Below are 72,089 nucleotides of genomic sequence, written 5' to 3' on the forward strand. Positions count from 1 at the left end.
ACAATCTAGAACTTCGGGTGATAGCCACAGGGAGGCTCGGAATAGAGCAAGATCGAGGTTACAACACGTACCCGAAGGAGAAAGAGAGCACTTGGTCCAAAACCTCGACATGTCTTTTATGTCGATAGACACAAGAGGAAACATCATCCCTAAGACACCAGAGGCTGGGTATATGGCGACACAAGCTTTTATCCTCGCATCCAAACCACCTCCAGGAGATCCAAGGGAAACACTGTACAACATGGCGATAGCAGGAGTTGGAGCCATGGGGACGGCGTTTGTATCAACATCGCCCGAAGGAACAGCAAGGCAAAATAGTCCACGACCTGCGGCAGCAGTAGCAGTAGCTCCTGAAGGACCAAGTGGAGCAAGGGACACGGCAGCACAAGCAAGGGTCGACAGAGCACGACAAAGCAGGAGGGAACATCGGCAGTCCCCAGAGTTAAATGACGAGGATATGTGCGGCTTGCCGTGCTTCACGAGGAGAGTGCGAAAAACTCGAGTCCCTTCGGGATTCAAGTTACCCGATAACTTCAAGAAATTCGACGGCCTTCAAGATCCAGAGGATTGGCTAGTTGATTATCTCGAGACGGTGAAGCTCACAGGAGGAACCAGAGCAACAGCTATGCAAAGCATCCAGCTGCATTTGAGTGGAGCCGCACGATCTTGGATAAAGAAACTTCCTCCAGGATCTATCGACAGCTGGGAAAGCTTCGAGGACGTGTTCGTCAAGAACTTCCGGTCCACGTGTAAGAAACCTTTATCGTTAGACGAGCCAATGAGAAAATATATCCAAAGGTGGAACATCATCAAAAACTCGGCAGAAAATATATCTGACGAGAGAGCGATAGATGCGTTTGTCGCAGGGATCAGGCGTGGAGATTTTGTCGAGGATTTGGGGAGGACCAATCCAAAGACAGTACCTGCTTTAATGGAAATAGCAAACAGATGGGCAGATGGAGAAGATGCTGTTCACAACAAACGGCATAGGTCGCCAGAGGAAGATCGCAGTCGAAACTATCAACCAAGGCGACGATTTCCTCGGCAGTACCCGAGCTATGACGCTCCAGGTCAAATCTCGGCAGGCTTCCGAGCAAACACCGGAGGAAACAATAGAGATGATTATCAGAGAAGCAATGAGCAGCGAGGCGACAATAGAGATGACTCTCGAAGCAATAGGCAAAATAGCGGGCCAAGATTCCCGAGGCCTTTCGTGTCTCCTGAAGAGATGATGAATGGACCGTGTCAGATGCACTTTTTCCTCGACAGCAACGGAAAAAGACAGTCAGGACATCTGCAGAAAGATTGTCGCAATTTTCAGGCAATGTTAAGGTGGGCAGAGCATGCCAATGCTCGGGCAGCACAGAGAAATCCTCGAGAACCCAGGAGTGAGATTCACTTGCCACCCCCTCCCGCGATTACAGACGACAATCGACATCAGCTTAGAATAGCGGCAGCACCTCCACCGCCGCCCTACGTTGATCCTAACTCTAATGGAGCGGTCTCGATGATTCAGAAGGGAAGGCCATCCAATAGAGCTCAGAAAGTAATTTCGCGGCAAGTGTTCATGGCAGAAAAAATGCCTCCACCAACAGTTGAGTACCTTAATTGGTCAGGGCAAGATATTGGCTTCACCATAGCAGATCATCCACAGCAAGTTCCTCGACCAGGGCAGTCAGCACTTATCCTACCAGCTGTCATCGCAGGGTTCGACATCTCTCGCGTATTCATAGATGGCGGCAGTAGCTTAAACCTTATGTATGCAAATACACTAAGGAAGATGAATATATCCCTAGCAAACCTGAAACCAACGGACACGAGGTTCCATGGTATTACACCGGAGAAGCCAAGTTATCCGCTGGGGAAGATCAATCTCGATGTTCAGTTTGGGACTCGAGAAAATTACAGAATCGAGAAGTTGGAGTTTGAAGTCGTAGATTTCCCGTCACAGTACCACGCTCTGTTGGGACGACCAGCATATGCTAGATTTATGGCGGTACCACATTACACGTACCTGCTGTGGAGGATGCCTGGACCTAAGGGACCAATCACAGTCAAAGGAAGCTTTGCGTTAGCCGATAAATGTGACAAGGATTTTCATCGGATATCAGAAACTTTCGGGATGCAAGCTGAGTATTTGGCGTCAAGGAGTATGACTGACTACGACGTGCTGCCAGACGTTGGAAGGCCAAATAAAGAATCAACCTTCAATACTGAGAAAAAAATCTAAAGAGGTGCAGATTCACCCGACAGACCCGAAAAAGACGACATCCATCGCAAACGACATGGACCTCGCATAGGAAAGCGCGCTCGTCGAGTTCCTCGGTGAGAACTGGAAAATCTTCGCATGGTGTCCAGCTGACATGCCAGGAGTACACAGGGAACTTGCCGAGCACCACCTAAATTTGGATCCACTAGCAAGACCAATCAAACAACCTTTGCGACGTTTTTCGGAACCAAATCGCAAGGCTATGCTGTCAGAAATCGATCGACTAAGAGAAGCTGGTTTTATCAAGGAGTTGCACACAGAAGCCACATGGGTAGCAAATCCTGTGTTGGTGCCGAAGAAAAACACTAAGGTCCTTCGCATGTGCGTCGACTTTACGTGTCTCAATAAACATTGTCCAAAGGATCACTTTCCCCTCCCGAGGATCGATCAAATTATCGACTCCACGGCTGGATGTGAACGTCTTTCCTTCCTGGACGCATATTCTGGTTATAACCAGATCAGATTAAAAGAAGAAGATGAAGTAAAAACAGCGTTCATCACACCTTACGGCGTTTTCTGCTACAGAACAATGCCCTTTGGTCTGAAAAACGCGGGAGCAACATATCAGAGGATGATGCAGAAATGTTTGGCGACACAGATTGGAAAAAACGTGCAAGTATACATCGACGATGTCGTCATAACATCAAAAAAGGGGGCGACGCTGATCGAGGATCTCAAGGAAACCTTTGACAACCTCGACAAATTCTGCCTCAAGCTGAACCCGACAAAGTGCTCTTTCGGCGTCCCAGCAGGAGAACTTCTTGGGTTTCTAGTTTCAGCAAGAGGGATTGAAGCAAATCCCGACAAAATACAAGCTATCGTAACAATGAGGAAGCCAACAAAGTTGAAAGAAATACAACAACTAACTGGGCGAGTCGCAGCTTTGAGCAGATTCGTCGCCAGGTTGGGAGAAAAAGCGTTACCATTCTACGCTTTGATAAAGCAAGGGGAGAAATTCCAGTGGAACGACGAAGCTGATAGAGCTTTTGAGGATCTGAAACGCACAATCTCAACACCACCAATCTTGGTGGCGCCGAAGGAAAAGGAACCTCTCCTGATGTACATTGAAGCCACACCCCAAGTGGTTAGCACGGTGCTAGTTGTCGAAAGAGAAGAAGAAGGAAAACTCCATGGAGTGCAAAGGCCGGTATATTTCATCAGTGAAGTTTTATCGCCTTCGAAGCAACGGTACCCGCAGTACCAGAAACTAGCATATGGAGTAATTGCAATGGCAAGAAAGTTGTGCCACTATTTTTCGGCACACCCGATAATAGTAGTCAACGAAGCACCTCTTTCAAATATACTTAACAATCCAGAAGCTACAGGGCGTGTCTCCCTTTGGGGAATAGAACTTTCCCCTCGGGACATCACGTATGAAAAAAGAAAGGCAATCAAGTCGCAAGTTTTGCCAGATTTCATTGCGGAGTGGATGGAGCTGCAAAACACGGGACCCCCAGATTTGTCGAGAACTTGGACCATGAACTTTGATGGGTCCAAGAGAGTAGAAGGAGCTGGCGCAGGAGTGATACTTATATCACCTGAAGGCGACAAGTTAAAATACGTCCTCCGGATGACGTTCCCTAACGCATCCAACAATGAAGCAGAATATGAAGCCCTCATACACGGGATGAAGATGGCGAAAGCTTGCGGTGCAACTCGATTAAAAATCTTTGGCGACTCACAATTGGTGGCTCAGCAAGTTATGAACCAATGTGATGCAGTCAATGATAGCATGATAGCATACAAGGAGGTGTACAATGAGCTCGAGAAACTGTTCGATGGATGCGAGGTAAACCACATCAGTAGGTTGAGCAATGATGAAGCCGACGTTCTCGCAAACATCGGCTCGCAGTGCCTCCCAATCCCGCCAGGAGTATTTTGGGAGGAGATAGCGGAGAGATCCACAAAGCCGAAGAAGTCGCAGAAAAAAGCAAAGGAAGAAAAAGCTTCGGTGTCCCTCAAAGAAGCTGCGGAGGATGAAGAGGACCAAGAGCTTGTGATGATGGTAGAAGTTCCTTGGATGCAAGCATACATATCATATATCCTCAGGAAAGAAATACCCGATGATCCAGTTGAGCCAAGGCGAGTTATTCGACGATCCAAAGCTTTCACAGTGGTCAAAGGGGAGTTATACAAGCGAAGTATTTCAGGCGTCTTGCAAAGGTGCGTCACACCCGAAGAAGGAAGAATAATTCTGAAGGATGTACACGAAGGAATATGTGGCCACCACGCAAGTAGTCGAGCTATTGCAGCCAAGGTTTTTCGGGCAGATTTTATTGGTTGACAGCAATTGAGGATGCCAAGGAAATAGTATGAACCTACGACGCGTGCCAAAGGTTTGCCGCAAAACCTCACTCTCCGGCGGCAGAACTGATGCCAATACCATTATCATGGCCTTTTGCCCAATGGGGACTTGATATGGTGGGCAAGTTGCACAAAGCTTCGCCAGGAGGATATGAGTACCTGCTGGTCGCTGTCGACAAATTCACCAAGTGGGTAGAAGCGAAGCCAATAAATTCACCAGATGCAGCGTCGGCAATAAAGTTTGTGAAAGGCCTTGTTTTTCGGTTTGGAGTGCCTCATAGCATTGTCATAGATAATGGTTCAAACTTTACGTCCAAGGAATTCAAGGAGTACTGCGCAGAAGTAGGCATCAAATTGCACTTTGCGTCAGTTGGGCACCCGCAAACCAATGGCCAAGTCGAGAAAGCCAATGGCATCATCTGCAACGGCCTCAAAAAGCGCCTGCTAGGACCGCTTGAAAAAGCTCGACATACCTGGCCAGAGGAATTGCCAAGTGTTTTGTGGAGCATCCGAACAACACCAAATACAGCGACACAAGAAACTCTGTTTTTTCTCGTCCACGGAGCCGAAGCAGTATTACCAATTGAAATAGAGCATGATTCTCCAAGAGTAACAGAGTATGATGAATAAACATCACGAAAAGCTCGGGAGGATGACATGGACGCACTCGATGAAGCTCGAGATGAAGTACTTTCACGAGTCACCAAATACCAGCAGGACCTCAAAAACTACCACAGTCGACGATTAAGGCCAAGATCTTTCCAGGTCGGAGATTTGGTCATACGGTTAAATCAAAAGGGTACTGAGAAGCTCGAATCACCATGGCTAGGCCCTTACGTCATCACAGAAGTCATCGACGGAGGAGCATACATGATCAAGGACAAGAAGACGGGGGCTCCCGAGAAAAACCCCTGGAACGTGGCGCAGCTCAGGCGGTTCTACGCCTAGAGTCGAAATATAGTCCTCCTTTGTAAAAATACAATGTACTGAAACGCCCGCGAGTTTTCAGACGCACTCTTTTCCTTTTCGGGGCACCGAGTGGGGCCGGAAAGGTTTTTAATGAGGCGGGCTCGCGGTGCTGCAATATAATAAAGATAGTGGAGATATACTTCTTATTCTTCGACACGCTCGGGGGCTCAACGCCTTCAAGTTTCAAAATACATACAATATAGATAAACTAGACTTACCGAAATATTTCGCCTTGGTACAATAATACCTCGCCAAATATAACATCGGAAGCTACCAATTATAAATATAGTATACTCGTCAAAATATTATTGCTTTGGTCTGAAAACCTCGCAAGAAAAATATAGAACTTCGACACCAAGACACTCGGGGGCTTGTAACCCACCGATGGAAAGATCAATATATCTTCTTACGACAAGAGGAAATTTTTTCGAGATAGCAATATAAACTCCAGCCAGAAGCTCGGGGGCTCCAACAATATAGACCACTTTACAATATAAACATATTTCTTTGGAACAAAAAGAGATCAAAACAATACAGACATAATTTCTCGCAATATAGTACAGCTCAATCAAGGCCTAAGATACTATCTATGGATAAACCTCTGGTTGTTTTGTGTTCAGCATAGGTCCCCTTGACGAAGAATTCTGAATCCATCCGAAGAAGTTCGTCCATCATCGACTCGGCCACAGGAGTCACCATGTCATTGATTGTGTCAATATCATTTTTTCGCCGCGATTTCTTGGCCAAGCAATCAGCAACAATCTTCGTCAGATCCAACTTGGGATGGCAAATGTTTATCATAATCATGGTGAACCTTGCTCCAGCAGTCAATTGGGCTCGCACAAAATTATGAATGCGAGGGGCATCTCTAAATTTCTCCAGTAGTCCAGGAAGAGTTTTTGGAGTTTCATCTCGAGGAAATAAAGTCTTGTAAACCAGGGTCAAGGTTCTCGTGCAAAAATTGAGAAATTCGCGCACCTGGCAAGCGCGATCTTGGAACCTAACAATTTGTTGGGTCCGTTCAGGGGTGGCCCAAAACAGACAGCCATGGTTAAGAGAAAGATTGACGAGGAGATTTGTTCTGACATTCACTCTTTCATCTTCAGCGGCAGCATCAAGAACAGAGCCTATTAAGTGACAAGGCAAAAAATTTAAGGGGAGGCACGGTAAAAGTAAAAAAGAAGCAGTATGAGATGGAAAAACATACCTAGCATATCCGTGCTAGCTTCATACATTAGCTCGAGCATGCTATTTTCTTGAGCAGTAGCCTTTTCAGCCTCCGACACAGCAGCATCCTTGGCAGCTATGGCCTCTTTGGCTTGTTGGAGAGCAATTTTCTCTCTTTCAGATGCTTTTCGAGATTGTTCCATCATTGCCAGAGTTTTCTTTTTCATGGATTGAAGCTGTTGTCGAAGTTCTTGCAAATCTTGCGACAAATGTTTGCTTGCAGAACCTTCGATGAGGTTATCATCGACTAGCGTTTTCTTTGAGAAGGAAGAAGCAGGTGAAGTATCGGCAGAACAAGGGTTGGCGGAGTAGTTATCAAATATTAACCGGAAAAGAAAGTCTCAGGATCAATGATAGTGCAAGGTAGAATTTCATTGATCTTCAAGAAATTTACATGGATATTACAGAAGAAAGTTCTCCAAAAGGACTACTAAGATAATTGTCGCCAAAGCTAATATGGTGACAATAACAAAAGAAACAGAGAAAGCAAAAGAAGAGGCATTCAACTAGACCTCCGGCCTTGATGAGCTAGGAGTTGCAGACGGCTTGATCCCGAGATAAGCCAGGATTTTCTTCGTGTTGGGCTTCGCCGCCTTGATCAACGACCGCCACTTTGTTTGTTCTATCTGCTCGGTGTCGCCAACTTTCATCCAGTCAACAGTTTGTTGGCTGTCAGCGACCAAGGCAACGGTGCTCTCGACAGCAATCTTCATGTTTTCCTGGCGCATCTTCAGTCCAAGATCCTCCGGTGGATTGAAGTTCTTGGCAAGGGCAAGAAAAGTCTTGGGCTCCTCTTTCTTCGGGAAGAAGTAGGGGAACAGACTCGATAATCCTGCGTCAGCATGCGCTATGCCTTCGCTATCTTCGGTTCCATGAAACTCCAGATAAGAGAGTGCGTCCAGGAGAGGATCATCGGCGGGATTTTCTAGATCAAATTCTTGGTTTGTTTTACCTGACGCAGAAAATATATGTTGGTCGACAGCAAGCAAGGAAAAGCAAGCCTAAGAAAGATAGAAGGGATCGACAAAGTTACCAAGGAAGCGTCGATTCTGCGTGTTCAAGCGCTTAATGATCGCCTATTCACGAGTGGCCTAGGAAGCCTTGTGCTCGTTCAAAGCAGTTTCGGCATCATCAAGTCTCTTTTGCTATTCTTCGACACCAGCAGCCTTGGCCTTGGCCTCATCAGCCTCTGCTTTGGCTTGGCTAGCATCAAGTTCAGCCTTCTTGCGAGCCGTTTCACGTTGCTCCAGTTTCTGAGCAAGAGTGTCGACAAGCTTGTTGGCTTCTGCAAGTTTTTCTGTCAAAATAGAAAAGAATCGTCAAAATTGCGACAAAACAGGAGGAGGAAATTATAAACAGGGGTCATCAAAAGAGTTATTACCTTCAGTCTTGCTGGCATACTCACGGTACCCAATGAATTGGGCACCGATGCGAACAAGCTCTTTGATCATAGGCTATCAAAAAAGAACAAAGAGAGAAAACGTCGGTATGGGAAAATATGAAGGCATGAAAAAGAAAACAGAGGAAATATAGATAATGACAAGAAAACCAAGAGCTTACATCATCCAAGAGAGAATTGGAGGAGCTACCCAATTGAAGGGTAGGCTCCGGGATTGTTTCAACCCTTGTCCTTTTTGGTGAAGGGACAAGAGGGCTTGAAGGAGGAGTGGTGGCGCCAACATTTTGTTGAGGAGGCGAGGATTCTTCTCCCTCAACTGGCGTCTCCGAAACAATTAAAGTATGTGACGTGCTCGTTCGAGCAGCCACATCAAGAGTTGGTACTTCTTCCTCATCATCACTGTGATTAAAAATCGACAGCATAAAAAAGCAAGATAAGACAAAAATCTTCGAATACAGAAACAAGGGGAAGTAAAAGTGACTTACGAGCTGATGAGGGATTCAAGATATGGATCATAAGTTGCCTTCTGACGTGAAGGACCAACTTCTTCGGCTTTGGAGGTGCCGAAATCGTCGGCATCATTCCTCTTCCTTTTGTTCCTTGGAGAAACAGCAGGAGGAGGAGATTGTGCTGACGCAGTGCCTTCGGAGGCAGCATCCTTCTCAGAAGATCCCGCAGATTTTAGAGAATCCACGGGTTCATTCACAAAGGATGGGGCCTCTTGGTTGTCATCAGTGACAACGGCCCTTTCCTCGACTTCTCCACCTTCAGGAAGAGGAGGAAGCGAGACAAGGTTTGGATGGTTCTGTAAAAAAATATAGGGGAAGATATCAGAAAAGGAGTTACAAAAAAGATAGCAAAGCAATAACAAATCAATCAACAAAGGTTACCTTGGGAAGTGGATTGGCGGCGCTGAATGGTTTTACACGGCAAGAAGAAGGGACAGGATCTTTTTTGCTGAGAGACGAGATTTTTCGGACAAGTTTTTCTAAGTCCTTGACCTCTAAATCCGCTGACAACCGATCTGCGTCCTTATCGCCAGCATATTTCCAGAGAGGGTATTTGCGAGCCTGAAGCGGATGCACCCTAGTCCTAAGAAAATATGCCGTAATCTGGATACCTGACAACTCTTTGCCGCGAGTATTTTGTAACTCATGGATGCGAGTCATCAAGGCCTCTGTCGACATCTTTTCTTCTTCGGTAGCCTCTGCGTCCCAGGAGCGGCGGCGAAGAATTTTTTCGGCGCCATCAAAAGGAGGGATGTTGTCTTCAGCACATGCATGGTTCTCCTCCTGAATGTACAACCACTTCTTGCGCCACCCTTGAATGGAGTCAGGAAGTTTGACGTCGAAGTAATCGACGGTGGGGCGAACAGAAATAACAACGCCACCTATATTATAGGCGACATTGGGCGAGCCATTGCGGCGACAAAAGAAAATGCGCTTCCATAGCGCCCAGTTAGGCTGGACGCCAAGGAAGGCCTCGCAAAGGGTGATGAAAATGGAGATATGGAGGATTGAATTGGGCATGAGATGGTGGAGTTGCAGACCGTAAATAAAAAGCAGTCCGCGGAGAAAAGGATGAATGGGGGCGGAAAGACCACGGATGAGGTGGTCGACAAAACTTACCCGATACCCCATTGGAGGGGTTGGGTAGCTTTCTTCACTGGGGAAGCTCAGCGCTTTGGGCTTCTTGCTGATCCCCAGCTTCTTCAGCATATTGATGTCTTGGGTGGAAATCTTCGACCTTTCCCACTCTGCCGTTCCCAGATCCACGGCGGCCATTGAGGATTCCGGTGTGTTGTGCCTGGTCAACCGACGCGGTGGCTGATACGTCTCCGACGTATCGATAATTTCTTATGTTCCATGCCACATTATTGATGATATCTACATGTTTTATGCACACTTTATGTCATATTCGTGCATTTTCTGGAACTAACCTATTAACAAGATGCCGAAGTGCCAGTTGTTGTTTTCTGCTGTTTTTGGTTTCAGAAATCCTAGTAAAGAAATATTCTTGGAATCGGACGAAATCAACGCCCAGGTTCCTATTTTGCCCGGAAGCATCCAGAACACACGAGAACCGCCAGAGAGGGGGCACAGGCCCACCAAACCCTAGGCCGGCGCGGCCAAGGGGGGGGCCGCGCCCCCGTATAGTGTCGTCGCCCCTTCGACCTTCTGACGCCGCCTCTTCGCCTATATAAAGCCCCTGGACCTAAAACCTCGATACCGAGAGCCACGATACGGAAAACCTTACTGAGACGCCGCCGCCGCCAATCCCATCTCGGGGGATTCAGGAGATCGCCTCCGGCACCCTGCCGGAGAGGGGAATCATCTCCCGGAGGACTCTATGCCGCCATGGTCGCCTCCGGAGTGATGTGTGAGTAGTCTACCCCTGGACTATGGGTCCATAGCAGTAGCTAGATGGTTGTCTTCTCCCCATTGTGCTTAATCACTACAAGAAAAGTTGCCATGGCCGACGAAGTTGAAGTCGCGTCGTGGTTGCTGGTGTACCATGGCCGACGATTTTGGGTCCCTCCGTGGTGCATGTCAAAACTTTTTTTTCTCGTTTTTGAGGCCACCTAGCCCGACGAAAGCGGCCAAAACGTCGCGTATGGTGGCCCGGGACGTGGTGCATCTCGAAATCTCGGGTTCGCCAGCCGAGTCAACGCAAATCCGCACCGCCGAGGGATGTAGGGCCCAGATGGCAGCCTCTCTGGCATTGTTTTTTTTCTAGATCGCGCCATCTCGTTCAACGTTCTCCGATCGAGCCGTTTACGATGCAGGATCATGGGTCCCGCATGTCATCCTCTATGAACCAAAATTCTTTCTATTCTTGGATTTTTTTGACCCCCTGATTTCTGGCTACTTCCTTTTTCTTTTGATCCCTTGCCGCCTTGGAAATGTTGAGACCGCTGCTGCTAAATGGGACCCGCATGTCATCCTCTATGTGCAATCAACTTTCTTTTCTTGGAGTTTTTTTTGGCACCTCATATTTGGTCACTTGCCTTTTTTTTCGATCCCCTGCCGCCTCTCAAACGGTGATACCGCTGCTGCTAAATGGGACCCGCATGTCATCCTCTATGTACTATAAAACTTTCTTTTCTTGGATTTTTTTGGCACCTCATATTTGGTCACTTGCCTTTTTCTTTCGATCCCCTGCCGCCTCTCAAACTGTGATACCGCTGCTCCTAAATGGGACCCGCATGTCATCCTCTATGTACTATAAAACTTTCTTTTCTTGGATTTTTTTTGGCACCTCATATTTGGTCACTTGCCTTTTTCTTTCGATCCCCTGCCGCCTCTCAAACGGTGATACCGCTGCTGCTAAATGGGACCCGCATGTCATCCTCTATGGACTATAAAACTTTCTTTTCTTGAATTATTTTTGGCTCCTGATATTTGGTCACTTGCCTTTTTCTTTCGATCCCCTGCCGCCTCTCAAACAGTGAGACCGCTGCAGCTAAATGGGACCCGCATGTCATCCTCTATGAGCAATCAACTTTCTTTTCTTGGAGTTTTTTTGGCACCTCATATTTGGTCACTTGCCTTTTTCTTTCGATCTCATGCCACGTTTGAAACGTTGAGGAACCTGCTGGCTCATGGGACCCGCATGTCATCCTCTATGTGCTATAAAAGTTTCCTTTGTTGGATTTTTTTTCACCCTCTGATTTTTGGCTTGCCTTTTTCTTTTGATCCCCTGCCCCCTTTGAAACATTGAGTAAGCTGTTCGCTCAAGGAACCCGCATGTCATCCTCTATGTCCATCAACTTTCTTTTCTTGGATTTTTTTTCACCCCCTAATTACTAGCTACTTTCTTTTTCTTTTGATCTCAAGCCGCATTACAAACATTGAGACCGCTGCTGCAAAATGGGACCCACATGTCATCCTCTATGTACAATAAATCTTGGATTATTTTTGGCTCCTGATATTTGGTCACTTGCCTTTTTCTTTCGATCTCATGCCACCTTTGAAACGTTGAGTAAGTTGCTGGCTCATGGGTCCCGCATGTCATCCTCTACGAACAATAAAAGTTTCCTTTCTTGGAGTTATTTTTGACCCCTAATTTCTGGCTATTTGCCTTTTTCTTTTGATCCCCTACCCCGGCCCCTTTGAAACGATGAGGACGCTGTTGGCAGGTCGGTCCCACATGTCATCCTCTATGAACAATAAAAGTTTCCTTTGGTGGATTTATTTTTGACCCCTAATTAATTTCTGGCTATTTCCTTTTTTTTCTTTTGATCCCCTGCCGCCTTGGAATTGTTGAGAATGCTGCTGCCTCATTTTTCTTTTGGTCCTGTGCCCCCTTGGAAACGTTGAGACCGCTGCTACAAAATGGGACCCGCATGTCATCCTCTATGTACAATAAAGTTTCTTTTCTTGGATTATTTTTGGCTCCTGATATTATGTCACTTGGCTTTTTCTTTCGATCTCATGCCGACTTTGAAACGTTGAGGATGCTGCTACCTCATGGGTCCCGCATGTCATCCTCTCAGAACGATAAATGTTTTCTTATCTTGTATTTTTTTACCAACTGATTTTTGGCTTTTTTTTATTTTCGATCCCCTGCCGCCTTTGAAACGTTGACGACGCTGCTGGCTCATGGGTCCCCGATGTCAGCCTCCCCGTACAAGAAACATGTGATATTTTATTTTGTAGACAATAAACGTTGTATTTCGCTCTGAGCTATTGCAAACGGATAAATTAAATCTTTATATCTACATAAACAAACTTATATGTTGAATCTCCTTGTTTTTTGTTTTTGCGAAGCATAGGACTTTCCTGTTTTTTTTTGAGAAAAATCCGACCTTTCCTGTTTTGGAGTGGGCTGAAATTGTACGAGTCAAAAGGCCCAGCAGGATAGTTCGAAGGCCCAGATGTCCAGATACAGCCCAATTGAAATCTTTCTTTTCTTGGATTTTTTTTCACACCCTGATTTCTGGCTACTTCATTTTTCTTTCGGTCCTGTGCCGCCTTGGAAGCGTTGAGACCACTGCTACAAAATGGGACCCGCATGTCATCCTCTATGTACAATAAAGTTTCTTTTCTTGGATTATTTTTGGCTCCTGATATTATGTCACTTGCCTTTTTCTTTCAATCTCATGCCGACTTTGAAACGTTGAGGAAGCTGCTGGCTCATGGGTCCCGCATATCATCCTCTATGAACAATAAAAGTTTCCTTTGTTGGATTTATTTTTACCCTAATTTCTGGCTATTTGCCTTTTTCTTTTGATCCCCTGCCCTTTGAAACGATGACGACGCAGTGGCAAGTCGGTCCCACATGTCATCCTCTATGAACAATAAAAGTTTCCTTTGATGGATTTATTTTTGACCCTAATTAATTTCTGGCTATTTCCTTTTTTTCTTTTGATCCCCTGCCGCCTTGAAATAGTTGAGGATGCTGCTGCCTCATGGGTCCCGCATGTCATCCTCTCAGAAAGGTAAATGTTTTTTTCTTGAATTTGTTTACCAACTGATTTTTGGCTTATTTTTTCTTTCGATCTCCTGCCACCTTTAAAACGTTGACGACGCTGCTGGCTCATGGGTCCCCAATGTCAGCCTCCCCATACTGCAAATCCTCTTTCTGCAAAGGTTGTATTTCTAGATAGATAAGGTGGATTCGAATCTGCCATGGTTCAGGCAGCTCGGTAAGCCTTCTTGCTGATTAATGGAAGTAGTGTATAGCAAGGTCAAGACATGTGGCTCGGTGTAATGAATCTATTTGAATCATGTTGTGGGTTCAATCTGATAGTTCTCTAACAGGTCAGCCAAAATAGAAATTAAGTTTTTTTCTAAAACGGAAATGCAAATTAAGATGAACACAAACATTAGTTATCATAATAGCTGATCATACATACATACTTGCTAAGAGCAAAAGCTTGCCAGAGTTTTACCACCCATACAATTAATTAGCAGTTCAGATAAGATAACCTTATATAAGTATAACTACAAATGCATTTGCTAAGGGCTCATGGGGCAACAGAACTAGACAACCGCGAACTTTATGACCAGCATGTCACAGCGGCATCGAAAGATCTTGACCTTCAACTTTGATCCAATGCGAAGTTTGGCACCGTCAATGAACTTTTTCCACCTGGAAGTAACAGCCAAGCGGCCATCTGTGGGACTGACGGAGTACCGTCCCTCCACGGTGAGACCTTCACTCTCCATGACGAGGGATATCTTGCCCCTTCGGCCAGCATTGAGATCCTTGGAGATACTTTTAGGCAATTTCTGATTCAAAGCAAGAGATACCACCAAAAATTAGTCAATGGCACCAATGCACTGAACCATGTGAGACTTTGAGCAGAGAAGACATCAAGATAAGAGCAGTTATGCTGTCATATACTCACGAACATAGCCTTCAGATGCGTCCTGGTCACCACACGGGTGGCCACAGCAATGAGCTGAGACCTCGGTGATCTGGCTGGGGCAGGTGCAGGAGCACTGGCTGGTTCACGAGCTGGTGGTGTTGAAGGAGACTGCTGGGCAGGTGCAGTAAACGGTGCCTCTAGAGGAACCGGTGCTGATGCAGGAGACTGTTGGGCAGGTGCAGTAAACGGTGCAGCTAGAGGAACCGATCTTCGATGCAGGAGCCTTACGGGCAGGTGTAGTATATGGGGCCTCTACAGAACCAATGCTGATGTAGGGGACTGCGGGTAGATGCAAGAAACGGAGCCGGTACAGGAACCGGTGTTGATGCAGGAGAGTGGGAAGCCGGTGCCGGTGCTGGTGTGGTTGCCCTTTGTGACATCCGCTCATGTTCCATCAGGGGATCTGCAGCTTTGATCATGTTAAACCCAGCAAGCTAGAACAGAGGGAATGGTTTAGAACAACTGCTCAGAACAGTTATCAAAAGATATGAGTAGAAAAAAGTTACATATTATATATTTGGAAGTGTCTCCAACTCTATAAGCAGTTACGTATATCTGCCCGTTTGAGTTTCTGATCCTCAGCTCGTTGCCCTTCTTCAGACCGTAGTCAAAAGCAAACTTTCTCCAATCATGTCCATACAAATATGTGATGGCCTGCGTCTTGTAGACATACACCTCATAGACCGTGTAGGTGTTCATCAATTTGCCATTGCCATGCATAGTGAAAGACCCTTCATGCGGACACATCTGGTTAATCATTGGACGAACTTCACAAGGTACAGTCTGCATGTGAAAATTGATACAAATGTAAGAAGCAGGAAGACTAAAAACAAGACTTTACTATATGCCAATTCATGCTAAACCACTGAGAATACATACCTGTAACTCTGTGAAGGAGCTACTAGAAAGGTAGATAGAGCCATAGGAGGTGTTATATGCGGGGTATGTACATGGGCCCGCCATATTCCCGCAAGCTCGGCATCGGGATGGTGAAGGAAACATGGGAGGTACTACGGTGCGTAGGCGCTGAATGTAAGTGGAAGAATTAGGTTGTGTAAAGTGCATAGTTCAGAGCAATGCAAATGTTGACAAGCGAGTGCATAACACTATGTTACAAACTGACAGTGAAAAATTAGTGTATGATGAATATAAGCATGCTAATTTGGTGTTTCCGAATTCCAAAAAGCATTAGACAGAGCGGTGATAATATCGAGACATAAATCATGGCATGTATATGTGGCTTAAGAAAATATACCCGAACCCTTGGATGGTTACGGCCCGGCTGGTCCTTGGACTTGAGCTTATATAAGCATCCAGAAGGTGGGGCCGACCGGTAACTTGGTGGCAGCCTCTGCCGGATGCCTCATCGGCAGCGATTGCAATCCTTTTGACCAATGAAGGGTTAGCGGTTTCGATGCATATGAAAATTGAAGAGCAACGAGACATCGGTAGTGATATATAAAATGAATCTATGAGACAACGATGCATATAGTGCTGGATGTAAGTGTAAGAATAGGTGTGTGTGTTTCTGAACTATTGGTAAGCATTAGACAAAGCCGGCAATAAACAGACAAAAATCAAATCATGTATGAGGATTAAGAAAATATACATGCTTCTTGAAAAGGGTACCACCCGGTGGCCCGTGGCCTTGTGCTTGAGGAGGTTTTCGAGAAGATGGTGGCGGCACCATCGTCTTCACAGCAGCCTCATCGGGATAATTTTTTATCCATTTGAGTAGAGGCACAGAAGTTTCATCCTGCATATGAATAGCAACAGAACTCATCATTGATATTTAATAAATCTATGAGATAGACTGATGCAAATAGTGCGGGTGTAAGTGGAAGAATAGGGTTGTGCATAGAGAACGATTGACAACAATGCAAATGATTACAAAAGAAGCCAATGGAAATCAACGGTTTATATCTTTGGATGAGACAGTTGAAAAGTGAAAAATTAGTGTATGATGATTGTAAGCAAACGCGGTGTTTCTGAACTTTTGGTAAGCATTAGACAAAGCCAACAGTAATTAAACAGATAATAATGAAATCATGTATGTGGATTAAGAAAATATACCAGATTCATTAAAAGGTCACCACCCAGCTGGCCCATGGCCTCGTGCTTGTAGAGGTTTTCGGAAGATGGTGCCGGCACCATCGTCCTCATAGCAGCCTCATTAGCCTCATTTTGCATCCACTTGAGTAAAGGCGCAGCAGTTTCAGCCTGCATAAGAATGGGAACAGATCTCAGCAGTGATATTGAATGACTACGAGACAGATCGATGCATATAGTGCTGGATGTAAGTGGAAGGGTATGGCCGTGTATGGACAACAGTTCACAACAATGCAAGGGTGTGTTCGGTTCGAAACAGCGTGGAATGGAATGGAATGGTTCCATTTCGAGGAATGGAATGGTTAAATTTTTGTTCGGTTGGGATAAATGGAGAGCGAAGAGATCGAGGTTAAACTAACCATTTGTCTCAAAATTGTAATTAACAATTGCAAATGACATTTTAATCTCAAAGTCGTAATTAACAGCGCCTAATGGTGCTCTTTTAATCTAAAAATCGTAATTAACATCATTTTTTGTTGGGTTAGGGGAACTGGAGTAGATGAACATTACTGTATGATGATTGTAAGCAAACGAATTTGGTGTTTCTAAACTTTTGGCTTCGAGATCTTATGGGTTTCAACTCTAGCCTACCCCAACTTGTTTGGGACTGAAAGGCTTGGTTGCTGTTGTTGTTGTAAACTTTTGGCAAGCATAGAAAAAACCGACAATAAATAGAGAAAAATCAAGGCATGTTTTGTGGATTAAGAAAATATACCATATTCATTAAAAGATCACCACCCAGCTGGCGCGTGGCCTTGTGCTTGTAGAGGCATTTAGAAGATGGGGGCGGCATCAACATACTGGGAGCCTGATCAGCCGCAGTTTTGATCTTCCTTTTGAGTAAAGGCCCTAAAGTTTCAGTCTGCATATGAATAGCAAAACAAAAGGCAGACCTCAGCAGTGATATTGAATTGCGTATGAGATAGACTCGATGCATATAGTGGATGCTCTTAGCCTTTTGCAGCGTGAACACTAGCTATGGACAGACAAAAAACTAGTTAACTCAGCTTTGTCTAGATATGAATGTACTACCACCATCCAAAAGCTTAAGCCTTATTTATTTTTGAGAAATCAAAACAAGCAAAGTTTGACCAAAATTTTAGAACATTCTATCAACAAATATAATACTGTGTAGATACCGTAGGAAAATATATTTTATTATCTATTTAATGATATTAGTTTTGTATTTTGCATGTTACTGATTTTTGGTAAAAGCTTAGTCAAACATGGTATAGTTTGACTTTCTAAAAATAATATAAGCCCAAAGCTTTGGGATGGAGCGATAGTATCTAGAGCTAAAACACATCTAGATACATCCGTATCTACGAGATAGTTGAGTCAATTAATTTGGATCTGAGGGAGTATCGATTCAGACTACATCATGGTAAGTTGGTTAAAAAAATTACCCACAGGCGGTCCCTGCCCAGCTCGGCGATGGCATTTCGCTTCTTGTCTTGCAGATCGGGCCATGCTCCTGCGGCGGGTGGGGGGCGCTATTCTCGTTCCCCATAGCCTCAGCACGGAACACGGAGGTACCAACCTGATACAGAGAATATAGAGCATGGTATCACAGAGGCTTTACGCACAAACACACGAAGACATGTGCTACTTTAAGCATATTCCATAACAGGAACAGATTGAGGATGCGAGAGAGACACTTAAAAGGTAAAGAGTGGATAAGCAAACGGAGTACTGCTGCGGGGCTGGGGACGCAGCTCAGGCTCAGCCAACTGCCCACATGCGTGGTGGCCTTACGCTCCATTGCCCCCACCGCCGAGGTCTTACCTTTCCTGTACAAGCTGACAAAAGATACAGTGAGGATCAGCAGAAACTACAAAGGTTGCAAATGTCGACAAATAAAGGAAGAACACCCCAATCCAAGCAAAGGTAGCCCCCGCCCCCCACCCCCATCAATCACTCCCAGCTCGAGGGTGACCAGAAAGACACCCCTTCGCCCCGAATAGGAAAGAGATGCGCAAGATATCGAGGAGAGGAAAAAAGAACCGATCTCGAGAAAGGAAAGAACATTACTAGTCCTACCTAATCCGCTTGGTCTAGATGCAGCTTGCCCCTCCAAGCTGGATGCCTGGACGGTGGAGGCGAAAGGAGGGGATCGAGCTAGCGGCTTGCATCCGTCGGCAATCGGCACTCGATCGGGAGAGAAGGGGTGCTACATAAAGGGGAGGGGTAACATATTTTATTACACAGTGAACTTACTGATGTGACTAGTCATTACATGTCTCACTGAAACTAGGGCCCATAGCGTGGCACCCCAAATTCACTTGAAGCTGCCCGGCGGGACGCATTGGCGCGTCAAGAAACCCCCGAATTGTAGCGGGGAAATGAAACATTTCACAAAAATTCGAAATTCAAGCACACCGCCACGCGCCAAGCACGCGGTTGTTCCTTCCTCTTCCTCGGTTCCTCCTCCCCTATCCGAAAAACCCCAAATCCCAAGCTCAAACCAAAAAAAAACAAATCCCCTGGCCGCCATGCATGTCCTCGTTAACCCGCTGGAGATCGTTCCCGGACGATGCGGACCCCCCGCCCTGAGATCCAGAATTCCGTCCACCTCGAGGCACTGCGTGCTGTCTTGCAGCAGCGGCTTGAGGGCGCTGAAGAGGAAGTTCCACCGGAAAGTGCTCATGGCAACCTTGCAAGCTCACCGGCGTGCTGCATCCCGAGAGGAACTGGTCAAATCTTTGCTATTCGCCACACACAAAAAATTGCGGACCAAGATCTGGTCAAAGCTTCGTCGATGGCTTGCCGCGAGAGGCTTGGAGTCCAGAGTCAATAAACTAGCTGCTCGAGGACTGGGCGGTTTACACGGATTCATATTAACTGACTCAAGTTTGTTAGTCTAGTTAACAAATGCATCTAGATACATCCATATCTAGACAGAATTGAGTCAATTAATATGAATCAGAGGGGAGTACCTGAAAGTGTTTCATGCTACCAACTAATGTGCTGGCAGGAATCGCTGTAGAAGTAATTGTGCTACTACTCATACGATGAACTGATTGTGTGGGTGTCGAATTTTGCAACGCGATCATCCACTGAATGCTTAATCTAGCGCCAAAGGCGTACAAATCATAACATACTACAGCACCAGAACATAAGAGTACGAATCATAAAGTAGCTCAACATTTTGCATCAGGGCTGGGTGGTCCTGAGACTACCGGGACGCCCCTGATGATCTCCGGGTGTGCATCCTCTTCAATGCAAAGCTGTGTACTCGGTCCACGGCCTCCTTCTGTAGGCTGGATAATCTCAGGTGCAGGACCTTCGTCTATGAGAGGCTCATCATCAGTACCATCCACAGGTGCATCAGGGCTGGGTGGTCTTGAGACTACCCGGACGCCCCTGATGATCTCCGGGCGTGCATCCACTTCAACGCAAAGCTGTGTACTCGGTCCACGGCCTCCTTCTGTAGGCTGGATAATCTCAGGTGCAGGACCTTCGTCTATGAAAGGCTCGTCATCAGTACCATCCACAGGTGCATCAAACTGAGATTCATCTTCAAATCTCCCATCAAGCGAGAGACCTCTTCAACTCTATGCTTCTGCAATTAGTACATCAACCGATTAGACAAACATCTAAGGGATGCAACCTGAACAAATGCCGTTTTACATATTTACCTTCTCATCTGGCACAGCACATGTCCCAGAGCTGAAACCCGATTCCTGAAGCAAGCGCTTTTTCTCTCCTTCCCGTCCATCCATCTACAACAAGTTAAATTTGAGTACAGAACCTTGCACAGCAATGCAAACTATTGATTGAAACAGCGGCAGCATCAATATAAATAATTAACTACATATGCCAGCACACATACAGTGTGAGCAAGGTCTGCTTCTCCTGCTAAAGGATCATTATATGGTTCACCATGCTAAACCCGCCTAACATATGTGCGGTCCATCCCAAAAATGTGTAAATGATCTGCCACTACAGGGTGAGGCCTCTTCTCACCATTCATACATGTGCAGCGCGGGCAATACACGTCCAGGTTGTGACCTTCATGAGCTCTAATAAACCCCATAAAGGGTTGAACACCATTTATATATGAAGGGGAACATAAGTGTCCATGCAGTATCCAAGTTCTGTCCATCTGTTTAATTATGAGATACAGTGGTTGGTGATTAATTTAAGGCGAAGTAGGAAATGTATATCCATCGAGTACAAAACTATACTACATGATTATGCATTTCAGCAATCATGTCGAGTACAAAACAAAAAATGCCCATCGACATTTTAGCAAACAGATCGTGTACAAAACTCTGCCATGGCATTTCAGCAAATTAACGGATCGAGTGCAGAACTGACTCTATATGCCCACGCAAATGAACAAATTGATCGATGACAAATCGAGCGGAAAACTATAAAGTGCCAATTAGTTCGAGCATACTGACGATTTTTTTAGCAGCATCAAGAAAATATAAATCGTTAGGCCGTCTTGCCCGATACATGATTGAGCTAGAGATAGCAGCCCTACCGTGGATCAACTTGACCGCCGGTGCGTCTCGAGAAGAATGACGGGGAGGGGAAGCTTATTCTTTGCACGGACGGGACGGGGAGGGGAAGCTCTTCGCACGGACGGGGATAAGTTGTGTAGGGGTGGGTGGGGGGTCATGCGGCCGGGCCGCCGGGGTGATAATTAAGGTCGGTAGGTGGCGTTTAATGGAGTTGCGTGTGTAATTTGCCGTGCACAAGGTTGAGGAATAGGCGGTTCCCTTTGCCGCGTGCACAATTCAAACTATCCCGCCCATGTAGTTTAAATTCGCCATATTTTCGTTAAATCGACATAAAGTCATGTGAGTGGGGGAAAATTAGCAAAGTTGCTTGAAAAATAGTAAAAACTGTGGAATTATCCTTTAAATATGCTCTACTTCGTGTGGAAATCGGGGTGTGGAAGCATGTTGAGCTGTTTTATTTGTACTTTCTTCATTAAAACTCCCATTTTATGCACTTTGGATGGAAAGAAATCATTTGTACATAAATTTTGACAACGCCATTTGCAAACACTAATTGTTTTACATGCCAAGATGCACCCATCCACCAAATATATATGGGGTAAAAGTTTATCACAATCTAGCAGATATGCACAATTAGTGAGGGACCCCTTTTGATTTTGTGCAATTTCCACTAATTAGGTAGAGAGAAGGGGTTAATTAATTAGGCCATGTTAGGGGTTATGTGTTTTAGATTAGGTTGTGTGGATTCAAATACAACTTCTTTATTTGTGTGCTATGATTAATCAAAACTAGATTGATCGACTGCGCACACATTATTAGAGGCGCATGCCTTTGCGCACAAAGTGCATGTGTGTGTTGTTGGCCACCAATTAACGAGAGAGAGAGAGAGAGACAGAGAGAGAGAGAGGTAGAGAGAGATCTACATACGAGAAAGCGATTGAAATCCCCAAATTAAACACATATATATATGCATGGCACATTTAATTTAATTAGAGGACCGCGAGCTAAGGCACCCCTGGCCTGCTTGATGCACAATTAAGTGTCATTGGCCTATATATAGGGTTTAATTAGGGTTTAGGGTTTAGGGTTAGGAGGTTAGGGTTTAGGGTCTAGGGTCTAGGGTTTAATGTTTATGGTGTTTAGGGGTTTAGGGATTAGGGATTAGGGTTTATTTAATTAGGGTTTAAGGTTTATGGATCATCGATCGAGTGCGCACACACACATTATTAGAGGCACACACGCCTTTGCGCATAAAGTGCATGTGTATATGTGTGTGTTTTTTTGGCCAACAACGATATATAGATGATCGAGAGAGAGAGAGATTGAAATCCCCAAGAATATGTTCAAATATATATTAAAATATATGCACGAATGCATGCATGGTAGGCCATGCATGCACACTAATTATATATATATTATGAGGAAACTTAATCAAATGTGTTTTCATTCGAGAGAACTTGTCAAAATTCAAGTTAATTAATTTATCATCGATAATTATATAATTAATTAATGAATCTCAGGGAGATGTTATACAACATATGATCGATATAGGCCATGTCGTATATATTAATTGGTGTTAATCTACCGTTTAATTTGCTAGCTAGCTGCTATATATAGATCGAGCATGTTTTTATTAGATCAGGTTATAGCTAGCTAGTACGAATGAAGCCTGGTGAACAGATGGGTACGTGAGCACGTCCTTACATACCGACACGTGTCTAACGTCGTTAGTTCACCCGTGAGCTGCATGTGCGCGTGTGGCCCCGAGCGGCGGGCGTTGCTCATTGCATCTTATCCCCTCTGTGTCTTTATCCTCTCAACAAGTACGGAGTACTAGTACTCTTCACCACGCATATTACCATGGAAATAGCACCGTACTGGGAAAATGAGTGTGGAAGAGCCTGCCGCCAGCTCGCAGCAGCGGGAGAGAAGGCCGCCGGCTCGCAGCAGCGGGAGAGGAAGCCGCCGGAGGCTGCAGCGAGGGAGGAGGCCGCGTCGAGCAGCGGGGTGAGGCCCGTCGCTGAGGAAGCATGAGCGGGAGAGGCCGTTGTCCCGAGCGGAGGAGGCACGGCGGTCCAGGACGGACGGCGCCGCGCGTGTTTCGCGTCGCGCTGCCGTCGGCCGCCGCCTGGGATTCGCGCATGTCCTTGGCGGCCAGGATGGTGCTCACCATGGTCTGCGTTGGTTGTCCTCTTTTCCTTTTTTCTTTTGATTTCGTCTTTCAGTGACATTTTTCCACTGCATTCAGACTGAAGTCTACTTCTCGTTTCTGCTGTTGTTCCAATCGATAAAGGATGTTCTTCCTCCGGTATCAATTCCTCTAAAAATATCGCACAATCTTATACTCCATCAATCACACAATTACCGCACCCAATCTTGGGCCATAAGAGGACAAAAAAAATCGGAAATAACGAGAATGAGAAATCCCCAACTCTCCATACGTCAGATCCAACGATTAGCTCGTGGCCCATGGAGGCGGGACGGGGTGATGCAGCGGCGGCGGCGGTGTTCAGGGGCAGGGGCGGCGGCGCCTTGCGACGACGCCCGGAGCAGCGGCGGCGGCGCCTTGCGACAACGCCCGGAGCAGTGGCGGCGGCAGCAGACCCACCGGGCATTCTCAGCGCGGGGTGAGGCGGCGGAGGCAGCTCTGATTCTTGGCCGGCGGGCAACACGGACGCGCTGCATACGGTGGTGGCGCCGGGGCCTACGGCGATACAGCGGGAGCAGGCGCACTGCGCGACGAGGCCGAGACGCGCAGAGCTTGGGAGCTCTCCATGAACTGAATTGATTTGGGCAAGGAGCAGTTGCTACTCATCAGGGAGAAAGTGGAGGAGTGCGGGTGGGGTGGTGCCGTGGTGGGCATGATTAGAGGATGGGTTGGCTTTTTAGGCAGAAAAGCTATTCACGCCGTGTAGTCTCCGTGAGATAGAAAACGAATCTCAAAGCTGATCCAACGATGTTTAGACCGTGCTCACGTACCCATCTGAACACCAAATCCACTCTCCTAGCTAGTATAGTTTAGGGTTATGTGTTTTAATGAACTAGGGTTTGATTAGCTAGGGGTTAGTTATATATATGATTTAGGGTTAATGCATGGCACATTTAATTTAACTAGAGGACCGCGAGCTAGGCTCCCCTGGCCTGCTTGATGCACAATTAAGTGTCGTTGGCCTATATATAGGGTTTAATTAGGGTTTAGGGTTAGCTAGGGTTTAGGGTTTAGGGTGTTTAGCTAGGGTCTAGGGTTTAATTTAGGGTGTTTAGGGTCTAGGGTTTAGGGTTTAATTAGTGTTTAGGGTGTTTAGGGTTTAGGGTTTAGGGTTTAGTGTTTACGGTGTTTAGGGTCTAGGGTTTAGGGTTTAGTGTTTAGGGTGTTTAGTGTAGGATAACGTTGCATAGAAAACAAAAATTTTCCTACCGCGAACACGCAATCCAAGCCAAGATGCAATCTAGAAGACGGTAGCAACGAGGGGGTATCGAGTCTCACCCTTGAAGAGATTCCAAAGCCTACAAGATGAGGCTCTTGTTGCTGCGGTAGACGATCACTTGCCGCTTGCAAAAGCGCGTAGAAGATCTTGATCACGATCGGTTCCGGCGCCACGAACGGGCAGCACCTCCGTACTTGGTCACACGTTCGGTTGTTGATGAAGACGACGTCCACCTCCCCGTTCCAGCGGGCAGCGGAAGTAGTAGCTCCTCTTGAATCCGATAGCACGACGGCGTGGTGTCAGTGGTGGTGAAGAAGTCCGGCGGAGCTTCGCTAAGCTACGCGGGCAATATGGAGGAGAGGGGGGCGGCTAGGGTTTGGGAGGGGTGGCCGGCCACTCTATGGGGGGCGGCCAGCTTGTGGTCTTGGGGTGGCCGGCCCCCCTCCCTTGGCCCCTCATTATATAGGTGGATCCCAAGTGTTGGTGTCCAAGTCTTCGAATAAGACCCGAAACCAAAACCTTCCATAAGAGGGGGAAACCTAGCCCAACTAGGACTCCCACCCAAAGGTGGGATTTCCACCTCCCATGTGGGGGGTGGCCGGCCCCCTATGGTGGAGTCCACTTGGGACTCCACCCCATCTAGGGCTGGCCGGCCATGGAGGTGGAGTCCCATGTGGACTCCACCTTCCTTGGTGGTTTCTTCCGGACTTTTCTAGAACCTTCTAGAACCTTCCATAGAACCTTCCGCGACATTTTATTTCACATAAAATGACATCCTATATATGAATCTTATTCTCCGGACCATTCCGGAACTCCTCGTGATGTCCGGGATCTCATCCGGGACTCCGAACAAATATTCGAACTCCATTCCATATTCAAGTACTACCATTTCAACATCCAACTTTAAGTGTGTCACCCTACGGTTCGTGAACTATGCGGACATGGTTGAGTACTCACTCCGACCAATAACCAATAGCGGGATCTGGAGATCCATAATGGCTCCCACATATTCAACGATGACTTTAGTGATCGAATGAACCATTCACATACATTACCAATTCCCTTTGTCTCGCGATATTTTACTTGTCCGAGGTTTGATCTTCGGTATCACTCTATACCTTGTTCAACCTCGTCTCCTGACAAGTACTCTTTACTCGTACCGTGGTATGTGGTCTCTTATGAACTCATTCATATGCTTGCAAGACATTAGACGACATTCCACCGAGAGGGCCCAGAGTATATCTATCCGTCATCGGGATGGACAAATCCCACTGTTGATCCATATGCCTCAACTCATACTTTCCGGATACTTAATCCCACCTTTATAGCCACCCATTTACGCAGTGGTGTTTGGTGTAATCAAAGTACCTTTCCGGTATAAGTGATTTACATGATCTCATGGTCATAAGGACTAGGTAACTATGTATCGAAAGCTTATAGCAAAAAACTTAATGACGAGATCTTATGCTACGCTTAATTGGGTGTGTCCATTATATCATTCATATAATGATATAACCTTGTTATTAATAACATCCAATGTTCATGATTATGAAACTAATCATCCATTAATCAACAAGCTAGTTTAAGAGGCATACTAGGGACTTCTTGTTTGTCTACATATCACACATGTACTAATGTTTCGGTTAATACAATTCTAGCATGATATATAAACATTTATCATAAACATTAAGATATAAATAATAACCACTTTATTATTGCCTCTAGGGCATATCTCCTTCATTTAGGGTCTAGGGTTTAGTGTTTAGGGTGTTTAGGGTTTAGGGGAGTTTTAGGGTTGTTTAAGGTTTAGGGATCATCGATCGAGTGCGCACACACATTATTAGAGGCACCCCGCGCCTTTGCGCATAAAGTGCATGCGTATATATGTACGTGTGTGTTTTTTGCCACCAACAACGATATATAGATGATCGAGAGAGAGAGATTGAAATCCCCTAGAATATGTTCAAATATATATTAAAATTGATATAGGCCATGTATATTTTAATTGGTGTTAATCTACGGTTTGCTAGCTAGCTGCTATATATAGAGCATGTTTTTATTAGATCAGGTTATAGCTAGCTAGTACAGTTTAGGGTTATGTGTTTTAATTAAGTAGGGTTGATTAGCTAGGGTTAGTTACATATATATGGTTTAGGGTTAATGCATGGCACATTTAATTTAATTAGAGGACCGCGAGGCACCCCCTGGCCTGCTCGATGCACAATTAAGTGTCGTTGGCCTATACATAGGGTTTAATTAGGGTTTAGGGTTAGCTAGGGTTTAGAGTTAGGGTTAGGGTTAGGGTTAGGGTTAGGGTTAGGGTTTAGGGTCTAGGGTGGTTTAGGGTCTAGGGTTTAGGGTTTAGGGTTAGCTAGGGTTTAGGGTTAGGGTTAGGGTTAGGGTTAGGGTTAGGGTTAGGGTTTAGGGTCTAGGGCTTAGGGTTTAGTGTTTAGGGTGTTTAGGGTTTAGGGATTAGGGATTATTAGGGATTAGGGATTTAAGGTTTAATTTAGGGGTTGTTTAAGGTTTAGGGATCATCGATCGAGTGCGCACACACATTATTAGAGGCACCCGCGCCTTTACGCATAAAGTGCATGTGTATATATGTGTGTTTTTTGGGCCACCAACGATATATAGATGATCGAGAGAGAGAGATCGAGACTGAAATCCCCAAGAATATATATGTTCAAATATACATTAAAATATATGCACGAATGCATTGTAGGCCATGCATGCACACTAATTATATATATATTATGAGGCAACTTAATCAAATGTGTTTTCATTCGAGAGAACTTGTCAAAATTCAAGTTAATTAATTTATCACGATAATTATATAATTAATTAATGAATCTCAGGGATATGTTATACAACATGATCGATATAGGCCATGTATATTTTAACTGGTGTTAATCTACGGTTTGCTAGCTAGCTGCTACATATAGAGCATGTTTTTATTAGATCGGGTTATAGCTAGCTAGTATAGTTTAGGGTTATGTGTTTTAATTAAGTAGGGTTGATTAGCTAGCTAGGGTTAGTTACATATATATGGTTTAGGGTTAATGCATGGCACATTTAATTTAATTAGAGGACCGCGAGGCACCCCTGGCTTTGCTCGATGCACGTACAATTAAGTGTCGTTGGCCTATACATAGGGTTTAATTAGGGTTTTAGGGTTAGCTAGGGTTTAGGGTTAGGGTTAGGGTTAGGGTTTAGGGTCTAGGGTTTAGGGTTTAGGGTTAGCTAGGGTTTAGGGATAGGGTTAGGGTTAGGGTTAGGGTTTAGGGTTTAGGGTTTAGTGTTTAGGGTGTTTAGGGTTTAGGGATTAGGGATTAGGGATTTAAGGTTTTAGGGGTTGTTTAAGGTTTAGGGATCATCGATCGAGTGCGCACACACATTATTAGAGGCACCCGCGCGCGCCTTTACGCATAAAGTGCATGCGTATATATGTGTGTTTTTTGGGCCACCAACGATATATAGATGATCGAGAGAGAGATCGAGATTGAAATCCCCAAGAATATATATGTTCAAATATACATTAAAATATATGAACGAATGCATTGTAGGCCATGCATGCACACTAATTATATATATATATATTATGAGGCAACTTAATCAAATGTGTTTTCATTCGAGAGAACTTGTCAAAATTCAAGTTAATTAATTTATCACGATAATTATATAATTAATTAATGAATCTCAAGGATATGTTATACAACATGATCGATATAGGCCATGTATATTTTAATTGGTGTTAATCTACGGTTTGCTAGCTAGCTGCTATATATAGAGCATGTTTTTATTAGATCGGGTTATATCTAGTATAGTTTAGGGTTATGTGTTTTAATTAAGTAGGGTTGATTAGCTAGGGTTAGTTACATATATATGGTTTAGGGTTAATGCATGGCGCATTTAATTAATTTAATTAGAGGACCGCGAGGCACCCCTGGGCTGCTCGATGCACAATTAAGTGTCGTTGGCCTATACATAGGGTTTAATTAGGGTTTAGGGTTAGCTAGGGCAGATGGTTAGGGTTAGGGTTAGGGTTTAGGGTCTAGGGTCTAGGGTTTAGTGTTTAGGGTGTTTAGGGTTTAGGGATTAGGGATTAGGGATTTAGGGTTTTAGGGTTGTTTAAGGTTTAGGGATCATCGATCGAGTGCGCACACACATTATTAGATCAAGGCACCCGCGCCTTTACGCATAAAGTGCATGCGTATATATGTGTGTTTTTTCGGCCACCAACGATATATAGATGATCGAGAGAGAGATTGAAATCTCCAAGAATATGTTCAAATATACATTAAAATATATGCACGAATGCATTGTAGGCCATGCATGCACACTAATTATATATATATTATGAGGCAACTTAATCAAATGTGTTTTCATTCGAGAGAACTTGTCAAAATTCAAGTTAATTAATTTATCACGATAATTATATAATTAATTAATGAATCTCAGGGATATGTTATACAACAAGATCGATATAGGCCATGTATATTTTAATTGGTGTTAATCTACGGTTTGCTAGCTAGCTGCTATATATAAAGCATGTTTTTATTAGATCGGGTTATAGCTAGCTAGTATAGTTTAGGGTTATGTGTTTTAATTAAGTAGGGTTGATTAGCTAGGGTTAGTTACATATATATGGTTTAGGGTTAATGCATGGCACATTTAATTTAATTAGAGGACCGCGAGGCACCCCTGGCCTGCTCGATGCACAATTAAGTGTCGTTGGCCTATACATAGGGTTTAATTAGGGTTTAGGGTTAGCTAGGGTTTAGGGTTAGGGTTAGGGTTAGGGTTTAGGGTCTAGGGTTTAGGGTTTAGTGTTTAGGGTGTTTAGGTTTAGGGATTAGGGATTAGAGATTTAAGGTTTTAGGGTTGTTTAATGTTTAGGGATCATCGATCGAGTGCGCACACACATTATTAGAGGCACCCGCGCCTCTACGCATAAATTGCATGCATATATATGTGTGTTTTTTGGCCACCAACGATATATAGATGATCGAGAGAGAGAGATTGAAATCCCCAAGAATATGTTCAAATATACATTAAAATATATGCACGAATGCATGGTAGGCCATGCATGCACACTAATTATATATATATTATGAGGCAACTTAATCAAATGTGTTTTCATTCGAGAGAACTTGTCAAAATTAGAGTTAATTAATTTATCACGATAATTATATAATTAATTAATGAATCTCAGGGATATGTTATACAACATGATCGATATAGGCCATGTATATATTAATTGGTGTTAATCTAAGGTTTGCTAGCTAGCTGCTATATATAGAGCATGTTTTTATTAGATCGGGTTATAGCTAGTATACTTTAGGGTTATGTGTTTTCATTAAGTAGGGTTGATTAGCTATGGTTAGTTACATATATATGGTTTAGGGTTAATGCATGGCACATTTAATTTAATTAGAGGACCGCGAGGCACCCCTGGCCTGCTTGATGCACAATTAAGTGTCGTTGGCCTATATATAGGGTTTAATTAGGGTTTAGGGTTAGGGTTAGGGTTTAGGGTATAGGGTTTAGTGTTTAGGGTGTTTAGGGTTTAGGGATTAGGGTTTCAGGGTTGTATAAGGTTTAGGGATCATCGATCGAGTGCGCACACACATTATTAGAGGCACCCGCGCCTTTGCGCATAAAGTGCATGCGTATAGTTTAGGGTTATTTGTTTTAATTAAGTAGGGTTTGATCAGCTAGGGTTAGTTACATATATATGGTTTAGGGTTAATACATGGCACATTACATATAGTTTAAATCTCAAGAATTTTTATACATGATAGGCCATATGTGCAAAGGAATTTTTTTCCCTGTGAACTTGTCAAAATTCAAGTTTATCAGTGCCAATGGAAACTAGTCCAAAAAATTACATAGAGGACCAAAAGTACTAGACAATAACTAATAGAACCTGCAACTTTACAAAAAGGACCCCAAAACATATAGAAGAAAATCAATCGAGTCCTTCTCGACCGCACATCAGATCTCTGCTCCGCATCCTTTCCAGCAACTCCGTCGCCGGGGATGCACCACTTGGGACGGTGTCGCCGGTAGTCACCAGGACGAAGGAGAAGAAGGGCCTCAGCAACGGCATATTGGCTCTGAGAAGGGCCGCTGAAAGGCCAAGATGTGCACGGGCAAGACGGATGACGCTGTCGTATGCCCTGAGCTTGTGAACTTTAGCAGCTTGACTTCCCCATTGGCCAGATCTGAAGCACTGACCAAAGCAAGCCTCACCGTTAGCGCCATCACATTGATGGCACCAGATCGGGGTTTGGCCGGCAAGATCCGCCAGATTCACCATAGGCCAGATCTGAAGCCGATGACGAGATCCCCGACTCCATTGCGCCATTCTGCTCATGGGAAACACTGGATCTAAGCTTACAACAACACTAACTCCCTCAGATCCAAATTAGCTAACTCAACTTTGCTTATCTAAATATGGATGTATCCACACATGTTTTTACTCTAGATACATACACGTCTAAGGAAAGTTGAATCAATTAATTTAGTTCGGAGGGTGTACAATATACAGAGAGAAGTCGGCCTCGTCTCCGGCCGGCGCCTCATCTCCGGCCGGCGAGGCCGCCGGAGAGAAGGGGGAGAGGAGCCGGGGGAGTGGGAGATACTCGAGAGAGAAAGAGAAGAGGAAGAAATGAGAGCTCCCTGGGGAAGAACATTATTTTTGTCGTTCTGCTCGTAGCTTGAAACTGAAAATTTCGGCCGCGCGCCAAATCATCCCGCCGCATCCATTCGAAAATCCCGTGACCAGTTTTACCCTTTTAACCCTGGTCCGAAAGCTACAACCCACCGACCATGGAGGGCTCATTCGGTAACAATGAAATATCTTGCCTAGATCCCGAACCCTCCCCACAGGCCCACACCCACCCACCAACCATTCGCCCCATTAGCTCAAAAATACTCTCACACGCCAAAGCTCTGACTCTCTACAGTACTAGATCTCGCCGCCGCCGGCATACTCCTCCACAGCGTAGCCTTGATCGTGTTGGCTGTCCACCCACCTGATCCGCTCCCCCGCCGCCCTCGTCACCGACGGATCTGCTTCACCGCCGACCTCGCCACCGACGGATCTGCTTCACCGCCGACCTCGCCACCGACGGATCTGCTTCACCGCCGACCTCGCCACCGACTACCTCGGCGCAGCGGCTGTATCAACTTCACCGAATCCCTTGCCAGCCAACCAGATCTGCTTCACTAACGCCCGCTTCTACTGAAACAGGGTCGATTCATCGTCTCCCGCATTCGCCGCCGCTGGAATGCAAGTTGCCGCCCCCGTCCACCCCGCCGCAGCTTGGTTAGTACGCTGGCCCGTTAGATCGCGGTGTTTCTTTAGCCATGTTTTGTGTAGTTATTTGCAGATCTCATATGCCGTTAACTTTCTTGATGTGTTGCTTCGCATGAAGTTTGTTTAAATATTGTACAGTACAAAAGCATTATCCGGTCGCTACCATCCTGTTCATTCTATCGACACTGTGTGCATCCACATATTTATAGCCTTATACCCATTCATTTGCTGCCAATTGTTTTTGTCTTGCATGCTATTGTCGCCTTGCTTTTATAGTCATGCTATGGGCATTTCCAATCTGCTTGTTCTTATACCACGTCATTAGCTCACCGCTAGCTGCTAGCTATTTTCTCGTGTCTGCTATTCTCACACTGCTTTTATAATCATGCTATGTGCATTTCCAATCTGCTTGCTCTTATACCTATTCTTTAGCTTATATAGTTATTGCTGCGTGCATGTCTGGTCTTTGTATTATCGTAGACTGACTTGTCAATGTTATTTTTCCTAGGGATTGATCATGCGAACCACTTATTAGAACATCCAACATTAACAGCGGGGACGCTAGGGAAGGTTGGAATCTGAGTTCTTGGTTGGTAATTTTGGCAGTTTACTTCCGTTATTATCTATAACCTATATGCATTGTTTCTTATGCAAGAGATTAACACTTGGAACCCTGCCATAGCAATGCCATTCATGCTTTACTATGTTTCTGCCTATTTGATATGCTTGTCTTGGAGAAACTGCGAAGGTGATTTGAACCTGACATTTGGTCATTCTTAATGCCAGTTTACTTTATGTGGAAAACCTTGGCATTACCCTACTCTAAATCTGAATGTCTGAAATTCGTATCTCATGCAAAGCAACATCTAGTTGGTTTTAATACGATATCTGGTAAATATTGGCTTATTCATTTGGCAGCTCAAGTTTTTTGTTATTTGAAACCAGCTGACTTGGTCTTAAATGTGATATCTAAACACAGATTAAGGACAATGGAGCAGGAGGATTAGCATTTCACTTGATGGCTGAACCTAAAATGACAGGCATGTTGACCACGACTAGTGCACGCAAGAGAAGGACTGCAATGACAGTATGTGCTTAGTACATGCATCTTATCTTATCTTGTGCTTATTTCTGCTACATGCTGTTATCTGATCACTACATTGCGTAATACATGTTTGAATAGTTAATTGTTGTAACTATGTTTGCAATGTTACCAGAATGCAGTTTTAATGAAGCAGTCATCATTAGAAGGTAGTCGCCAAAAAAGGATCTGTAGCGACCCTGTGCAACATTATGATGTAAGTTTGTGCTTAGTACAAGTTCCATACATTGTCTTATTTATGCAACTTGTTATTATCTTATATCTACATTGCATAATAAATGTTTGCATAGTTCATCGTTTAACTCTTTTTGCATTATTATCGAGAATGCAGTTGTGATGAAGCAATCTTCATTAGAAGTGAGGCCCACAAAAAGTTCTGATATTTCTTCTAATGCATCTTCTCATAGCCGTCAACCTAGACCATTGCTTTCATCAAACAGTAAATATCTCAAGGCTGTACTTTATAAAAGACATGGTATTGCTGCTTTAAGATCTGTAGCTGATATGTTGACAAAGAGTACACAAGATTCAATCAAAGCGATTGCCAAATGTCAACGTGTTATTGATGATGCTAATAGAAGTCCTCAATGATTCTATGTAATTTTTTTATTTGGGCACATTAATTGCCTTGTAATTTTCCTACTTGTTTTATTTGTGTATGTAATTGTGTGTATCATTGATATCAGATTTTAGGCTCATGAAATTTAATGCAAGTTGACTACTCAAACAAGTAGGGCACTACAACAGATTGGGCCGGTCCACTTACAGTAGTGTGGGACCCACTTTCATTTTGGGCCAGCCCACTTCTTTAGTAGGCCGGCCCGGTTACACGATAGTGGGATCCACATGCTTATTGGGCCGGCCCACTATCTTGTTGGGCCAACCCATTTGCTATATGGTGGTCCCACATGGTAAATGGGCCGGCCCTTTAACAGGAAGGTGGGACCCACCTGTGTTTTTGGCCCGGCCCACTATCTTGTTGGGCCGGCCCACTTGCTATATGGTGGACCCCACATACTAAATGGGCCGGCCTTTTAACTGGAAAGTGGGACCCACCTGTGTTTTTGGCCCGGCCCACTATCTTGTTGGGCCGGCCCACTTGCTATATGGTGGACCCCACATACTAAATGGGCGGCCTTTTAACGGGGAAGGTGGGACCCACTGTGCTTTTGGCCGACCCACTATCTTGTTGGGCCGGCCCACTTGCTATATGGTGGACCCCACACACCAAATGGGCCGGCCCTTTAACAGAAAGTGGGACCCACTGTGTTTTTGGCCCGGCCCACTATCTTGTTGGGCCGGCCCACTTGCTATATGGTGGACCCCACATACTAAATGGGCCACCCTTTAAGCGGAAAGTGGGAGCCCACTGTGTTTTTGGCCCGGCCCACTTGCTATATGGTGGACCCCACACACTAAATGGGCCGGCCCTTTAACAGGAAAGTGGGACCCACCTGTGTTTTGGCCCGGCCCACTTGCTTATTGGGCCGGCCCGATTCTTGTAAGGTGGACCCCACATGTTAAATGGGCCGGCCCATTTAAGTTTTGACCGATCAACCTTAGAGGTTAGGCCGGCCCACGTAACTAATGGACCAGCCCGGCTATATAGTTGACCGGTCAAACTATGTCGGTGGCCCGGCCGCAAGACGTGGCGGGCCTCGTGTGGGCCTACCATCTACCACGGGGTTTCAGGTTAACGCCGTTAATGCGCGATTAACGGCGTACGCCACGTGTCGGTTGCATGACGTCAGCAGTCAACGGGCTCCCGGAAACACTTGCGCAACGGTCCGATTTTCCATGGCGGAAGGGCGCCCAAGCGCGACGGACCGAAAAAAACGTCGTTGGACTTTGCCTGACGCAGTTTCCAGAACAGAACCCATATCGTCGGGTTAGGCCCATAGGCGACGAAAAATACCCCTTAGCGGACGATTTTGAGACGTTGTCTATCAGAACTTTTCTTCTAGTGAATTGTCGGGTCTTGTGAGCTACCGAACATGATCAAGATCATCTATCTGTAATTCTATATGTTGCGTTTGTTGGGATCCGATGAATAGAGAATACTATGTTATGTTGATTATCAATTCATGTCTATGTGTTGTTTATGATCTTGCATGCTCTCCGTTACTAGTAGATGCTCTGGCCAAGTAGATGCTTGTAACTCCAAGAGGGAGTATTTATGCTCGATAGTGGGTTCATGTCTCCGTGAACTGGGGAGTGACAGAAACCTCTAAGATTATGGATGTGCTGTTGCCACTAGGGATAAAACATTGGTGCTATGTTCGAGGATGTAGTTACTGATTACATTACGCACAATACTTAATGCAATTGTCTGTTGTTAGCAACTTAATACTGGAGGGGGTTCGGATGATAACCTGAAGGTGGACTTTTAGGCATAGATGCATGCTGGATAGCGGTCTATGTACTTCGTCGTAATGCCCAATTAAATCTCACTATACTCATCATAATATGTATGTGCATGGTCATGCCCTCTCTATTTGTCAATTGCCCAACTGTAATTTGTTCACCCAACATGCTGTTTATCTTATGGGAGAGACACCTCTAGTGAACCGTGGACCCCGGTCCAATTCTCTATCTTGAAATACAATCTCGCCAATCTTGTTCTCATTTTCTGCAAACAATCATCATCCACACTATACATCTAATCCTTTGTTACAGCAAGCCGGTGAGATTGACAACCTCATTTGTTTCGTTGGGGCAAAGTACTTGGTTTGTGTTGTGCAGGTTCCACGTTGGCGCCGGAATCCCTGGTGTTGCGCCGCACTACATCTCGCCGCCATCAACCTTCAACGTGCTTCTTGGCTCCCTCTTTGGTTCGATAAACCTTGGTTTCATCTTTGAGGGAAAACCTGCCGCTGTACGCATCACACCTTCCTCTTGGGGTTCCCAACGGACGCGTGCTGTACGCGTATCAAGCTCTTTTTCTGGCGCCGTTGCCGGGGAGATCAAGACACGCTGCAAGGGGAGTCTCCACATCCCAATCTCTTTACTTTGTTTTTGTCTTGCTTAGTTTTATTTACTACTTTGTTTGCTGCACTAAATCAAAATACAAAAAAATTAGTTGCTAGTTTTACTTTATTTGCTATCTTGTTTGCTATATCAAAAACACAAAAAAATTAGTTACTTGCATTTACTTTATCTAGTTTGCTTTATTTACTATTGCTAAAATGGGTACTCCTGAAAATACTAAGTTGTGTGACTTCACAACCACAAATAATAATGATTTCTTATGCACACCTATTGCTCCACCTGCTACTACAGCAGAATTCTTTGAAATTAAACCTGCTTTACTGAATCTTGTTATGCGAGAGCAATTTTCTGGTGTTAGTTCTGATGATGCTACTGCCCATCTCAATAATTTTGTTGAATTGTGTGAAATGCAAAAATATAAAGATGTAGATGGTGACATTATAAAATTAAAATTGTTCCCTTTCTCATTTAGAGGAAGAGCTAAAGATTGGTTGCTATCTCTGCCTAAGAATAGTATTGATTCATGGACTAAATGCAAGGATGCTTTTATTGGTAGATATTATCCCCCTGCTAAAATTATATCTTTGAGGAGTAGCATAATGAATTTTAAACAATTGGATACTGAGCATGTTGCACAAGCATGGGAAAGAATGAAATCTTTGGTTAAAAATTGCCCAACCCATGGACTGACTACTTGGATGATCATCCAAACCTTTTATGCAGGACTGAATTTTTCTTCGCGGAACCTATTGGATTCAGCTGCTGGAGGTACCTTTATGTCCATCACTCTTGGTGAAGCAACAAAACTTCTTGATAATATGATGATCAATTACTCTGAATGGCACACGGAAAGAGCTCCACAAGGTAAGAAGGTAAATTCTGTCGAAGAAACCTCTTCCTTGAGTGATAAGATTGATGCTATTATGTCTATGCTTGTGAATGGTAGGACTAATGTTGATCCTAATAATGTTCCGTTAGCTTCGTTGGCTGCTCAAAAAGATTATGTTGATGTGAATTTCATTAAGAATAACAATTACAATAACTCTATGCCATATCCTGCTAATGGTAACTCTTATGGTAGATACGCTTCACCTAATGAGGAAAAGATGTTAGAAATTGAAAGATCCACCAAGAACTTTATGCAATCACAATATGAGAAAAATAAATTGTTTACTAAAACTATGAATGAGCAATCTACCTTGTTGAAGAATATAGGAAATCAACTTTAAAATCTGAATATGGAAATCTCTGGGTTGCAAACTAAACTTGCGAATGCTGAAAACCGAATCTCATATATGTCTGCGTCACAATCTTCTTTAATTAATAAAATGGCTGCAAAACCTGAGGATATAGATAATAAAATTGTTACTACAGCAAATGCCATCCAAGTTAGAATTAATGAGAATATAAGATTGATGGCCGAATTGCGTGCTAGGTGGGAAAGAGAAGAAAATGAAAAAAAAAGATAATATAGCTAAAGTTTGGACTATTACCACCACTAGTAATGCTAATGCTACACAAGTTGCTGCACCTCCTACTAATAATAATAAAAGAATTGGTGTTAGCAATGTTTCCACTTCTAATGCAAAGCGCGAGAAACTGCCTGAAACTGCTAAAACTGCTGAAACTGCCTGTGATAAAACTGCTGAAATTTTTTCCAACATTGGGGATGATGATCCCATTGCTTTAGATTATAATGGTTTGAATTTTGATGATTGCCACATCTCTGAAGTTATAAAGTTCTTACAAAAGCTTGCTAAAAGTCCTAATGCTAGTGCTATAAATTTGGCTTTCACGCAACATATTACAAATGCTCTCACAAAAGCTAGAGAAGAGAAACTAGAGCGCGAAGCCTCTATTCCTAGAAAGCTAGAGGATGGTTGGGAGCCCATCATTAAGATGAAGGTTAAAGATTTTGATTGTAATGCTTTATGTGATCTTGGTGCAAGTATTTCTGTTATGCCTAAGAAAATTTATAATATGCTTGACTTGCCACCGCTGAAAAATTGTTATTTGGATGTTAATCTTGCTGATCATTCTACAAAGAAACCTTTGGGGAAAGTTGATAATGTTCGCATTACCGTTAACAATAACCTTGTCCCCGTTGATTTTGTTGTCTTGGATATTGAATGCAATGCATCTTGTCCCATCATATTGGGAAGACCTTTTCTTATTTGTTGGTGCTATCATTGATATGAAGGAAGGTAATATAAAATATCAATTTCCTCTCAAGAAAGGTATGGAACACTTCCCTAGAAAGAGAATGAAGTTACCTTTTGATTCTATTATTAGAACAAATTATGATGTTGACACTTCGTCTCTTGATAATACTTGATACACACTTTCTGCGCCTAGCTGAAAGGCGTTAAAGAAAAGCGCTAATGGGAGACAACCCATATTTTTACTACAGTACCTTGTTTTTATTTTGTGTCTTGGAAGTTGTTTACTACTGTAGCAACCTCTCCTTATCTTAGTTTAGTGTTTTGTTGTGCCAAGTAAAGTCGTTGATAGTAAAGTTCATACTAGATTTGGATTACTGCGCAGAAACAGATTTCTTTGCTGTCACGAATCTGGGCTGTTTTCTCTGTAGGTAACTCAGAAAATTATGCCAATTGACGTGAGTAATCCTCAGATATGTACGCAACTTTCATTCAATTTGAGCATTTTCATTTGAGCAAGTCTGGTGCCTCGATAAAATTCGTCAATACGAACTGTTCTGTTTTTGACAGATTCTGCATTTTATTTCGCATTGCCAGTTTTGTTATGTTCGATGGATATTTCGATTCCATTGACTTTAAGTAGCTTTGTGAAATGTCCAGAAGTGTTAAGAATGATTATGTCACCTCTGAACATGTATATTTTGATTGTGCACTAACCCTCTAATGAGTTGTTCTAAGTTTGGTGTGGAGGAAGTTTTCAAGGATCAAGAGAGGGAGATGATACAACATGATCAAGGAGAGTGAAAGCTCTAAGCTTGGGGATGCCCCGGTGGTTCACCCCTTCATATATCAAGAAGACTCAAGCGTCTAAGCTTGGGGATGCCCAAGGCATCCCCTTCTTCATCGACAACATTATCAGGTTCCTCCCCTGAAACTATATTTTTATTCCATCACATCTTATGTGCTTTGCTTGGAGCGTCAGTTTGTTTTTGTTTTTGTTTTGTTTGAATAAAATGGATCCTAGCATTCACTTTGTGGGAGAGAGACACGCTCCGCTGTAGCATATGGACAAATATGTCCTTAGGCTCTACTCATAATATTCATGGCGAAGTTTCTTCTTCGTTAAATTGTTATATGGTTGGAATTGGAAAATGATACATGTAGTAGTTGCTATAATGTCTTGGATAATGTGATACTTGGCAATTGTTGTGCTCATGTTTAAGCTCTTGCATCATATACTTTGCACCTATTAATGAAGAAATACATAGAGCATGCTAAAATTTGGTTTGCATATTTGGTCTCTCTAAGGTCTAGATAATTTCTAGTATTGAGTTTGAACAACAAGGAAGAAGGTGTAGAGTCTTATAATGTTTACAATATGTCTTTTATGTGAGTTTTGCTGCACCGCTTCATCCTTGTGTTTGTTTCAAATAGCCTTGCTAGCCTAAACCTTGTATCGAGAGGGAATACTTCTCATGCATCCAAATACTTGAGCCAACCACTATGCCATTTGTGTCCACCATACCTACCTACTACATGGTATTTCTCCGCCATTCCAAAGTAAATTGCTTGAGTGCTACCTTTAAAATTTCTATCCTCCACCTTTACAATATATAGCTCATGAGGAAGTATGTGGTGTTTATCTTTCAATCTTGTTGGGCAACTTTCACCAATGGACTAGTGGCTTCATCCGCTTATCCAATAATTTTGCAAAAAGAGCTGGCAATGGGATTCCCAGTCCCAAATTAATTAATAAAAATAGACACTCCTCCATGGTATGTGATTGATTGGACTGCACCCGAAGGATTCGGTTAGCCATGGCTTGAGAAAGCAAAGGTGGGGAGGAGTGTCATCATAATAAAACTAAAATAAAAAGGCACTCCTTCATGGTATGAGATTGTTGGCAGGCACCCGAAGGATTCGGTTAGCCATGGTTTGTGAAAGAAAGGTTGGAAGGAGTGCCACACAAAAATAAAATAAAATGGGAGCCGCTCTTTGAAGGTTTGTCTGGCAAGGGGGTTAGAGTGCCCACTACCATTCGTTGACAACAACAAACACCTCTCAAAATTTTACTTTTATTGCTCTCTATATGTTTTCAAAATCAAAGCTCTAGCACAAATATAGCAATCGATGCTTTCCTATTTGAAGGACCATTCTTTTACTTTTATTGTTGAGTCAGTTCACCTATTTCTCTCTACCTCAAGAAGCAAACACTTGTATGAACTTTGCATTGATTCCTACATACTTGCATATTGCACTTGTTATATTACTCTATGTTGACAATATCCATGAGATATAAATGTTACAAGTTGAAAGCAACTGCTGAAACTTAAATCTTCCTTTGTGTTGCTTCAATGCTTTTACTATGAATTATTGCTTTATGAGTTAACTCTTATGCAAGACTTATTGATGCTTGTCTCGAAGTACTATTCATGAAAAGTCTTTGCTATATGATTCACTTGTTTACTCATGTCATATACATTGTTTTGATCGCTGCATTCACTACATATGCTTTACAAATAGTATGATCAAGGTTATGATGGCATGTCACTCCAGAAATTATCTTTGTTTATCGTTTACCTGCTCGGGACGAGCAGGAACTAAGCTTGGGGATGCTGATACGTCTCCGACGTATCGATAATTTCTTATGTTCCATGCCACATTATTGATGATATCTACATGTTTTATGCACACTTTATGTCATATTCGTGCATTTTCTGGAATTAACCTATTAACAAGATGCCGGAGTGTCAGTTGCTGTTTTCTGCTGTTTTTGGTTTCAGAAATCCTAGTAAAGAAATATTCTCGGAATCGGACGAAATCAACGCCCAGGTTCCTATTTTGCCCGGAAGCATCCAGAACACACGAGAACCGCCAGAGAGGGGGCACAGGCCCACCAAACCCTAGGCCGGCGCGGCCAAGGGGGGGCCCGCGCCCCCCTATAGTGTCGTCGCCCCTTCGACCTTCTGACGCCGCCTCTTCGCCTATATAAAGCCCCTGGACCTAAAACCTCGATACCGAGAGCCACGATACGGAAAACCTTACTGAGACGCTGATACGTCCAAAACGTATCTACTTTCCCGAACACTTTTGCTATTGTTTTGCCTCTAATTTGTGTATTTTGGATGCAACTAACACGGACTAACGCTGTTTTCAGCAGAAGCGCTCACAGTGTCTCGTTTTTGTGCAGAAATCTAACTTTCGGGAAAATCCTCGGAATTTATGCGAAGGCCCTATTTTCCCAGGAAACTAACGGAGCCAGAAGGACAATTGAGGTGGAGGCCCGAGGGCCCCACACCATAGGGCGGCGCGGCCCAGGGGGGGCCCGCGCGGCCCTGTGGTGTGGCCCCCTCGGCCGGCCTCCGACGCCCTCCTTTGGACTACTTATTCGCCTCGACCTAAAAACACCCGGAGAGAAGTCGAAGTCGCCAGAAACCCTCCAGAACGCCGCCACATCGCGAAACTCCGTTGCGGGAGCCAGAAGTCTCCGTTCTGGCACTCCGCCGGGACGGGGAATTGGAGGAGATCATCACTGCCATCACCGCCAACGCCTCTACATCAACCAGCCATGTTTCCCCCATCCATGTGTGAGTAATTCCCCCGCTGTAGGCCGAAGGGGATGGTAGGGATTGGATGAGATTGGTCATGTAATAGCATAAGATTGTTAGGGCATAGTGCCTAGTGTCCGTTATTGGTACTTTGATGATATTGTTGCAACTTGTTATGCTTAATGCTTGTCACTAGGGCCCGAGTGCCATGATCTCAGATCTGAACATGTTATTGTTTCATGAAGATAATCATTGTTTATGGTCTTACCTATAAGTTGTATACACATGTCGCTGTCCGGAACCAATGGCCCCGAAGTGACAAGAATTGGGACAACCGGAGGGGATGGTAGCGATGTGAGGATCACATGTGTTCACGGAGTGTTAATGCTTTGCTCCGGTACTTTATTAAAAGGAGTACCTTAATATCCAGTAGTTTCCCTTGAGGCCCGGCTGCCACCGGCTGGTAGGACAAAAGATGTTGTGCAAGTTTCTCATTGCGAGCACGCACGACTATATATGGAACACATGCCTATTGATTGCTTTGTACTTGGACACCGTTTTATTATTATCTGCAAATGCCCTGTTATGATTGTTACATGAGTTTCTCTCATCCATGCAACGCCCGTCATCCGTCCCCGTGCCTACAGTATTTTAATCCTGCTGTTTACTAAAATCACTACTGCTGTCTCTGTTACTCTGCTTCTTTGTTATTTCACTATCGCTTGCTATAAAGCTGTTACTTCGATAAACTCTTGCGAGCAAGTCTGTTTCCAGTGCAACTGAATTGACAACTCCGTTGTTAAGGCTTCCAAGTGTTCTTTGTCTCCCCTTGTGTCGAATCAATAAATTGGGTTTTACTTCCCTCGAAGGCTGTTGCGATCCCCTATACTTGTGGGTCATCAAGACTATTTTAAGGCGCCGTTGCCGGTGAGCATAGCTTTATTTGGAAGTTCACTTGGATTAATATTGTTCGCTGCAAATTCTCCATCATGGGTAAACCTCGCGATACTAAGATCGCCATATTACCATCCACTACAAGAAAAGGTACAATTTTGAATACCTCTCTGCTCTTGATTCACCATCTGTGATTGATAAACTTGTTTCACCGTCACATGCTTCGCATGTGGGTACATCTGCTGAATCTGAACACTCTCATAATATTGATAATGTTTCTGCTGTGCTTGATGATAGTGGTTCATTGGGATCCTTTCTAGATGCTACAATTGCTAGGTCTAGACAAATTGAAAATACCGAAACTCCTAATGCTACTACACCTGTTAGTTCACCTGAACTTGGTTATTTTAGTGATGATCCTGAGGAAGATTATGTGGAGCTTAATGATGATTTTATTGAAAAATGCAATGCTACTACTGATGCAAGAAAAATTAAAAAGTTGCTTGCAGAACATGCTCTTAGATATAAACTGTCTCTGATCCTAAATTTGCCACATCTCCTATAAACATTAGGGATAAAGATTATGATTTTTCTCTTGATCTATCTCATATAGCTATTGTTGAGAAAACACCCTTTTGTGGTACTGAAAAAGAAAGTGCTTGTTGAACACATGGTGAGCTATCTACTCTTAGTAGCTTGTTTTACGATGATGTTAAGATGCGTACTTACTTTGTTGCTAAAATATTTCCATTCTCATTAAAGGATGACGCTAAAACTTGGTATAATAATTTGCCACCTAATTCTATTAAAAGTCCGAAAGAATTGCTTGATGTTTTCTTCCGCAAATACTTTCCTGCTAGTGCTCAACATATTGCTTTGCAGAGAATTTATAATTTTAATCGGGAAGATGAAGAGAAATTGCACGAGGCTTGGTCGAGATTCTGCTCTCTTATTAGAGCTCGGCTCGAGCATGATCTGGAAAAGCATGATTTACTTGATATATTTTATAGTGGACTAACCATTGAGTCTAGGGCATACCTGGATAGTTGTGCTGGTTGTGTTTTCGGGAAAAGAACTCCGGATGACGTTGAAGAATTATTGGCTAAAATAAGCCGGAATCATGATGAATGGACTACGCTTTGAACCAACTCCAACTCCAATATTGAAGAAGAGGGGTTTAATTGAATTGAATGATGAAGATATGAGGGAAGCCAAGAAGTCTCTCAAGGAGAAAGGTATTAAATCTGAAGATGTGAAGAATCTACCTCCTATTGAAGATATATGTGAGATAATTCCCCCTGCATCCATGATTGAGGTAAATTCCCTTCAACGCTTTACTAGGGAGGATATTCCGTATTCAAAGCCTCCTGCACAATGCTTAGATGAGTTTGATAATTATATTATTAAGCAAGAAAATTTTAATATGAGAGTAGAGAATCATTTAATGGAAAATTCTCAAGCTATTAGTGAATTGCATGATATTGTGGAGAGAACCTCCAATGATGTTAAGATGCTTGTTAAACATTTTCAAATGATTCAAACTCAAATTGATCAACTCACTAAAGTGCAAAATGACTTGTTAGGGAATAATTCTAAAGAGAAACATGCTTATGAAGTAACAACTAGAGGCGGTGTCTCTACCCAGGATCCTCTATATCCTGAAGGGCATCCCAAAAGAATTGAACAAGATTCTCAACGCATTGAACCTAGTGCTCATTCTAGGAAGAAAAAGAAGAAGAAACATAAAAATGTTGTAGAATCCTCTGAACCTGCTAATGATCCTAATAGTATTTCTATTTCTGATGCTGAAACTGAAAGTGGTAATGAACATGATAATGATAATGATAATGTTAAGAATGATACTCCTGATAAAGAAGAGGTTGAAGAAGAACCTGAAAAGCATGCTAAAAATAAAAAGTATACTAAAGAAGATTTTATTGCTGAGAAACATGGTAATGAAAGAGAACCTTGGGTGCAAAAGCAAATGCCTTTTCCTGCTAAGAAACTAAAATCAAAGGAAGAAGAACACTATAATAAATTTTGCGATTGGATGAAACCTTTATTCTTGCAAATCCCTTTGACTGATGCTATTAAATTGCCACCTTATTCAAAGTATATGAAAGATATTGTTACTAACAAAAGGAAAATCCCCAATGAGGAAATTTCCACTATGCTTGCTAATTACTCTTTCAATGGCAAAATTCCAAAGAAATTGGGCGACCCAGGTATACCTACTATTCCTTGTTCTATCAAGAATAATTATGTTAAAACTGCTCTATGTGACTTGGGAGCCGGTGTTAGTGTTATGCCTTTTTCTCTTTATAAGAGACTTTACTTAGATAAGTTGATACCTACTGATATATCTTTGCAAATGGCTGATAAATCTACTGCTATTCCTGTTGGTATATGTGAGAATGTTCCTGTTCAAGTTACTACTAAGCTTGATATTAACTGATTTTGTTGTGTTGGAAATGCCGGAAGATGATAATATGTCTATTATTCTTGGGAGACCTTTTCTTAACACCGCAGGGGCTGTTATTGATTGCAATAAAGGAAAGGTTACTTTCAATGTTGATGATAGGGAGCATACCGTTTATTTTCCCAAGAGGATTGAGAAAGCGTGTGGAGTTAATACTATTTCTAATGTGAGAACTATCAAAGTGGGAACTATTGATTGTCCTATATATGAGCCTAAGGAAGAATATCAAACTCTCGTGATTGGATCCATATCAATACAATTCAAGGTAACATGATTGATTTGAGGTTTATTTCTTCTTATGCTATGTAAAATTTATTTGGTGACAAGACTTGATCAACCTTGTTAACGAATACCTTTTATATGCATAGGGGAGGTAAACAACATATCTTTCTTCCTCCACTTGCTCTAGTTGCTGTAGCACTTTTAATTTGCAAAGTTCTTGAGTTATTCGAAGATTTCAAAAAATTTCCTGGCCAGTAATAATAAACTAAATACCCAGAAATGTGCGTTTTTCAAAGTTTTCAAAAATTCACAAAAATTATACCGTTGGTCCTATTTTTCCACGAGACACACAGGGAGCACCGAGAGGATGACTGTGGGGCACCGAGAGGGCGCCAGACCACAGGCCGGCGCGGCCAAGGAGGTGGCCGCGCCACCATGTGGTGTGGGTCCCCCTCTGCCCCACTTTGCCATCTCTTCCTCCCAGACTCTTCTCTCTCCCGAAAAAATCGACACCAAGTTCCTCTCACTCGCGTTTTTGCTCCAGAGCTCCAGATTTTTCGATCTCTTTGCTCAGCCCAGATTTCTGTCTGAAATTTAGCACATTTGCTCTTCGGTATGTGACTCCTCCACCCATCCAAGTAGAATTTCGTTTGGTTGAGTACATCTTGAATACTTTGCTGCTGTAGGTAACATGTTTAGTGAGCTTGCATGCTTGTTCTAAGTGGTAGAAACTAGTTTTGATGCATGATTAGTACTCTAGCAAGTTCCTATGGTAGTTTCCCTCAATTATATGTCACCAAACCAAATTTTTATGTCATTTGTTGAAAATTTCAGAGAAGCTATGAAGAAGTTTAGCTTTGGGGAGTTGTTCAAGAAGGGGACAACCAGCACCGGGAGGCCTTCTAGGGCCGCCACCCGGATTAGGCAATCATACAATGAAGACATCCTCGCGCCTAGTTTCGCGCACGAAGAGGACAACGGTCCCCCTAATGCTTCTACTTTTCCATGTTATGATTTTCTAAGGAATGCAGGGGATACTGGAGGATTTCTTAACCCTTGTCAACAGGGCAGGGTTAACCACTTATATGGGCGATGAAAGGGAGCAATACTACTTGCTCACCAAAATCTTCGTCGAGAGTTTCCGATTCAACAACAAACACTATGAGCCAACAGTTGCGTTCAGGATTTATGGTAATACCGTGACTATGCCATTGAAGGATTTTTGTTGTGCCCTGGATATTGCCCTGTAGGTACAGCAAGTAGGATTGATGACAACCCCGGGACTTGCTGGAGCTCTACCGTGGAATCACCGATGATGATTGTCGCACCATTCAGCGGGGCAAGATAAGAAACATTCAACTCCCCGCCATTAAATATTTTGCATACTACATTGCTACTAGCATTCTTGGTAGGGAGAACACTAGTAATATCTCTAGCTACCATCTTGCTTTCCTGAATATTGCACTTACTGGTCATACATCTTATCACCTTGGTGCTCTTATTGCTCGCCGCCTGACTACCAGGGGCCTATTTATGGAGGAACTATTGCGCTGCGTGTTTTAACTTTTCTTAATCTTCCTATTGATCCTAATGATGTGCCATTGGCCCCTAGGAGACTTGATATTACTGCTATGAAGAGTCATCATTTTGTTACTACTGACTCTACTTTAGATAGTATGGTGTATAGAATGTTGTTTTACGACGGGGAGGAGAAGGAAATCCCTCTTCCCCAACCTGGTTTGTTGAGTATTGACAGGCAGTCATGGTCGTGCACTAAGGAGGAGGTGGATGAACATTTGAAGATAAAAGACTTCCACCAGCAACATGACTCCGAGGACGTCGGGACCTCCTACGACCACACCGTCACATATCCGGGTGCTTCTTCTAGCACATACCCGGAATACGACCCATCTTCATATTACGGAGACACTACCTCATGGGATCGATGGGATTAAACTCCACTTAGGCCAAAAGCCTAAGCTTGGGGGGAGGTATACCAGCATCACTAATTCTTTGCATATTATGGTTGCTGGATACTTGCACATACTTGTTTTGTTCGTTTGAGTGGTTTTCTAATGAGAGGAAGATGATATTTGGGGAAATGCTGCCTGAAAACAGATTCTGGAACGTTACTGTAAAAATCGTCAAAAATAGCCAGAGCGTCATTTTGAGCTGCCAATTTTTGTGCAGGTTCCCCAGGTTGTTATCTAACTTTCATTAGTTGAACACTTTTCGATCTGAGCAACGTAAGATTTTTGTTAAAATCGATTTCTGTACTGCTGTCAGGTTTTGGCAGATTTCTGCCATCTCGCTTTTCTGTGTTTCTTTCAGTTTGCTATTTCTTGATTTCGCTTTGTTTCCTTCCCAAAACACAAAAAGACCAAAAATATTTCTGTTATTTCTCTTCACCATTTGTTTGCTTTAGTTTCTTGCATTTGTTTCACTTTATTTGCTATTGCTAGTTTGCTATAAGAAAACCCAAAAAGATTTTGCTTTGTTTGTTTGTTTCCTCTTGTTTTTATTTGCAATTTGAAAACACCAAAAATATTTGCTGTTCTTCTCTGGTTTGTAAAGTTCTTTATGAGTTCAATGGTCTTCGGTGGCTGGAGCGTGGTTTTCATTTCATATTATCCAAGCTGCACAAGTGAAAAGGCAATAATGACGATCTACGACAACCTGATTGTGGTGAGAGGCTGGTATGAACTCTATTTGTTTTCATTTTTGTACATATACTCATCCATGTGAGCATGCTTAGTTGGTTCCTGTGAGGTATATGTTATTTGAGAAAGTCTAGTAGTTCATGATCTCTCATGTTTAGCTCCGATTTATTAATATGAGTAGCATGTCATGTATGTTTGTTTGCATTGTTTTATTCATAAGTAAGTATGGCATTGTGGTATCCTCCTTTGAATAATTCATTTATATCGACTTGGCACATGCTCACGCATGCATATGACTGAACAAAAAGTCAATTAAGCCTCGATGATTTATATTGCTTCAGAGTTCTTGTATCACTTTTATGCCTCCGTTAATTTATTTTGCCGCAAGCATGATTATGACGATTCTTTGCTCTCTTGATTTGTCGCTCCCTAGTCTTTTGCTAGCCTTCACTTGTACTGAGCGGGAACGCTGCTCGTGCTTCCAAACACATGAAAACCAAGTTATTCCAGAGTGTCCACCATAAATACCTATGCATGGCATTTCAAACCATTCCAAGTAAATTCTCGTGCGCTACCTTTAAAACCTTCAAAATGCTTCTCAATTTGTGTTTATGTTTCATAGCTCATGAGGAAGTATGTGGTGTTTTGCTTTCAACCTTGTCATTTACTTTTGACGGACTCTCATATGGACTAGTGGCACATCCGCTTATCCAATAATTTTGCAAAAAAGAGCTGGCAATGGGATTCCAGTCCGAATTAATTAACTTAAATAGACACTCCTCCATGGTTTGTGATTGTTGGACGGCACCCGAGGATGCGGTTAGCCAGGGCGTGTGAAAGCAAAGGTTGGGGGGAGTGTCATCATTATAATAAAACAAAAATAAAAAGGCACTCCTTCATGGTATGAGATTGTTGGCAGGCACCCGAGGATTCGGTTAGCCATGGTGTGTGCAAGAAAGGTTGGAAGGAGTGCCAAATAAATATGCAATAATTCATGGGAGCCGCTCTTGAAAGTCCGGTTGGCGAGGTAGTTAGTGTACCCATTACCATTCGTTGACAACAACAAACACCTCTCAAAATAATTTTACTCCTGTCTTTATAAAAATGAAAAGCTCTAGCGCATGTTAATCCCTCGCTTCCTCTGCGAAGGGTCAATCTTTTACTTTTATGTTGTGTCTCCATTATTTCTTTGAGCACTATCTTGAGAGCACAACTGTCATTCTTAGTATAATATGCTTGTCTCAAAATATGATTGATTGTGGTATAACTTTGATGCATTTATCTTTTGACAATCACTACTTCTAGTCTTTCTATGAACTCCAGAGGTGCCCGGGCATTTATGTTTTGCCAATCAAATACAGGCAAGCGAGATACCACTTTATCATACTCTCTTATGAACATTGCAATCTTGCTTATATACATGATTCATGATGCTTCTTATTAATTGTTGGTACCTCTCCATGATTGACATAGCTGTTAGATGATCTTATTTGCATGTATCTCATTATGAACTGCTTAAGTATTAGCCATAGCATGAGAATATATACATCATATGAGCAAATATGTTCGTGAAAGTTCTTTTATCGCTCAGTTGTTAACTGAATTGCTTGAGGACAAGCAATAAGCTAAGCTTGGGGGAGTTGATACGTCCAAAACGTATCTACTTTCCCGAACACTTTTGCTATTGTTTTGCCTCTAATTTGTGTATTTTGGATGCAACTAACACGGACTAACGCTGTTTTCAGCAGAACTGCTCTGGTGTCTCGTTTTTGTGCAGAAATCCAACTTTCGGGAAAATCCTCGGAATTTATGCAGAAGGCCCTATTTTCCCAGGAAACTAACGGAGCCAGAAGGACAATTGAGGTGGAGGCCCGAGGGCCCCACACCATAGGGCGGCGCGGCCCATGGGGCCCGCGCGGCCTGTGGTGTGGCCCCCTCGGCCGGCCTCCGACGCCCTCCTTCGGACTACTTATTCGCCTCGACCTAAAAACACCCGGAGAGAAGTCGAAGTCGCCGAAACCCTCCGTAACGCCGCCACATCGCGAAACTCCGTCGCGGGAGCCGAAGTCTCCGTTACGGCACTCCGCCGGGACGGGGAATTGGAGGAGATCATCACCGCCATCACCGCCAACGCCTCTACATCAACCAGCCATGTTTCCCCCATCCATGTGTGAGTAATTCCCCCGCTGTAGGCCGAAGGGGATGGTAGGGATTGGATGAGATTGGTCATGTAATAGCATAAGATTGTTAGGGCATAGTGCCTAGTGTCCGTTATTGGTACTTTGATGATATTGTTGCAACTTGTTATGCTTAATGCTTGTCACTAGGGCCCGAGTGCCATGATCTCAGATCTGAACATGTTATTGTTTCATGAAGATAATCATTTTTTATGGTCTTACCTATAAGTTGTATACACATGTCGCTGTCCGGAACCAATGGCCCCGAAGTGACAAGAATTGGGACAACCGGAGGGGATGGTAGCGATGTGAGGATCACATGTGTTCACGGAGTGTTAATGCTTTGCTCCGGTACTTTATTAAAAGGAGTACCTTAATATCCAGTAGTTTCCCTTGAGGCCCGGCTGCCACCGGCTGGTAGGACAAAAGATGTTGTGCAAGTTTCTCATTGCGAGCACGCACGACTATATATGGAACACATGCCTATTGATTGCTTTGTACTTGGACACCGTTTTATTATTATCTGCAAATGCCCTGTTATGATTGTTACATGAGTTTCTCTCATCCATGCAACGCCCGTCATCCGTCCCCGTGCCTACAGTATTTTAATCCTGCTGTTTACTAAAATCACTACTGCTGTCTCTGTTACTCTGCTGCTGTTATTTCACTCGCATCTTTGCTATAAAACTGTTACTACTGATAAACTCTTGCGAGCAAGTCTGTTTCCAGGTGCAACTGAATTGACAACTCCGTTGTTAAGGCTTCCAAGTGTTCTTTGTCTCCCCTTGTGTCGAATCAATAAATTGGGTTTTACTTCCCTCGAAGACTGTTGCGATCCCCTATACTTGTGGGTCATCAGACGCCGCCGCCGCCAATCCCATCTCGGGGGATTCAGGAGATCGCCTCCGGCACCCTGCCGGAGAGGGGAATCATCTCCCGGAGGACTCTACGCCGCCATGGTCGCCTCCGGAGTGATGTGTGAGTAGTCTACCCCTGGACTATGGGTCCATAGCAGTAGCTAGATGGTTGTCTTCTCCCCATTGTGCTTAATTGTCGGGTCTTGTGAGCTGCCGAACATGATCAAGATCATCTATCTGTAATTCTATATGTTGCGTTTGTTGGGATCCGATGAATAGAGAATACTATGTTATGTTGATTATCAATTCATGTCTATGTGTTGTTTATGATCTTGCATGCTCTCCGTTACTAGTAGATGCTCTGGCCAAGTAGATGCTTGTAACTCCAAGAGGGAGTATTTATGCTCGATAGTGGGTTCATGGCTCCGTGAATCTGGGGGAGTGACAGAAACCTCTAAGATTATGGATGTGCTGTTGCCACTAGGGATAAAACATTGGTGCTATGTTCGAGGATGTAGTTACTGATTACATTACGCGCAATACTTAATGCAATTGTCTGTTGTTAGCAACTTAATACTGGAGGGGGTTCGGATGATAACCTGAAGGTGGACTTTTTAGGCATAGATGCATGCTGGATAGCGGTCTATGTACTTTGTCGTAATGCCCAATTAAATCTCACTATACTCATCATAATATGTATGTGCATGGTCATGCCCTCTCTATTTGTCAATTGCCCAACTGTAATTTGTTCACCCAACATGCTGTTTATCTTATGGGAGAGACACCACTAGTGTACTGTGGACCCCGGTCCAATTCTCTATACTGAAATACAATCTACTGCAATACTGTTCTACTGTTTTCTGCAAATAATCATCATCCACACTATACATCTAATCCTTTGTTACAGCAAGCCGGTGAGATTGACAACCTCGCTGTTTCGTTGGGGCAAAGTACTTGGTTTGTGTTGTGCAGGTTCCACGTTGGCGCCGGAATCCCTGGTGTTGCGCCGCACTACATCTCGCCGCCATCAACCTTCAACGTGCTTCTTGGCTCCTACTGGTTCGATAAACCTTGGTTTCATACTGAGGGAAAACTTGCCGATGTACGCATCACACCTTCCTCTTGGGGTTCCCAACGGACGCATGCTGTACGCGTATCAGTGGCATCAACAATGGCGCAGGGTTTGCAGCTTGGAGACAAGGAGCTTAGGAGGCTGTGGGTAGCAGGAGGAAATTTCGCAGAGGAGAGCAGGAGAACGGCGCGAGCGGAAGTGCTCGAGGAAGAAGAAGATCTTATATAGAGGTGCGGTGAAACGGCGGACCGTTGGATGAGAAAAATGTGTGGCAGATGATAGCCACGTGGAAACGAGGGTAAAAAAGTATTTTAACATTGGAGAGGTTACGGTGCGTGCGCCAGAAAAAGCGGAGGACGTGTGTCCCCCACTAGCACGACGTGTCAAGATAGTGGATCAATTGGGCCCGCAATTTTTGACTCGCAATTGTGGCTATCGTCAGCAATAACGTCACCTTGGCAGAAGGAAAAAATCGACTCAACAGCTTCATAAAAGGCGACATGGAAAATAATGCTGAGCCTTTGATCGAATACAAGTTTTTGATCAAATGCTCGGGGGCTACTTCGAAAAAAAAAAGAAAATATCAAGAAAGACAAGATATAAATGGCGTGAGCCTATGACCAAATACAAATATTTGTTCATAGCCTCGGGGGCTACTCCCATCGGGAGCGCTGTTCGCGCACCCGAGCAATTGTAAAACTTCGGGAGAGGAAGAAAATATAGCGGCATAAGGCGTGGAGCCTACAACCAAGCACAAGTCCTTGGCTGTAGCCTCGGGGGCTACTCCCATCGGGAACGCTGTTCGCGTGCCCGATGAAATCATCAAAAAGAAAGAAAGAAAAAGGAAAAGAAAGATAGCAGAGCAAAAGAGTATATTTCGAGTTATAAATAACTCTGCATATACTCCCATCGGGAGAGCAATATAAGTCATCTTTGACTCGATAAAATGTGCCATTCCAACAGCCGAATAAGCACTCGACAATATATTCTCAGAACGCCAAAGTTGCGATCAATTTCTGAATGCCGCAAATTTGCGAAGGTAAGACCCCAGATCCGTTCTGTGAGGCGTGGCATCGCCAAAGACTGCGCTCTGCTACTTTTATCCGTATCAACAGATACGAAGAAAAATCCTAACGGACGCATTAGGTACCCGATAAATTTTACTGGGACTCGACAGAATGGTAAGACCTTAAGCGGCACCTGTCGAAGTTTACACCAGTATCCCGAGATCATGTCCAGGGACGTGATCTTGAAGTAGGTTTTTGCGGATTGCCACTAGAGCAGTTAACTAGTACCTGATCCGTCAGATGAACTAGCCCCAACTACCATTATCCCTGTACAATATAGAATTTTATGTGAAGAAATATAGAAAAGTTGAAGCTGTCGAATAAAAATAAACAGTGGAGATTTTCCCTGACTCTACGATTCAAGCAAAATCTCGGGGGCTACTGACATAGGCATCCCAAATGGGCCTGCGAAGATAGTACCCGGGGTTTACTGAAGGCCCACTACCCGAAGAATAAGAAGATTCGGAAGCCCAAGATATATTTAAGGAAAGCTAGAGTTTTAACAGGAAGTGTTATTTGTAATCTGGCGGGATGAGTTAGAAACCTTCCCGGACTCTGTAACTTGTACTACACGAATCCCTCGGCTCCGCCTCCTATATAAGGGGGAGTCGAGGGACGCAGAAATTATCGAATCATTGTTTCTCAAACCCTAGTTTTATAATCGTCGAGTACTTTTCGGCTGAAACCTTCGAGATCTACTTGCCCTCTACTTCCAGCTAAACCCTAGTCTACAACCCGTAGGCATTGACAAGTTAATACTTTGTCAGCGTCTCTGGAAGATTTTCCGTATCGTGGCTCTCGGTACTGGAACTATTATCGACGAAGGCTTATGTAGGCGGAAGGGTAGGTCAGGGGCGCCACGAGGGGCCCACACGCTAGGGCCGCGCGACCAGGGCCTAGGCCGCGCCGCCCTAGTGTGGCGTCGCCTCGTCGCCCCACTTCGTATCTCCTCCGGTCTTCTGGAAGCTTCGTGGAAAAATAAGATCCTGGGCGTTGATTTCGTCCAATTCCGAGAATATTTCCTTACTAGGATTTCTGAAACCAAAAACAGCAGAAAACAGCAACTGGCTCTTCGGTATCTTGTTAATAGGTTAGTGCCGGAAAATGCATAAATATGACATAAAGTATGTATAAAACATGTAGGTATTGTCATAAAACAAGCATAGAACATAAGAAATTATCGATACGTTGGAGACGTATCAGGCATCCCAAAAGAGTTGAACAAGATTCTCAACGAACTGAACCTAGTGCTCCTTCTAAGAAAAAGAAGAAGAAACATAAAAATGTTGTAGAATCCTCTGAACCTGTTAATGATCCTAATAGTATTTCTATTTCTGATGCTGAAACTGAAAGTGGTAATGAAGATGATAATGATAATGATAAGAATGATGCTTCTGATAAAGAAGAAGTTGAAGATGAATCTGAAAAGCATGCTAAAAATAAAAAGTATACTAAAGAAGAATTTATTGCTAAGAAACATGGTAATGAAAGAGAACCTTGGGTTCAAAAGCAAATGCCTTTTCCTGCTAAGAAACTAAAATCAAAGGAAGAAGAACATTATAATAAATTTTGCGATTGGATGAAACCTTTATTCTTGCAAATCCCTTTGACTGATGCTATTAAATTGCCACCTTATTCAAAGTATATGAAAGATATTGTCTCTAACAAAAGGAAAATTCCTAATGAGGAGATTTCCAATATGCTTGCTAATTACTCTTTCAATGGAAAAGTTCCAAAGAAGTTGGGCGACCCAGGTATACCGACTATTCCTTGTTCTATTAAGAATAATTATGTTAGAACTGCTCTATGTGATTTGGGAGTCGGTGTTAGTGTTATGCCTTTTTCTCTTTACAAGAGACTTTATTTAGATAAGTTGATACCCACTGATATATCTTTGCAAATGGCTGATAAATCTACTGCTATTCCTGTTGGTATATGTGAGGATGTTCCTGTTCAAGTTACTAATAACTTCTTGATATTAACTGATTTTGTTGTGTTGGAAATGCCTGAAGATGATAATATGTCTATTATTCTTGGGAGACCTTTTCTTAACACCGCAGGGGCTGTTATTGATTGCAATAAAGGAAAAGTTACTTTCAATGTTGATGACAAGGAGCATACCGTTTATTTCCCCAAGAGGATTGATAAAGTATGTGGAGTTAATACAATTTCTAATGTGAGAACTATCAAAATTGGAGCTATTGATTGTCCTATATATGAGCCTAAAGAAGGATATCAAAATATTATGATTGGATCCATATCAATACAATTCAAGGTAACATGATTGATTTGAGGTTTGTTTCTTCTTATGCTATGTAAAATTTATTTGGTGGCAAGACTTGATCAACCTTGTTAACAAATACTTTTTTTATGCATAGAGGAGCTAAACAAAATTTCTTTCTTCCTCCACTTGTTCTACTTGCTGTAGCACTTTTGTTTTGCAAAGTTCTTTAGTTGTATAGAGATTTCAAAATCTTTTTCTGCCCAGTAATAATAAATTTAACACCCAGAAATGTGCATTTTTCAAAGTTTTCAAAAATTCACAAAAACTATACCGTTGGTCCTATTTTTCGAAGACCCACCTGAGAGCACCTGGGGATGACCAGTGGGGAACCCCAGGGTGGCACCCCACAGGCCGGCGCGGCCAGCAAGGAGGGGGCACCACCCTGGCGTGTGGGCCCCTCCTTGCCCCACTTATTCATCTCTTCCTCCCACTCTCTTCTCTCTCCCGAAAAAACTCGCACCAGCTTTCTCTCACTCGTGTTTCTGCTCAAGAGCTCAAGATTTCTCGATCTCTTTGCTCAGCCCAGATTTCTGTCTGAAATTTGGCACATTTGCTCTCCGGTATGTGACTCCTCCGATTATCCAAGTAGAATTTTGTTTGGTTGAGTATATCTTGAATATTTTGCTGTTGTAGGTAACATGTTTAGTGAGCTTGCATGCTTGTTCTAAGTTGTAGAAACTAGTTTTGATGCATGATTAGTACTCTAGCAAGTTCCTATGGTAGTTTCCCTCAATTATATGTCACCAAATCAAATTTTATAATGTTTGTTGAAAAATTTCAGAAAATGGACTGGAATAGGCATCAACTAAACCAACAAGAATTGGAGGTGCAACAAGTCATGAGAGTTAACCGCGAACAGGGAGTATACCCCTCTTACTACCCGTGCACCGATTTCATGAGAAGTGCAGGAATCTTGCGAGATGTTCAGAATCTAATTTCTCGTGCAGGGTTGGATGATTTTGTTGATGGAGAACCACGCCAATATGCAAAATTGACTATGTCTATTGTGCAGGATTTTGAATTCAATTGGTCGCAATCTAACCCCATGGTTCGGTACAAAATTTATAATAAAACTGTCAACTTGCCATTCGATGATTTTTGTGCAGTAATTAGAGTGCTGCAATGGGGATCATGCGAGAAGATAAGGGGATCGCCGCAAGAGCTCTTGAACCTCTTCGAGATGATTTGTCATGGAAGAAGCTTCTCAGAGGATGGTGGTAAAATCAGTAGCATTCAACTCCCAGCTATTCGCTACTTTGCTTATTTCATTACTAAGTGCGTTCTTGCTAGAAAGAATGCAAGTAAATTATCTATCCAGGATTTAGCTTTTCTAGCTGCTGCATTGCAAGGTAATAAGACCTACAATTTGGGTGCTTTGATAGCCTATAGACTTGCTACTAACCGTGAGAAGGGCGGAATTTGTGGAGGTCTCATTGACTCTCGTTTATTAGCTATGCATGGTGTAGAACCTCACCATCTTGATATTCAGCTTCCCATAGAGAAACTTGACATAGTCTCCATGAGTAAACATGAATTTGTTTCTGATTCATCTAATTTGGGTAACCTGTTTTACAAGATAACATTTTACAAGAAAACTTGGAGAACAACTAAGAAAACTGAAAAACTAGTAGGATTGCCTGCACCTGTTCTATTTAACCTTGATTCCAGGGAGGATTGGTCAGTCACGGAAGGTGTACTGAATGCATACATAGATGGAGGAAGCCATCATGCAAGAGACAACATGGAGGAGGCCGAGGAACACCTCGACTCGTCATCCGATGCAGCAAGCTCTTCGCATCAACATTTTGGGCATGTGGCCTTCACCCTTTTCTTCTGCACCGGGACCTTATTATGACTACGCCATGTATGATCCACCGGAGTGGAACAGCGACCCTCGCTGGGGTTGAACTCCACTTAGGCCAAAAGCATAAGGTTGGGGGGAGGTATACCGGCATCACTCATTCTTTGCATATTATGGTTGCTGGATACTTGTATATACTTGTTTAGTTTCTTTAAGTGGTTTTCTAATAAGAGGGAGATGATATTTGGGGACTGTTACCAAAAAAATTCTGGACTATTACCAAAAAAATTCTCAAAAACAGCCAGAACTTTATTTTGCGAAGTAAATTTTTATGCATGTTCCCAGGTTGTTATCTAACTTTCATTAGTTGAACACTTTTTGATTTGAGCGGCGGAAGAATTTCTTAAAAATCGATTTCTGTACTGTTGTCAAGGTTGACGAATTCCTGCTGCTTTGTGTTTATGTGACTTTTCTTGTTTTTACTTTGTTTCTTTCCTAAAACACAAAAAGACCAAAAATATTTCTGTTGTTTCTCTTCACCACTTGTTTATTTTGGTTTCTTGCTTTTATTTTGCTTTATTTGCTGTCGTTGGTTTGCTATAAGAAAATCCAAAAAGATTTTACTTTGTTTGTTTGTTTCCTTTTGTTCTTGTTTCCAATTCGAAAACACCAAAAATATTTGCTGATCTTCTTTGGTTTTGTAAAGTTCATTATGAGTTCAATGGTCTTCGGTGGCTGGAGCGTGGTTTTCATTCCATATTATTCAAGATACACAAGTGAAAGGCAATAATGACGATCTATGACAATTCGACTCTGGTGAGAGGCTGGTATGAACTCTATTTGTTTTCATTTTTGTACGTATACTCATCCATGTGAGCATGCTTAGTTGGTTCATGTGAGGTATATGTCATTTAAGAAAGTCTAGTAGTTCATGATCTCCCATGTTTAGCTCCAATTTATTAATATGAGTAGCACGTCATGGATACTTGCTTGCGTTGTTTTATTCATAAATAGGTATGACATTGTGGTATCCTCCTCTGAATAATTCATTTGAATCGACTTGGCACATGCTCATGCATGCATATGACTGAACAAAAGTCAATTAAGCTTTGATGATTTACTTTGCCTCAAAGTTCTTGTATCACTTTTATGCCTCCGTTAATTTATTTTGCCCCAAGCATGATTACGACAGTGACTGCTCTCTTGATTTGTCGCTCCCCAGTCTATTGCTAGCCTTCACTTGTACTGAGCGGGAATGCTGCTCGTGCTTCCAAATCCCTGAAAACCAAGTTAATCCAAAGTGTCCACCATAAATACCTATGCATGGCATTTCAAACCATTCCAAGTAAATTCTCATGCGCTACCTTTAAACCTTCAAAATGCTTCTCAATTTGTGTTAATGTTTTATAGCTCATGAGGAAGTATGTGTATCTTTCAACCTTGTCATTTACTTTTGACGGACTTTCATAATAAGAGCTGGCAACGGGGTGCCCAGCCCCAATTAATAACTTCATTAATAATTCTCTTTACATGTTTTGCTCTGATTCATCAGTAAGCAACTTAATTTTGCAAATAGACACTCCTCCATGGTATGAGATTGATGGAAGGCACCCGAGGATTCGGTTAGCCATGGCTTGTGTAAGCAAAGGTTGGGGGAGTGTCACTCATAATAAAAACTAAAGTACATGTGTAAACAAAAGAGAAGAGGGATGATCTACCTTGCTGGTAGAAATAACGTCCTTCATGGGAGCCGCTCTTGAAAGTCTGGTTGGCGAGGTAGTTGGTGTACCCATTACCATTCGTTGACAACAACAAACACCTCTCAAAATAATTTTACTCTTGTTTTAAAAATGAAAAGCTCTAGCGCATGTTAATCCCTGCTTCCCTCTGCGAAGGGCCAATCTTTTACTTTCATGTTGTGTCACCATCCTTTCTTTGAGCACTTTCTTGAGAGCACAACTGTCATTCTTAGTATAATATGCTTGTCCCAAAATATGATTGACTGTGGTATAACTTTGATGCTTTTATCTTTGACAATCTCTATTTCTAGTCTTTCTATGAACTTCAGAGGTGCCTGGGCATTTATGTTTTGTTGTTCAAATTCGGGCAAGCGAGATACCACTTTATCATATCCTTTTATGAACATTGCAATCCTGCTGATAGACATGATTCATGATGCTTATTATTAATTTGTTGGTACCTTTCCATGATTGACATAGCTATTAGATGATCTTATTTGCATGTATCTTATTATGAATTGCCTAAGTACTTGTCCATATCATGAGAATATTTACATCATATGAACAAATGTGTTCGTGAAAGTTCTTTTATCGCACTCAGTTGTTAACTGAATTGCTTGAGGACAAGCAATAAGCTAAGCTTGGGGGGAGTTGATACGTCCAAAACGTATCTACTTTCCCGAACACTTTTGCTATTGTTTTGCCTCTAATTTGTGTATTTTGGATACAACTAACACGGACTAGCGTTGTTTTCAGCAGAATTGCTCTGGTGTCTCGTTTTTGTGCAGAAATTCAACTTTTGGGAAAATCCTCGGAATTTATACCAAAGGGCCTATTTTACCAGAAGAATCACGGAGCCAGAAAGGCAGGCCTGGGGGAGGCCCAGGGCCCCCAGACGCTAGGCCGGCGCGGCCTGGAGGGGGGGCGCGCTGCCCTAGCGTGTGGCCCCCTCGGCTGTCCTCTGACGCCCTTCTCTGGACTATTTAAGGGTTTCGATCTAAAAACGCGAGGAGAGAAGTCGAAGTCGCCAGAAACCCTCCAGAATGCCGCCACATCGCGAAACTCCGTCTCGGGACCAGAAACTCCGTTCTGGCACTCCGCCGGGACGGGGAATTGGAGGAGATCATCGCCATCATCACCACCGACGCCTCTCCATCGACCAGCAATGTTTCTCCATCCATGTGTGAGTAATTCCCCCGCTGTAGGCTGAAGGGGATGGTAGGGATTGGATGAGATTGGTCATGTAATAGCATAAGATTGTTAGGGCATAGTGCCTAGTGTCCGTAATTGGTACTTTGATGATATTGTTGCAACTTGTTGTGCTTAATGCTTGTCACTAGGGCCCGAGTGCCATGATCTCAGATCTGAACATGTTATTGTTTCATGATGATATGCATTGTGTTATGATCTTACCTGCAAGTTGTATACACATGTCGCTGTCCGGAACCCGAGGCCCCAAAGTGACAGAAATTGGGACAACCGGAGGGGAAGGCAGTGATGTGAGGACCACATGTGTTCACGGAGTGTTAATGCTTTGCTCCGGTACTTTATTAAAAGGAGTACCTTAATATCCAGTAGATTCCCTAGAGGCCCGGCTGCCACCGGCTGGTAGGACAAAAGATATTGTGCAAGTTTCTCAATGCGAGCATGTACGACTAAATATGGAACACATGTCTATGGATTGCTTAGTACTTGGACACCATTTTATTATTATATGCAAATGCCCTGCTTTGATTGTTACATGAGTTTCTCTCATCCATGCAACGCCCGTCATCCATCTCTGTGCCTACAGTATTTTAATCCTGCTGTTTACTATAATCACTACTGCTGTCTTTGTCACACTACTTGTCGTGGTATCGTCACGGCATATGCCATAGGGTGGCTAACGAAGGTGGTTCCTGAGAGATCTCACGGAGGTATCCGGATGCGGGTATGGGGACGAGCGACACGGCGACGTACCCAGGTTCGAGGCCCTCCGATGGAGGTAACACCTCTACTCCTGCTAGAGTGTATATGATGATCACACAATACAAGGTTGCTCCTTGAGCTGTGTCCGGCTGCTCCTAGGAGGCTAAGGAAGACAGATGTCTCTCTCACAGGGCAGCGCTAAGGGTGGAAGGATCCCCTGCACGAGAGGGGGTAGTGCGGCTTATATAGGCACCGACACTTTACATATAAGACCCTATAGTCTACTGGCCGGCTTGGCCGGCTCCGGCTTCCGCTCCTTCCCGAGGCAGTGACGTCAGGAGCCGTTGAGGCCTCATGGCCTGTCCCATCCGGCTGCCAAGGTCAGCGGTATGGAGAGGAGGTGTCCCTGTCGCCATCAGCCACTGTAGCCAGTACGGATCGACGTGGACCACGATGGCCTGTCCGGCGCGTGGCACTATTGGTCCACAGTGCCCCGTGCTTTACGGAAGATGAAGTCAGCGTGGACTTTGGGAACCCGGATCACCAACCCGGTTCCTTCTAGTGCAAGACTCGCCAACCTCGAGTCGGTCTGAGGTACAAATTCCCAGTCGGATATGGCTTGTAGAGGCCGGCCCAGCTACAGCATTGGCGGTCGTAGCCAGGCCGACTAGGACCTAGAGCCAGCCGGCTTCCGGACCAGCCGGCCACGGCGCCAGCCGGCTGCACCTCAGCCGGCCTTTGCCGCGAGCCGGCCAGTGGCCAGCCGGCTGCTCCGCGTCCATTGCCCTACCCGGGGTCTTCCCCCCGACACTACTGCTATTATTTCACTACTGCTACTGCTATAAACTGTTACTACTGATAAACTCTTGCGAGCAAGTCTGTTTCCAGGTGCAGCTGAATTGACAACTCCGCTGTTAAGGCTTTCAAGGCTGTCCTAGTGTACCAGGCTGGATATCCATATCATCCTCCCCTTCTTCAAGAAGCGTTGTCCCCAACGCGTGAGGATCGGGTCGGAAAAAGGTGACGTCAAATGAGCAATATCGCCACTTTCCTTGCTAGTCTTCCACACCTCACCTCCCTCTTGACTAGCCATCTTCAAGTTGTGTTCGCCTGCCACTCCTCATCCTCCTTCACGGCGTGCATAACTTGACACTGATTGAGACACAAACATGTTGAATGCCATCTGAAAAACATACCGAGTATATCACCCAAAACTTACAGAACAAACTCCTGTACGCTATGGATCCAAATAAGCTAAATACGCTTCCAGATGCCAAACAGAATATTTGGAGCAAACTTAGCACACCACCCGAAATAAACCGAACAAATTCCTGTAAGTTCAGGGTCCAAATGACTTGAGTCTGCCACCTCATAAAATGAAAACTAGTGTCTCGTATTATTTTCTCCATCCATTTGCTCACACAGAAATAATTGCACGAAACTAAACTGTCCCGTGTGATGTCCAAAACGTGGCACCACAAGACCTCTACCATGCCAAACTTTCCTTTTTCTAAATTCATTCCGATCCATCCTCATCCTTGTTTTTTTTCTTTTCCTCTCCTTTGCTATTCACGGCCAGCCAAGCAATCTGTACCAAATCTACACTTTCCTTTGCTGGATCGTTTTTTTCTCTTGGTAGTCTTCGCATGGTATGATTGAAAATCCCTTGAGAACCAACCTGAGGTTGGATGGTTAGGAGGGTGGTTGTACCCCCAGTCCACCAGAGTTCAAACCCCAGGTTTGACATCTGTGTGTCTCATAAAGGCGGAATATTCATTCAGTGGGAGGCGACGTTCCCGTCGACAGCGAGGCGGCTGTGGTGACTTCGTCAATTTCAAGATCCAATCCGCCGGCTCAGTCTTCCGGAGGTGCTCATAGGGGTAGGGGTGTGCGTGTGTGCGTTCATAGGGGTGAGTGTATGCGCGTGTATGTGAGCGTCTGCGTTTGTACTGTGTTTCTAAAAAAAAAAGATTGAAAATCCCTTCTAAACTGCACGTCAACCAAAGATGGTTCTAATTTAATCCCCTTCCTTTTATTCCACGCTGAGAAATCTGCAAGTACTCCTCTCGCCTAGACCTCCTACATCGATCGCAGCAGTAACCTCGAAAGGATCGATCAAAGACACCTCCACGTGCATCACCTACGGCTGCTGCTTCCTTTGGCGCAAAACCTCCAAGAAAAATTCGATCTGGCCTTGGGTGATCGTTGCCTGATTTGACTGCAGCGCACGATCGACTTTCAGCCACGTGCTGCTCCTTCTTCTTGTGGAACGCCAATCACGAACGAAACAATCTGGCCGGCAATCAAAACAGCAACCAATCTGCAGAAAACGAATCTCCAAAATCGCGGTATTCAAGAACATCGCGATCTGCCTCCAACCACATGAACTAACGGATCTTGCAATCTGCCAGTCAACAACAACTCCGCAGTTGTTCTCGAAACTTGACTCTGCCGCCCACTTCCTCCTCCTTGATCTTGAACAACAGCATGGCGGCGACGTACCCAATGGTAGCCACGGCAACCGAGCAGAAACAACCGAGCAACAAAGCAATCTGCACTGTGATCAACCTAGCAATCTGATACCACATGATGAGGACTGTTTTCCCGATCTTTCACGATGCATCTTGATGATCCATAGGACCGATAGATCTTGAACTCCCTTGACAGATTCAAGGATACTCAAGCACATATGATTACTCTTGACAGACTCAAGAACTCCCACACCTTTATTGGATAACTGAACGAACGTCCGAGCCGCCGTCACAACGCCGACCCCATAGGGACGGAGATAACTTGAACTCGAGGTTCTACATTATTCTGAATCAAAACTAGACTAAACCTAACCCTAGTCATGCCTCCTCCTTATATGAGAGGGAGGGTGGCCGGCCAGCCCCTATTGGGCTGGGGCGCCCCACTATGGGCCTAGTTGGGTTGGACAGGCCCAATCCCAACGGACACCCTAATAACCCTAATTTGGCCCACCACATGACCTGGCTACATTATTATTTCCTAATAACAAGACTATGATAAAATACTGGTACAACCTTAGACTTAATCATCATATCAATGGCTGTCCTAGTGTACCAGGCTGGATATCCATATCATCAATAAATTGGGTTTTACTTCCCGCGAAGACTGTTGCGATCCCCTATACTTGTGGGTCATCACTCCGTCATCACAAAATTTTCGAAACTCTTTGGAGTCAAAGTTAGATCCGTTGTCTGTGACGATACTGTGAGGCATACCAAATCGACAGGTTATTCCCCTGAAGAACTGAACTGCTGTTTCGGCTTTCTGGTTTCGAACAGGTACTGCCTCGATCCACTTGGTGAACTTGTCGACCGCGACCAGTAGGTACGTGTGTCCTCCAGGCGACGACCTTGGCAGTGGTCCAACTTGGTCGAGTCCCCATTGAGCAAAGGGCCACGCCAGAGGTATTGTCATCAGATCTGTCGCAGGAGCGTGCGGTTTTGGTGAAAAGCGCTAGCAGGGGTCACACTTCATGACCAGATCTCGAGCATCCGATGCCGCCGTTGGCCAGTAAAATCCTGCCTTGAAAACTTTCGCCACAAGGGCTCTGCTTCCTGCGTGGTGTCCGCAAGTTCCTTCGTGTATCTCGCACAACAGCGCTTTTCCATTGTCAATGGCAATACATCTTTGAAAGATACCCGAGATGATGCGCTTGTAGAGTTCACCATTTACCACAGTGAAGGCTTTTGATCGTCTGACGATTCGTCTTGCTTCAACCGGATCCTCCGGCAACTCCTGCTTCGTCAGGTACGCTAGGAATGGTTTGGTCCATAGTGGCTCGAGGAGGAGGACTTGTTTCGCAGATGGAGGTGGAGATTCTTCGGCAGCTTGTTGCAGGCTTGCCCCTCCGGTTCGTCAGCCGATGGCTTTGGGGGTGCCGACGCTTTCTCTTTTATCGATCGTTGAGTGATGACTTCGTAGAACACTCCGTCTGGAATGGGGGAGCACATGGACCCGATATTCGCCAGAGTGTCGGCCTCCTCGTTGCTGGCTCTGCCGATATGTTTAAGCTCACACCCTTCGAATTTGGCCTCCATATTTTGGTACAACTGTCGGTAGGCGATCATGTTGTCACTGATCGCATCACATAGGTTCATCGACTGCTGTACCACTAGGTTTGAATCTCCGTAAATAACCAGGCGAGTTGCCCCACATGCCTTTGCCATCTTCATTCCGTGCAGCAGTGCTTCGTATTCTGCTTCGTTATTTGTTGGAAGGGAGAAATTCATACGTAGTATGTACTTCATCTTATCTCCCTGTGGCGATATCAGTATCACCCCTGCTCCTGCGCCTGTGCTCCGTTTTGACCCGTCGAAGTACATTGTCCATGACCCCGACATGTCGGGTGCTGCTGGCGTCTGTGACTGGATCCAGTCTGCCACGAAATCTGGGAGGATTTGGGATTTTATCGCCGTTCGATTAACGTAAGTTATATCTTGTGGCGCTATTTCGATGGCCCATTGGGACACTCGACCCGTAGCTTCTGGGTTAGTCATTATGTTCTTCAATGGTGCTTCGCTTACGACGATAATCGGGTGCTCCGTGAAATAATGCCGCAGCTTGCGAGCTGACCTCCATACCGTGTACGCCAGCTTCTGATGATGAGGATACCTCTGCTTTGCGGGTGTGAGTACTTCACTGAGGTAGTAAACAGGCCTCTGCACACCGTGAACTCTCCCTGCTTCTTCTCGTTCGACGACCAGAACGCTACTGAAGACTTGCGCCGTTGCGGCTATGTACATAAGCAGTGTTTCTTTCTCGCGTGGGGTTACGAGGACTGGAGATGTCGATAAGATTTTCTTCAGATTGTCGAAAGACTCCTGCGCCTCCTTCGTCCACTCGAATTTTTCTGACTTTTTCATCAAGTTATAGAAGGGCAAAGCTTTTTCTCCCAGCTTGGCGATGAATCTGCTAAGCGCTGCCAGTCGTCCTGCCAATTGCTGCACTTGGTGCAGATTCTTTGGCGGATCCATGTCGAGAATAGCTTTGATCTTCAAAGGATTGGCTTCTATTCCTCTAGCTGAGATGAAGTACCCGAGTACTTGTCCCCCTGGCACCCCGAATAAGCATTTCTTTGGATTAAACTTGATTTTGTATTTGTCTAGGTTGTCGAAGGTTTCCCGCAAATCGTCGATGAGAGTGGCGGCGTGCTTCGTCTTTACCACGATATCGTCAATGTAGACTTCGATGTTCCTCCCAATCTATTCTCCAAGGCAAGCTTGCATGCACCGTTGGTAAGTTGCCCCTGCGTTTTTCAGCCCGAAGGTCATGACGTTGTAGCAGAAAACGCCGTGTGGGGTGATGAACACAGTTAACTCTTGGTATTCTTTCTTGAGCTTGATCTGGTTATACCCGGAGTATGCATCGAGGAAGGAGAGGCGGTCTCATCCAGCTGTGGAGTCGACTATCTGGTCAATACGAGGCAGTGGGAAGTGGTCTTTCGGGAAGTGCTTATTAAGACTGGTGTAATAGATACACATGCGAAGAGCGGTTGTGTCTTTTTTCGGCACCATGACAGGATTAGCCACCCACTCAGCTTCCTTGAGCTCCCGAATGAATCCTGCCTTGCAGAGTCGACTAACTTCTTCGCCAATTGCTCTTCTCTTCGGCTCGGAAAATCGGCGCATCGACTGTTGTACTGGTTTGGCTGTTGGGTCAACGTTAAGGGCGTGCTCAGCGAGTTCCCTGGGGATACCTGGCATGTCGGATGGTTCCCATGCAAATATCTCCCAGCGCTCACAGAGGAACTCGATGAGCGCGCCTTCCTATGCCTCAGTAAGGTCTGCCGACGTATTGACCGTCTTCTTCGGGTCAGTGGGGTGCACCTGTAGCTTCTTGGTTTCCTTCGCAGCGTCAAACTCGTCGGATCATACGTTTCGATTGTCGGCTGGTGGCTGTGTGTGATCTGTGATGGCGTCGACTGCGTTGAGTTCTTCCTTGGCTCCGAACTTTGAGGCGATCTTTTGGAAATCTCTGTCGCAGTTATCTGAACGAGTAAAGCTTCCATGAACGGTTATCAGTGTCCCATTGTTGCCTGGCATCTTCAGCTTTAGGTAAGCATAATGAGGTACGGCCATAAATTTGGCAAACACATGCCTGCCGAGGATGGTGTGGTACTGAGATTCCCAGTCGACTACTTCAAACTCGATTTTTTCCTTCCTGAAGTTGCCAGGCGTGCCGAAGACTACGTCCAGTGATGTTTTACCAAGTGAATAAGCGGGTCGAGTCGGTATAATGCCATGAAATCTTGTGTCGGACTCTCTTAGCATGTCGACTGTTAGGCCCATTGCTCTCATCGTGCTGGCAAATAATAGGTTCAAACCACTTCCTCCGTCCATGAATACTTTGCTCATGTTGTACCCTCCGATTTGTGCTTCAAGAACAAGAGCTGCATGACCAGGCCTAGGGACGGCCTTCGGGTGATCCGCCCTGCTGTAGGAGATGCTCTGATCTGACCAGTCGATGAATTCGGGTGTATCGACCATGGCGACTTCCGCATACTTTACTTCTCGGGAGAATTTTTTGATCTCTCTCTTTGAAAAGCTGGTTTTATGGATCATGCTGACCTGCCCGCACGACTCCGGAAACACCTCAGTTGGTACATGCTTGTCTCCTCCTGCTGGCACGTATGGCTCCGGTACGTATGGTTCTGGCGGATAACTGTAGGATCCTGCCCTTCTCTCCATTGTGCGAACTCTTGACATGGCCTCGGCTCTGAGGTCGTCGCAGAACTGCCGAATTTCCAGAAAATGTCGACAGTTCCTTAGCAGGTGGCTGGATTTCTCTCGACCATCCTTCGGATCGATCTAAGAGTGAAGATAACACGGTGCCTCAAGCTGCTCCGTAGCCGATAGATACGGTGAGCGAGTGCGACCCTTGATCGATTGTGTGTCCTGGCATCCTCGTTCGAACTGATGAAGGTGAGTTGCTGTTCGTTCTTCCTCTTCGCGCCGCGAGTCTCTTCGTCTTTTCCTTCGCCCCGTCGTGACGTCGAAACTTCCTCGGTTGACCTCTTGCATGTTCCTGGATGGGGCTCCCGGGGTTGTCGTTGGAGTGACATCTTCTGAAACTGAGGTCCTCGGGCTAGATGCGCTGGACCTAGGGACGCGAAGAAAGCCTCCGGAGTCGATGATGAAGTGGACACCACCGAAAGTAGTATTCATGCCGCCAAACAACTTGCAGGGATCAGGTGCGGCGCTTCGGAGTGTGGCACGAACTCGAAGGACCCGCAGCGGATTGAATCTCTTGGATCTGATGGCGTTGGTGACTCGAGTAAGAACGCCGCAGATGTGACTGGTACTGCCGATGACCTGCCTGGTGCCGACAGGCTTCCCACAGACGGCGCCAATTGTCGAGGGTACTCCTCGGCAATGCCCTCCGATTGGGGCTTAGGGTTGATGGAATCCTGTAGGCTGACACGAGACATCGGTTCACACACAAGCGGGGAGAGCGATTTACCCAGGTTCGAGGCCCTCGATGAGGTAAAACCCTTACGTCCTGCCTGTCTGATCTTGATTATGTGAATATTGGGTTACAATGGGGTGCCGAAGGGTTCGGCTGAGATCTCGTCGAGAGGCTAAGTGCTGCGGCGACCTAGCTCTAGACTTCTGGTGGCTAAGATTGCTACGATTGATCGTGTCCCTCGGCAGCCCCTCTCCTGGCCTTTATATAGGAGGCCAGGTCTCAAGAGGTCTAACCAAGTACGACTAGGTTTACAGTAGTTCTAGCTCTAGACTTTCCTTGTTTGGCTCCTTCCTTGTCTTGTCCGCCAAGGAATCTTCTGCTGCGCCATCCAAATGTCCCGCCTTCCCACATACGACGCCAATTGTCGAGGGTACTCCTCGGCAATGCCCTCCGATTGGGGCTTAGGGTTGATGGAATCCTGTAGGCTGACACGAGACATCGGTTCACACACAAGCGGGGAGAGTGATTTACCCAGGTTCGGGGCCCTCGATGAGGTAAAACCCTTACGTCCTGCCTGTCTGATCTTGATTATGTGAATATTGGGTTACAATGGGGTGCTGAAGGGTTCGGCTGAGATCTCGTCGAGAGGCTAAGTGCTGCGGCGACCTAGCTCTAGACTTCTGGTGGCTAAGATTGCTATGATTGATCGTGTCCCTCGGCAACCCCTCTCCTGGCCTTTATATAGGAGGCCAGGTCTTAAGAGGTCTAACCGAGTACGACTAGGTTTACAGTAGTTCTAGCTCTAGACTTTCCTTGTTCGGCTTCTTCCTTGTCTTGTCCGCCAAGGAATCTTCTGCTGCGCCATCCAAGTGGCCCGCCTTGCCATCGGGTGCCTTCATGGGCCTCCAGTTAGGTTGTACGGGATAGGGAAATGTCGGTTACCCGAAGGGTAATGCCCACGTCACCTGGCCTGCTATATAAAGGCCAGGAGAGGGCCCGCCGAAAGACATAACAACAATATGTAGAACCACCGCAATTTAGAGCACAAACCCTAGAATCTTTGCCTCCCGGCGAGTCGACCACAGCAGCTGATACGCGTACAGCACGCGACCGTTGGGAACCCCAAGAGGAAGGTGTGATGCGTACAGCGGCAAGTTTTCCCTCAGTAAGAAACCAAGGTTTATCGAACCAGTAGGAGCCAACAATCACGTTGAAGGTTGATGGCGGCGAGATATAGTGCGGCGCAACACCAGGGATTTCGGCGCCAACGTGGAACCTGCACAACACAACCAAAGTACTTTGCCCCAACGAAACAGTGAGGTTGTCAATCTCACCGGCTTGCTGTAACAAAGGATTAGATGTATAGTGTGGATGATGATTGTTTGCAGAGAACAGTAGAACAAGTATTGCAGTAGATTGTATTCGATTAAAAGAATGGACCGGGGTCCACAGTTCACTAGAGGTGTCTCTCCCATAAGATAAATAGCATGTTGGGTGAACAAATTACAGTTGGGCAATTGACAAATAGAGAGGGCATGACAATGCACATACATGATATGATGAATATTGTGAGATTTAATTGGGGATTACGACAAAGTACATAGACCGCTATCCAGCATGCATCTATGCCTAAAAAGTCCACCTTCAGGTTATCATCCGAACCCCTTCCAGTATTAAGTTGCAAACAACAGACAATTGCATTAAGTATGGTGCGTAATGTAATCAATAACTACATCCTCGGACATAGCATCAATGTTTTATCCCTAGTGGCAACAACACATCCACAACCTTAGAACTTTCTGTCACTGTCCCAGATTTAATGGAGGCATGAACCCACTATCGAGCATAAATACTCCATCTTGGAGTTAAGAGTAAAAACTTGGCCAGATCCTCTACTAATAACGGAGAGCATGCAAGATCATAAACAACACATAGGTAATAGATTGATAATCAACATAGCATAGTATTCTCTATCCATCGGATCCCAACAAACACAACATATAGCATTACAGATAGATGATCTTGATCATGTTAAGGCAGCTCACAAGATCCGACAATGAAGCACAATTAGGAGAAGACGACCATCTAGCTACTGCTATGGACCCATAGTCCAGGGGTGAACTACTCACTCATCACTCCGGAGGCAACCATGGCGGTGAAGAGTCCTCCGGGAGATGATTCCCCTCTCCGGCAGGGTGCCGGAGGCGATCTCCTGAATCCCCCGAGATGGGATTGGCGGCGGCGGCGTCTCTGGAAGGTTTTCCGTATCGTGGCTCTCGGTACTGGGGGTTTCACGACGAAGGCTATAAGTAGGCGGAGGTGATAGGTCAGGGGGCCACACGAGGGCCCCACACGTTAGGCCGGCGCGGCTAGGGCTTGGGCCGCGCCACCCTAGTGTGTCGCCAGCTCGTGGCCCCACTTCGTATCATCTTCGGTCTTCTGGAAGCTTCGTGTGAAAATAGGCCCCTGGGCGTTGATTTCGTCCAATTCCGAGAATATTTCCTTACTAGGATTTCTGAAACCAAAAACAGCAGAAAACAAAGAATCGGCTCTTCGGCATCTCGTTAATAGGTTAGTGCCAGAAAATGCATAAATATGACATAAAGTATGCATAAAACATGTAGATATCATCAATAATGTGGCATGGAACATAAGAAATTATCGATACGTCGGAGACGTATCAGCAGCCTACCGGCTACCCCATTGTAACCCTATATATTTGATAAATCAAGACCAGACAAGCAGAAAGTAAGGGTTTTACCTCATCGAGGGCCTCAGACCTGGGTAAATATCTCTCCCCATTTGTTTGGTATCCGATGTCTTGTGCTAGCCTGCAGGATTCCGTCAACCCTAAGCCCCTCATGGTGGGCATTGCCGAGGAGCTCCCTCGTCACATCCTCGATTCATTCAACGAGAAGAACTATGGTGAGTACGCCACCATCAACATGATATGGAACGAGGGCGCTCTCTCCCACCGCAGGAACATCATCAAGGCGGCGTGTAGCAAGTTCCATGACTACTATGAGAAGATTAAGGGCCGGAAGGAGAGCGGCAAGACGATGGTGGATTGGGTATGATCTACGTCCATTTGGTGATGTCTATTTTAAATGCATCGTAGTGTATCTATTTGATGATCCATCTTGTTCTACATCTTGTTATTGCATCATGTATTGTTAGATGCTCGACGCCCTCGACATATACAAGTACAAACACGCGTACAAAGATTTCCCCTTCATGCATTGCTTCAACAAGCTACAAGGTTGCAAGAAATGGGACGACTTCCGCCACACTCTAAACACGGGGTAGATGGGCCGGTCGATCCAGCCGGCGCCTCCACCGGGCACCCCATTGGCAACAAGAAGGCCTAGGCCGAGAGGAATGCGGTGCCAGCATTGGCCGCCATGGATGATACGTCTCCGACGTATCGATAATTTCTTGTGTTCCATGCCACATTATTGATGATATCTACATGTTTTATGCACACTTTATGTCATATTCGTGCATTTTCTGGAACTAACCTATTAACAAGATGCCGAAGTGCCAGTTGCTGTTTTCTGCTGTTTTTGGTTTCAGAAATCCTAGTAACGAAATATTCTCGGAATTGGACGAAATTAACGCCCAGGGTCCTATTTTGCCACGAAGCTTCCAGAAGACCGAAGAGGAGACGAAGTGGGGCCACGAAGTGGCCACACCATAGGGCGGCGCGGCCTGGCCCTTGGCCGCGCCGACCTGTAGTGTGGGGCCCTCGTGTGGCCCCCTGACCTGCCCTTCCGCCTACTTAAAGCCTCCGTCGCGAAACCCCCAGTACCGAGAGCCACGATACGGAA

The sequence above is a fragment of the Lolium perenne genome, chromosome 3, assembly GCF_019359855.2.
Source record: "Lolium perenne isolate Kyuss_39 chromosome 3, Kyuss_2.0, whole genome shotgun sequence".
In the NCBI taxonomy this organism is placed as follows: Eukaryota; Viridiplantae; Streptophyta; class Magnoliopsida; order Poales; family Poaceae; genus Lolium; species Lolium perenne.